The sequence below is a fragment of the Nicotiana tomentosiformis genome, chromosome 12 (assembly GCF_000390325.3).
Source record: "Nicotiana tomentosiformis chromosome 12, ASM39032v3, whole genome shotgun sequence".
In the NCBI taxonomy this organism is placed as follows: domain Eukaryota; kingdom Viridiplantae; phylum Streptophyta; class Magnoliopsida; order Solanales; family Solanaceae; genus Nicotiana; species Nicotiana tomentosiformis.
In genome coordinates, this window is record NC_090823.1 from 15,199,346 (window position 1) to 15,271,434 (window position 72,089).

Sequence of the window (72,089 nt, forward strand, 5' to 3'; positions counted from 1 at the left end):
CTCCCTCCAGCCACAGATATGGTTGGGGCCACTGGAACCACTCTAGGCTAAGTCAATACATCTATAAAGCTGACCATCTTGGCCATGGCCTCCTGGAATACCAATGTGGAAATAAAACCCTATCGATGCTGGTCATGCACTAGAACCTCATTATGCTCATCTTGATGCTACTCTAGCATGCCCACGGGCTAAAGTAGGTGTTCTACCTCTCGTCGCAACTGTACGACCCCTGGTAGGAGCCTTGGCCCTACCCGTAGGACTCTGCCTCTTTCTACTATGACCAATGGTTCTTCCTTTCCAATACCTGATGTCGCTGCTGATGTGCGCATTTTCTGCATCTCTGAGAAAATAGAAAATAAAGATTTAGATTCGGACAATAACAACAGACATTAAGAAATGAAGAAAAGGAAGTTTTCGAAAGCTATATAGCTTCTCGGAGATAGATACTCACATCTCTGTACTTATCCACGTGTAAGACACTACTAGGCCTGGTCGTGACTTGTGAGACTTTTAGAACCTAGAGCTTAGATACCATATATATTATCATGACCCAAAATCCTACCAAAGGTCATGATGGAACCTAACCTACTTTATAGGAAAGCCAACACCCAATATTAATAACAGAAGCCAATTTATTAAGTTACTAAAAGAGTATGATAAATATAAAATCGGAAATAGTCTCAAAGCTAATATCAAAATAATACATATCCGAGACAGGTTATAAATATGACCACAACTGTCTAGCAATGCCTAAAACCCGGTGTCATAATGGTAACAAGCATCTAATAGTAGTAGTAGACTGTCTTACAATATATCAATATCTATCTGAAAGGAAAAAAAGACATAAATAGAAAATCAGGGGAGGGGACTTCATGTGCTATGGATCGAACAAGTAGGTAGCTCACCATGAAGTCTCAAAATGCGAGTCACTAAGCAGCTAAATGGGTATGACTAGTACCAACCTTAGAATCTGCACAAATATGTAGAACTGTAGTACCAGTACAAAACCACGGTACTTAGTAAGTATCAAGTTTAGCCTCAAAGAAATAGTAATAAGGGGTTGACACTAACACTCACTAGCAGTATAATAAGAAAGTGAAACCATTACAGAAAGCAGTAAATAAGACATGATATCATCAAATGGATACAAAGGTTAAAACACGGTAATAACTTTTCACGATCCGAAATCCCACCAAAGGTTGTGATGGCGCCTAACCTGCTCGCTAGGCAAGCTAACATAATAATAATTAAAATTCTAAAGTAGATTAAACAAATCTTAACAAAATTCTCAATATGATAAGAAGCACAAATAATTCCAAATTCATAAGAAGGATAAAACTATTTGAGGCAGGGCCTAAACACAACCACAACTGCCTATACAACCCCAAAACCTTGTGTCACTACATCATGAGCGTCTAAAAAGAGTAACTAATATCAATTGAACAAATATTTGTCTGGAAAAAGAATACATAGACAGAGATAGGCAAGTAGGGAAGGGGGACTTCATGTGCTGCAAATTAAATCAAGTACAGTAGATCATCACGAAGTCTCCGACATAGTGCTCCTACTCAGCTCAATGATACTGCCAATACCAATCTCAGAACCCGCACAAACGTTTGTAGAAATGTAGTATGAGAACACCATAGCCGGTACCCAGTTAGTACCAAGTCTAACCTTGAAGAAGTAGAGGCGAGGCTATAGGCATCATGATACTTACAACATAAGCAATTATAACAAAGCCTGGAACTTAAACATTAAATAATCTCACGAATAGCAAATATCAAAGATATCAACAACCGAGAGATATAACACATGATTTTCCAATTCAAAAATAATCATAACATTGCTTAAATGTGGTATTTAAAGATATCATGCTCCAGTCAATAGGGTCGAGACTAACAGCTAGCACATATAGGTGACATGCAATAGTTAGCATTTAAATGAATAATTCTAAATGAGTCAAGGATGTCTATGCTGGCTGAAGACCCTACCTCTTACCTTTACCGATACAAGATCCATGTACCCCGATACAAAATCCATATATCACTGAAACCCGATAAGTAATCAATGTATCACTGAATCCCCATACAAAATCCATGTATCGACTCGATACACAATCCATGTATCAGCCACACTCACATGGTCCAAAGTAACATGGGTAATCACATGATTTTGGAGGAACAAGACCAAATCCAAGAGAAAAAATGATCTTGATAGCTCACTTAAATCAAATATTCGCTCATCATGTCCTGTGCGATAATCATAAATAAACCATGTGAACTTGTCTTTCGTGCCACTATTTCCGTCCAAATAAAGTATCCAATTATAATACATATACATATGCGCAAGAACTAATAGATAAAAAAATGCATAAGGATATAATAATTATCATGTGGATATGTGCTCATCGAATTTCTATATTACTACGGATGATTCAAGAAATTCAACATATCAAGAACGAGATCCCATGACTTCATAAATAATAATAATCTTGCCACCTCGGATATGATATAAATTTGGTACATGCATATACGCTTGCCACCTCGTATATACACCACCCCAATACCTTATTAAGAGGAGTTTTCCTCTTAATAAGATTATCCAAGAGACTTACCTCTTATCGGGGTAGCTTCAACAAAAAATTGCGTCAAAAGCCTGCTCTAGCCGTCGAATCACAAAAATCCAAGTCAATCATCACCCAAGGAAATCAAACAACTCTATAGGAAGCGATCCCAATCTATAAAACTTCGATTTTGAAGAATTCCCATAAAGTCAAAATATGATTAGATTTCATAATCCAGAACCAATACAATAACAACAACCCAATAAAATTCCACTAATGAGATCTGGTGAGGGTAGTGTGTACGCAGACCTTCCCCCTACCCCGAAGGAGTAGAGAGGTTGTTTCCGAAAGACCCTCGGCTAAAAAAAAGACAAAATGACAAAAAGGAGACAATATTAGTATCACAACAACAATCATAGGATAAGTAGGAACACCATGAAATCCAGAAGAAAGATGCAAAGCAAAGGGAGACCTATGACCTGTTGAGTCCAGATATATGATTAGATTTCATAACCGAGTCCAAATCGGTACCTCAATCCTCAAAATACACTCTCTCAAAGTGTAGTAAAAGACCCCTAATTCTATATGAAAATTCCATGTTTTATGTGTTAGTAAATCATATAGATTCTTGAAATGATACCAAAAATGAGTAAAAATCACTTACCTAATATCTTGTATGATAATATCCGAGCAAAATCGCCCCTCTCTAAGTATAGGGTTCAAAATATAAGAAAATGGGCGAAAATCCCGAAATACCACTTAATAACCCAGCTGCAGATGTCGCATTTCCGACCAGAGGCTCTCAAATGCATCCCTCTCAAAAGCTACCTTAGGCTCGCAAATGCGAACCATGCCTGACCAAGCCATGTTGCAATTGCAACCAAATACATCGCAAATACGAAGTCCAACAGCTCCCAGTCGCAAAAGCGACACCACATCTTCGCAAATGCGAACATATCCTTAGAAGCCCATAATTGCAAATGCAACACATATCCTCACAAATGCGAGGTCCTACCAACATGACTAGGACACAAATGCGACAGTCTCCTTTGCCAAAGCGATAGTCATAATTGCAACCCAACCATCGCAATTGCGACGCACTATGACCAGTCCAAACACCTTATCCAAAGGATTGAAAAATCATAAATAACATCAAAGCCACAAATCGATGATCAAAATCATTCTCTTGACTTTAAAATCTTCAAACTTCTCAGGACGCGTCTGAATCACACTTAGACATTCCGGATCACACCCAACCCTTGCATACAAGTTCCAATAACATATATGAACCTAACCAAAGTGTGGAACACCGACCGACCTCTCATAACATCTATATCAATTCCGGTCAAACTTATGAACTCTCCAATTATTCAAATTGTCAACTTCCAACAAATAGAGCCAAAACCTTCAAGGAACATCAAAATTCATATCCGAACATACACAGTTGCGGCCAAACGCACACGCAAGTATACGCAGTCATCAAGTAATAAAGTGACTAAAAGTCAGATGTCGAACCCACGAGGACTTGTGATTAACTATTAACTAAATTAGACTATTCTAATTATCTAAATAGGAATTAAACCTAAAAATATTTTATTCTAAACTAATTAAATTAAAAAAATAATGAACTTTGAAGAGAGAAAGAGCAGATTTTTATGATATCAATGTAATAAAAACAATCTAGGGTTATGAGCTATTTAACAATCCTATTGTATTCTTTAATTGAATTGACCGACTAATTTATCTAGCTTATTGGTTAACAGGGTTAATATTGCTCATAAGAATCTGTCGAGTTCTTGCTCGCCTATTCAAGATAACCTAACGCCTATATGTTTATGGAGTTAGAATCAACAAGAATGCATTTATAATTCCGGTAAATCAACCAAGCAAGGCAATTAGGTATATGTCTATCCTAACCACGAATCCGTTCCCCGATGCCTGAGTTCAAGAACTTGCTCTACTCAATCCTATATGCAATATAGAATTCCCACTTTCGAGTTCAATTCTAGATTCATAGATAGTATTCAATTGGTGATCAAGCAATTAAATAATTAAGCGCAAGATTGAATAAATAAACTAATATGATAAATCAAGAAGGCAAAATCAATATCTGAATAACAATGGTCATGAAAGAACCACAATCCTAGAACGTGAAGTTTAGCTCCACATAGATAGAACTTGATGAATTCCGGCCTCCACAGCGGCTCTGTGCCTGTGTTTGTTGTCTCAAAATGTCCTCCTCATTTTAAAATAGGTTTAGGTTGGCTTTTATATGAGTTGGGGGCGTCTTGGGGTCGAAATAACTGAGTCCCGATCGAAATAGGACATGTTCACATTTTTGAGCATCCAGGGAAGCGTGGGGTGCTGGCCCTGGTGCTCAAATATATTAGCTGCTATAAATTGCGGCACAGCCAGCGCCCCACGCTGGTTGTGGCCCTCAAATTTCACTTTTTGCCTTTTTGTGCCGATTTCGCTCCAATTCGTGCCATTTCGTCCCAAATTACATCCGAATGATCCGTACACATAGAAATACCAAAATTTAGCACAAATAATCATATTAAACATCTCAAATCGTCGACACCTTAGCAAAATATGAGGCGGTATAAATCAAAATATGCATACATTAAGCCGATTATCAACACCCCACACTTAGACTCTTGCTCGTCCTCGAGCAATGAAACTATATTAGCACGCCCAAAACGTACTTAGCACTATGAAAGAGGACCTGACAATTAACTCAATCAAACACCCTACCTTTTGACTATGATCGATGTCGGCAATTAAGCATGAACACACAAATTTCACATTCTTCCCGTTTTTAAATAGCCCAAGTATACTCAATATTTTTCAACCAACTCAATCAACTCAAGCAACCTCTCCACAACCATCTTACCTCAAGAGACGACACGTTACCACTAAGCATCCTCAACTCATGCACTCACCCAATACAAAAAAGTGTACAATATCACCAATCCGTCATGAGATCAAGTGCCCTCACCACAGGCAAAAGAGTGAATATCAAAGTAGTCCACAAATTTAAATATGTCATTGAACATAAATTAAGGACATCACACAATTGAACAACATTCACTCACTCTCACAAAGAATTCATGTGCATCCCGTGGTCGTACTATAAGCTTGCCCGTAGTGTACATCTCTACTAATCTAAGCTAGCTAAATCTAGGATCAATTAGGACTTTAAGATTGTAATGTAGGCTAAGGGATGGGTAGGATACATTTAGGAATAGTGACTAACCCTCCTAAGCACTTTAATACACTACACTCACAATTCAAGAGCAATTGCTTCGCAACCCATTCACTTGTCATACACCATAACTAACATAGCCTTCTTTTCCATCAAGCACCTCTATGGTTTCACTAGCACGAGTGAGAAGGATTAGAAGGAGTGTCTTTCTACATTATTTGAACTTTTGTTTGCTCTTTCTTGCAAAAAATTTCCTCTTTTTTTTATTTGTTTTTTTTATATGTATATTTCTATCCTAATTGCAAATCTGTTCCCCGATGCTAGAGTTCAAGAACTTGCTCTATTTAATCCTATATGCAATCTAGAATTCCCAATATGATAAAATTAAACTTGTCAATTTGAACTTCAAACGTCAACTTTCATGTAGCACCAATAACCCTTGAATAAGAGGGTTCTTAGCTACTCATGTTCATACAATCATCAAAAATAATATTTTCAAACATAAAATTAATGAACACTAGAAAAAGTATATAAGAATTGATCAAATCTGTGCTTCCGAGTGTTTTATACTTTTGTTCCTCTCTCAAAGTCATGTCCTCCCCCTCAAAATAGGTTTAGCTTGGCTTTTATATAAGTTGGAGGCATCTTGGGGTCAAAATAACCGAGTCCCAGTCGAAATAGGATACTTTCACGTCACCAACGCCCAGGGCAGCTGGGCGCTGGCCCTGGCACTGGGCTTCTTCAACATTCTGTTTTGTGCGCCACGAGTAGTGCCCCACGCAGCCTGTGGCACTCAACTGGGCACTTTTGCCTTTTCTTCCCCATTTTCGCTCCAATTCGCGCACTTTCGTCCCAATTAGCGCACTTTCATCCCAATTCGCATCAGAATGATTCCTATACATAGAAATTCCATAGAGTAGCATAAATTATTATATTATACATCCGAAATCTACGAGATATGAGCACAATGCGAGGCAATATACATCAAAATATGCATACATTAAGTCGAATATCAGCTAGCATGAACATGGAAGGTCAAATAGTGCAACATCCAAGAGCTAGACTCATAACATATGCCAATAAGAGTTAAACAAGTTGTAACACGAGAACAATCTAATGTCACATTGTACAACATTACACAATAGAGTAAACAAGGAAACATGTAAGGCAATAATGCAAATAAGGACATGAAACAGGTAAAAGCATCTACCTAAAAACAGAAAAGGGCATTTAACAAGTAATGACATATATTGAATTAAAGCATAAAGCAAATAGAAGCACGTAACAATTGAAGGCAGTTAACAAGTGAAGGCATATATGTGTCAAGAAAACATGTATCAAATAAGGACACATAATAAAGGAAATAAGGAAAAGACATGGTATAATTTAAGGCATAAAGTAAGCTAGAATATCCCGCATGCTTATACCCATAACAACGCATATACAATCGTCACCTTGCACATACACTGTCCCTACACATAAATCATGTAGCAAATAGATCAATTGTATCCTAATTCCCTCAAATCAAAGTTAACCATGATATTTACCTCTTTTCGGAACAACATAAAAAATCCAACACAACTTTTCCTTTAGAACAAGCCTCCAAACTATCCAAACCTAGTTAAATATTACTAAAATAAGTCAAAACAAACTTTAGAAACTATTCTAGTGTCAAAAAGGTTTGATCTTTAACATATTTGGAAAAGACAACCCGAGCTCATGTGGTCGCATTCCGAAAATTCCGAAACTAAGATCAAATCCTGATTACCATTCACCCCGACTTCAAATATGTGATTTGTTTCGAGATCAGACCTCAATTTAAAGTCTAAATCTCAAATTTATAAAAAAAATAAAATCCTAAATTCCTAGCTAAAATATGTATTTCTACTCTATGAATCTTAGATATGATAGTGAAAATCCATGAAAAAGTAATAAATATTGAACAAAAATAAGTTAAAGTTATTAACCTATAAAGTTGGGAAGAATTTGCTCTCCAAAATCGCCTCTATGTGGAGTCTAGGTCTACAAATGGAGTAAAATGAGCTAAGTCCAGAAATCTCAACCTTTTACCCAGTTGTAGGTATCGCAATTGCGAGCTATTATTCGCAACTGTGATGTTCGCAAAAGCAAATCACTGATCGCAAATGTGAACATTTCCTGAGCCCCCTCTGATATCGCAAATGTAACTAAGCCTTCACATTTACGAAGGACCAGGCCCTCGCAAAAGCAAACAAGGCCCTTGACTCTCCAGTATTGCAATTGTGACACACGTCTCGCAATTTCGAAGTCCACTACCTCGGAAAAGTGACAAAATGCGAAGTTGCGTTACCCCCACCCAGCATCACAAATGCGAGCTAGCACTCGCAGATGCGAGGCTCGCATTTGCGAATAGACCCTCGCAAATGCGAGGTCTGCAGCACCAGCAAATCAAAATTTTTCCAAAACAATCCGAAACTCATCCGAGCCCCTCGGGCTCCAATCCGAACATTCACACAAGTCTAATAATATCATACGAACTCGCTCGTAAGCTCAAATCTAAAAATAATATCTAATATCATGAATCAAATACCAAAACGCAAAGAACTTCAAAGTTCAAACTTCAAAATTTCAACTTTTTACATTAAGCGCCGAAACGGTCTCGGCTCACCCGGTACCCTAACTAAACATGCATACATGTTTTAAATCATGATATGAACCTATTAGATTCGTCAAAACATCGATCTGAGGTCCTTTACCCAAAAAAAATTGATTTTGGTCAACTTTAGCCATTTTCAAGTTCAAAAATCAAGTTTTGTAAAAATTCATATTTAGAGTTTTCGAAAATTAACACGGACTATGCACGCAAGTCATAAATCATCGAATAGTGCTATGAAAGTTCTGAAATCGTAAAAAAGAGAGTTAGTGCTCAAAATAACCTACCGGGTCGTTACATCACCCAAAAAGACATTATTGTCCTCTTAAATCACAAGCATGCATGTTGATTGTTGACTAACTATCATAGACCTAACTAAGCATTCACCTTAATTTGATACATGTAAAATGTAATGATATGTTAATATCTTGATGGCACCATTGATATAATTATGAGTTGTTACTAATAAATACACATTGTAATGTGTAGCTTGATTACGTAAAGATGTATTGGACCATACATTAAAATTAACGGACAATGTTAAGGCAAGTTGATATCTAACCTAACTAATGAATTTTCCTACGAATGCGATTCAAATTAAATAGTGTTCTAAATGTGAATTTATGTTTGTGGGGGCGCACGGACATGTATTGCACCACGTATAAAGTTTATAAAAGTTAGTTGATATCTTGAAATTACGTTTTGATTGTTTTAAGAACTACTTATGAATGTTGATTAGATAAAAGTTATAAGTCATGTCATGACTTGTCTATGAGCTTTACTTGATATCATTGATGATTAAAATATCTCTTTATGCCATGTTGCTAAAGTTGATATATTTTCTGCTATCGAGCCACATTTAAGATAAAGTATGAAACTTAAGCCGTTGGACTATAAAGATTTATAAGTAACAAATATTTTGGGAGTTACCATGAAGGTATTGAGATGGGTGTCCACGATGCTATTGTGGAGTAAGCTGGTTCGAGCCACCAATAATATTATCGGGACCTCACCTCGTGGTCGTGGGACTCAGCCGAATGAAGCTTGTTTGCTATCGCGCACCTTACTCTTCCAATTGCGTGAGTCAATCGGATTGACTCAGCTAGCATTCGCGATCAAGCCTTTGTTGTCGCGGGCTACCACTAAATTATCCTTTTACGTGGCCGCAACTGCATCATATTTTATCGGAAGCAATATCTGTTGTAATTGTAAGCCTTCCAACAACATAAACCATGCACTCAAAACATGATTTGGAATTGAAACGGGCAAAACGAAGTGTCGAATTATTACATCTAAGTGTGATGAGCCACTACGTCATCCTACCACCTAGGTGCTATTGGCATTATTTTGCCATGTGAAAAACTTACATAGGTAGAAGACTAGCACTTGCTGTAAGGTTCTAGAGAAATATGGAGATTTCATTTAGAAGATCCTAAATCCTTATAAATTTGCTAGAAAGGTCCTTGGAACTTTCTAACCTTGTAAAACATTATAGAGAAAGTTCTTATCTTGTAGATATGAATGACTTGTATAATAATTATTCTTTATCCACTAGTCCCTATTCGTAGTTGACTATTATATATATATATATATATATATATATATATATATATATATATATATTCATCTGTAACTCATCAAGTAAACAATTCAAGTTTACTCTGACACAAAGCCTCCTTTTGGCAATTTCTTGTGTTCTTTCTAATATTCCTTTATTAGCGACTTGAGTGTTTAAGACTAAAGACATGAACAACTTGACATAGAAAGTGTCACGACCCAAAATCTCACCTATCGTGATGGCGCCTATCTCAATACTAGGCAAGCCGACAATCTCAATAAAATACCATATCTTTTAATTTTAAAAGCATTATATTTAAATTCAACGGAAGAAATCTCACAATACAGTTATAATCACTCCCAAAACCCGGTGTCACTGAGTATATGAGTATCTAAATGAATACAAAGTCTGACTGATAAAATCACTGTCTGAAATATAGAACAGTACAATAAGTAAACAGGAAGGTAATCAAGTGTACGGATGTCAAGCAGCTACCTTGATAGTCTCCAACAGAAATAACTCCGAAATCTAGCAGCCGCCGTACCCGGGAGCTCGTGGATCTGCACACGAGGTGCAAAGTGTAGTATGAGTACAACCAACTCAATAAGTAATAAGACTAATCTCTAGGCTAAAAGTAGTGACGAGCTCCGCTGGTACAGTCCAGTATAAATAGTGGTACAAAATTGTAGGCATCCTTTCAAGTTCAACAGTTACACTTAGTACAAGTGAAATAGATCAATACTGCATGATATGAGGAATATGACTTCTTTGTAGAACGACCTCATGTAAATACTAGTCACAAATCATTCGGTACTGTTTATGGCCAATTCAGCCTAGGGATATTCCATCCCGTATATATATACACATCGACTGGCAGTCAGTCATTCAGTACCGTATAAGGCCAATCCAGCCCTGGGATAATTTATCCCGAAATATAAATGTCACGGACAAGATCCATGTCCAGGGAATATGCATCACAATATAAATAAGTAAGGTAAGTCCATGCCCTGGGAAGTCCATCCCGAATATATAATCATCTATGCTCACTAGGGTGTGTACAGACTCTGGAGGGGCTCCTTCAGTCCAAATGCTATATAAAGCCAATATGCCCTACTGCGGCGTGCAGTCCGATCCCATAATAATAATAAAGCCAATAACGTCTACTGCTGGCGGGCAACCCCGATTCATATAATAATAATAAATATAAAGCCAATATGGCCTGCTGCGGTGCACAACTCGATCCCATAAATATCCTCACAATGGATGAATATGACTGAATGTGAAATGTACATTTTTAAAATAATTAATTTAATAGCAATACGACCCCATGGGTCCCAAAATATCGGCACCTAGCCCAAACATGATCTTTAATAAGAGCCTTAGCTCCATTCCTCCAACACGTGAGAGATGTTTAGGTAATTACATGACTCTTTAATTTTTTTAACGACTTTCACATGATTTATTCAAGTCACAATTTCAATGGTGCACATCCACACGCTCGTCAACTATCATGTGCGGCACCTCCAATCAATTTATATAATACCAATTCGGGGATTCATACCCTCAGAACCAAGTTTAGAAGTGTTACTTACCTCAAAGTCGCGTAGTTTCTTACTTCGCTATGCCCTTGGCTCGCGAATTGATCCCCAAACGTCCCGAATCTAGCCACAAGCAGTACAACACAATCAATATAGGCTAAAGGAATCAATTCCACAAGAAAATATGAAATTATAGCCAAAAATCCTAAATCGGCTCAAACCCGGTCCCCGGGCCCACGTCTCGAAATCCGAAAAAGTCACAAAACCTGAAAGCCCATTCACTTACGAGTCTAACCATACAAATTTTACTCAAATCCGATAACAAAATCCCATTCAAAACCTCAAAATTCTAGTCCAAGAACACTTTTTCATTTTTCCTAACTTTCCATCTCAAAACACTAATTAAATGATGAAAACAATGATATATTCATATATATTGACCAAATCTAAGTTAGAATCTCTTACCCCGATATTTTTCTTAATAATCTCTCAAAAATCGCCTCTCCCCAAGCTCCAATTTGTCAAAAATGGAAAATAGGACGAAACCCCTGTTTTATAACTTAAAGTTTCTGTCCAGGTGCTTCCACGATTTCATGAACTCGATTTTCATGACCTCGATTTCCTGAACTCGATTTCCTGGCCTTGAGTTCCTGGCCTCGATTTCCTGACCTCGATTTCTTAAAATCCTATAAAACAACGCAAAATCACGAATCATATCCCAATTCAAGCTTAAGGAACTTAAGAGTTTCCAACTTCTACATTCGATGCCAAAAACTTACCAAATAAATTCCGATTGACCTCAAAATTTGCAGACAAGTCATAAATGACATAATGGATCTATGAATATTTTCAGAACTGGATTCCGACCCCGATATCAAAAAGTCAACTCCCCGGTCAGACTTCCCAAAAATTCATTTTTGGCCATTTCAAGCCAAATTCCACTACGGACTTCAAAAAAAAATTTCGGATACGTTCCTAAGTCCAAAATCACCAAACGGAGCTATTGGAATCATCAAAACTCTATTCCAGGGTCGTTTACACATAAGTCGATACCCGGTCACTATTTCCATCGTAAACTTTAAACCTTGGATTTAATTGTTCCAATTCATTCCTAAAACCTCACCGGACCCAAACTAATCACCCCGGCAAGTTTCATAACAACCGTGAAGCATAAATTGAGCAGTAAATAGGGGAATGGGGCTACAACTCTCAAAACGACTAGCCGGATCGTTACATCCTCCCCCTCTTAAAAAAGGTTCGTCCTCAAACGAGTTTAGAATTATACCTGGAATTTTGAAAATATGAGGATAACAGCTACGCATATCATGCTCGGTCTCCCAAGTCGCCTCCTCAACTGGATGACCCCTCTACTGTAATTTTACCGAAGCAATGTTGTTCGATCTTAGCTTTCTAACATGTCTGTCCAAAATGGCCATTGGCGCCTCAACATAAGATAGATCCTTATCCAACTGGACTGAGCTGAAGGCTAAGAAATGAGACGGATCTCCGTGATGCTTTCGGAGCATGGAAACATGGAACAATGTATGAACTGCAGAGAGATTAGGTGGTAGTGCAAGTCTATAAGTCACCTCTCCAATTCTTTCAAGAATCTCTAAAGGCCCAATATACCTAGGTCTCAACTTGCCCTTCTTCCCAAATCTCATGACACCATTCATAGGCGAAACCCGGAGTAAGACCCGCTCACCAACCATGAACGCAACATCACGAACTTTCCGATCCGCATAATCTTTTTGTCAAGATTGGGCTGTACGAAGCCGATTCTGAATCAATTTAACCTTTTCTAAGGAATCTTGAACCAAGTCCATACCCAATAGTCTAGCTTTGCCGGGCTCGAACCAACCCATTGGAGACTGGCGGTGCCTACCATATAAGGCTTCATACGGTGCCATCTGAATGCTCGACTGATAACTATTATTGTAAGCAAACTCCGCAAGTGGCAAGAACTGATCTCAAGCACCCCCAAAATATATCACACAAGCACGAAGCATATCTTCCAGTATCTGAATAGTGCGCTCGGACTGCCCGTCCGTATGAGGGTGAAATGCTGTACTCAACTCCACACGAGTACCCAAATCTCGTTGTACGGTTCTCCAGAACTGTGATGTAAATTGTGTACCCCGGTCAGAGATGATAGATACCGGTACACCATGAAGCCTGAAAATCTCGCGAATGTAAACCTGAGCCAGTTGCTCCGAAGAGTAAGTAGAAACCATAGGAATGAAATGAGCTGACTTGGTCAACCGATATACAATTACCTAAACATCATCAAACTTTCTCAAAGTCCGTGGGAGCCCAACTACGAAGTTCATGTTAATACGCTCCCACTTCCACTCCAGAATTTCAACTCTCTGAAGCAATCTGCCCGGTCGCTGATGCTCGTACTTCACCTGTTGATAATTTAAACATGAGCTACAAACCCAACTATATCTTTCTTTATTTGCCTCCACCAATAGTGCTACCTCAAATCATGATACATCTTCGCGGCACCTGGATGAATGGAGTACCGTGAACTGTGAGCTTCCTAGAGAATCAACTCACGCAAACCATCTACATTAGGCACACATAGCCTGCCCTGCATCTGTAATACACTGTCATCCACAATAGTGACTTCCTTAGCATCACTGTGTTGAACTGTGTCCTTAAGGACAAGCAGATAAGGGTCATCATACTGACGTTCTCTAATACGATCATAAAGAAAAGACTTAGAAACCACACAAGCCAAAACTCAGTTCGGCTCAAAAATATCCAATCCGACAAACTGGTTGGCCAAGGCCTGAACATCCAAGGCTAAGCTACACAGTAAGTATGCTAAGCTACCCAAACTCTGCGCTTTACTACTCAAGGCATCGGCCACCACATTGGCCTTTCAGGGATGATAGAGAATGGTGATATCATAATCGTTAAATAACTCCAATCACCTCCGCTGCCGCAAATTAAGATCCTTCTGTTTAAACAGATGATGTAGACTCCGGTGATCAGTATAAACATCACAATGGACACCGTACAAATAGTGCCGCCAAATCATCAAGGCATGAACAATAGCTGATAACTCAAGGTCGTAAACCAGATAATTCTTCTCATGTACCTTTAACTATCTGGACGTATAGGCAATCACCACATCGTGTTGCATCAGAACTGCACCAAGACCAATACACGATGTGTCACAATATACAGTATAAGACCGTGAACCTGTAGGCAAAACTATAACTGGAGCTGTAGTCAAAGCTATCTTGAGCTTTTGAAAGCACTCTTCACACTCATTCGCCCACATGAACGGAGCACCTTTCTAGGTCAATTTAGTCATAAGTGATGCAATAGACGAGAAACCCCTCCATGAAGCGACGATAATAACCGGCCAAGCCTAGAAAACTCCGAATCTCAGTAACTGAAGATGGTTTGGGCCAACTCTGACCTGCCTCTATCTTCTTTGGATCCACCTTAATCCATTCACTGGACACTATGTGTCCCAAGAATATCACTGAACTAAGCCAGAACTCACACTTAGAGAATTTAGCATAAAGTCTCTCCTCTCTCAACCTCTGTAATACAATACCCAAGTGTTGTGCATGTTCCTCCTGACTACGTGAGTACACCAGGATATCATCAATAAATACCACGACAAACGAATAAAGATACAGCTGGAATACACTATTCCTCAAGTGCATAAATGTTGCTGGGGCGTTGGTCAGCTCAAAAGACATCACGAAAAATTCATAGTGACTATAAGGGGTCCTAAATGCCGTCTTTAGAATATCCGAATCCCGAATTTTTAACTGGTGATACCCGGATCTCAAATAAATTTTGGAGAATACCTTCGCTCCCTGTAGCTGGTCAAATAAATCATCAATACGTGGCAAATGATACTTATTCTTGATTGTAACTTTGTTCAGTTACCTATAATCGATGTACATCCATATAGTACCATCTTTCTTTTTCACAAACAGAACTGGTGCACCCAAGGTGACACACTCGGCCTAATAAACCCCTTTATCAAGATATTCCTAAAATTTCTCTTTTAATTCTTTAAATTCAGCAGGTGCCACACGATACGTAGGAATAGAAATGGGCTGAGTGCCCGGCACCAAGTCAATACCGAAATCAATATCCATGTCGGGTGGCATACTCGGTAGGTCTGCAGGAAATACATCCGGAAAGTCTCGCACAACTGGTACTAAATCAATTGTAGGAGTATCTGCATCCATATCTCTCACAAAAGAAAAATATGACAAATATCCATTCCCAACCATACGTTGGGCTTTCAAATAAGAAATTACAGCATTGTGAACCTGATCTAGAGAACCTCTGCATTCAACCTTCGGCAACCCTAGCATCGCTAACATCACAGTTTTTGTGTGACAGTCCAGAATAGCATGACACGGAGACAACCAATCCATACCCAGGATTACATCAAAATCAACCATACTGAGTAGTAAGAGATCAACTCTAGTCTCTAGTCCCCCAATAGTATCTCCCACGACGTAGATACACGAACAGGTGAAACTAAGGACTCACGGGGCATATCCAGATAATGAGTAAAGTACGATGATAAATATGAATAAGTGGAACCAGGGTCAAATAATATAGAAGCATCCCTGTGACACACTAAGACAATACCTGTAATCACTGCATTTGAAGCAACAACATCTGGCCTGGCAAGAAAAGCATAAAATCAGTCTTGACTGCCACCTGATCGGCCTCCTCCTCTTGGGCGACCCCTAGCTGATTGAGCGCACCCCGAAATGGCTGGGCGAGTGGTTGAGGAACTGGTGCAAGAGTAGTAGCCTGACTCCTCTGCTGAACTGGACCTCGAGTAAGGCGGGGACAAAATTTCCTCATATGACCCAGCTCTCGACACTCATAGCACTCCCTCTCGAAGAATGGTGGCGAGTTCTGAGGCGGACCTCGCGAACCAGAATAACTACCAGAAAAACCTGGTACATATGATCCCTGAACGGATGGAGCACGGGGCGTACTTTAGGCTGGAAGGGCACCGAGAGATGACTGACCCTGATGAGAACTGTATAAACCATGGCAGGATGATGCACCATGGTGAACTGAACAATCTCTCTGAGCGTGTCTGTAAGAAAAACCCCTATCGCGGAAAAACTGACCCCCTTAAGGGACACCGCTAAAACCACCTGGTCCACGAGGCCTCTTGGCCTCCCTATCTCCACGTTCCTGGCTATGGACCATCTCTATTTGCCGAGTTATTTCAACTACCTCATTAAAAGTAGGACCAGATACCCTCTCTCTAGTCATAAGTAACTGCAACTGATATGTGAGGCCATCAATGAACCTCCTAATCATCTCCCTATCAGTGGGAACCAACCAAACTGTATGACAAGCCAACTCAGAAAATCTCATCTCGTACTGCGTCACAGACATGCCATCCTAACATAACTGCTCAAACTGACTGTGCAACTCCTCTCTACGAGACTGCGGCATAAACTTCTCCAAAAAGAGAACGGAGAACTCCTGCCATGTAAGTGGTACTGCACCGACTGGCCTACGCCTCTCATAAGCCTCCCACCAACTAAAGGCAGCTCCAGAAAACTGAAAAGTAGTGAACGAGACGCGAATGTTCTCCAGAATACCCGTTGTACGAAGAATCTGCTCGAACTTATCCAGAAAACCCTGAGCATCCTCTAACTCAGCACCGCTAAATGATGGAGTTCGAAGCCTCCCAAATCTCTCAAGTCTTCTCTGCTGATAATCTGGCATAACGGGGACTACCGGGGCCTGAGCAGCTGCAACTGGCTGAACTGGTAGTGCCCTCGATATATGAAGTCCCCACACTACCTGATCTGGAATACGAGAAATAGGGGTATGAGTACCTCCCCAGGCCTGAGAAGTGGCAGGTGCGGCCTGAGCCGAAACCACATGAGCAAGGCCAGTGCAAACTGTCAATATCTGGGCCAGAGCCTCCCGAGGGCCTGGAATAACAATGGACACAGTTGGTGCCTGAGCTAGTCTTGTTAGTTCAGCTATATCTGGAATCTGCTCCTGAGTTGGAGCAACCGGTGGTGCTACAGGTGATGCTCCAACTGTAGTACGAGCTACACCTAAACCTCTACCTCGGCCTCGGCCTCTAGCACGGCCTTGACCACTCGCGGCCCTAACGGGTGGTACTGGTGGCTGACCATCCGATCCGGTAGTATGTGTCCTTACCATCTGTGAGAGAATAGAATAACATAAATTTAGTTTCCGGAATCAACAAATTTGCACGACAGAATACAAGAAAGTGAAATCTTCCTAAGGGTTCGGCAGCCTCTCGAAGATAAGTACAGACGTCTCTGTACCGATCCGCAAAACTCTACTCAACCTTCTCATGACTCGTGAGAACTATGTAACCTACGCTCTCATACCAACGTGTCACGACCCAAATTCCCACATGTCGTAATGGCACCTATTTCAATACTAGGCAAGCCGATAATCTCAATAAAATACCATATCATTTAAGTTTAAAAACATAATATTCAAATTCAAAGGAAGAAATCTCACAATACAGTTATAATGACTCCCAAAACCCGGTGTCACTGAGTACATGAGCATCTAAATGAATACAAAGTCTGACTGATAAAATTACTATCTAAAATATATAACAGTACAATAACTAAACAGAAAGGGAATCAAGTCTACAGACGTCAAGCAACTACCTTAATAGTCTCCAACAAAAATAACTTCGAAATCTAGCAGTCGTCATATCCGGGAGCACCTGGATCTGCACATGAGGTGAAGAGTGTCGTATGAGTACAGCCAACTCAATAAATAACAAGACTAACCTCTAGGCTAAAAGTAGTAACGAGTTCTGCAGATACAGTTTAGTATAAATAGTGGTACAAAATTGTAGGCATGCTTTCAAGTTCAACAGTTACACTCAGTACAAGTGAAATAGGTCAATACTGCATGATATGCGAGATATGACTTCTCAGTAGAAACACCTCATGTAAATACTGGTCACAAATTATTTAATCACTCGGTACTGTTTATGGCTAATTCATCCCAGGGATATTCCATCTTTTATATATATATATATATATATATATATATATATACACATCGACTGACAGTCAGTCATTCAGTACCGTAAAAGGCTAATCCAGCCTTGGGGTAATTTATCCCCAAATGTAAATGTCACAGACAAGATCCATGTCTAGGGAATATGCATCACAATATAAATAAGTAAGGCAAGTCCATGCCCTGGGAAGTTCGTCCCGAATATATAATCATCTACTCTCAACGGGAGTGTGTACACACTCCGGAAGTGCTCCTTCCGCTCAAGCACCATATAAAGTCAATATGGCCTACTACGGCATGCAGTCCGATCGCATAATAATAATAATAATAATAATAATAATAATAATAATAATAATAATAATAATAATAATAATAAAGCCTATAAGGCCTGCTGCTGGCGAGCAACCCCGATCCATATAATAATAATATATATAAAGCTAATATGGCTTGCTGCGGCGCGCAGCTCGATCCCATAAATATCCTCACAATTGATGAATATGACTGAATGAGAAATGTACATTTTTAAAATAATTAATTTAACAACAAAACAACCACATAGGTCCCAAAATATCGGTACGTAGCCTAAATATGATCTTTAATAAGAGCCTCAGCTCAATTCCTCCAACATGTGAGAGATGTTCAGGTAATTAAATGACTCTTTAATTTTTTTACGACTTTCACAGAATTAAATCAAGTCACAATTTCAACGGTATACGTCCACACGCCCATCAACTATCGTGTGCGACACCTCCAAAAAATTTATATAACACTAATTCGAGGATTCATACCCTCAGAATCAAGTTTAGAAGTGTTACTTACCCCAAAGCCGCGTAGTTTCTTACTTTGCTAAGCCCTTACCCCGTGAATTAGTCCCCAAACGCCCCGAATCTCACCACAAGCAGTACAGTACAATCAATATAGGCTAAAGGAATCAATTTCACAAGAAAATATGAAATTATAGCCAAAAATCCGAAATCGGCTCAAACCCGGCCCCCGGGCCCATATCTCCAAATCCAACAAAAGTCATAAAATCCGAAAGCCCATTCACTCACGAGTCTAACTATACCAATTTTACTCAAATCTAATAACAAATTCCCATTCAAAACCTCAAAATTCTAGTCCAAGAACACTTTTTCATTTTCCCCAACTTTCCATCTCAAAATACTAATTAAATGATGAAAACAATAATATATTCGTATATATTGACCAAATCCAAGTTAGAATCGCTTACCCCGATATTTTTCTTAATAATCTCTCAAAAATCGCCTCTTCCCAAGCTCTAATTTGTCAAAAATAGAAAATGGGACGAAACCCCCGTTTTATAACTTAAAGTTTATGTCCAGGCGGTGCCCTTGATTTCCTAACCTCAATTTCCTGGCCTCGCTTTCCTGATCTCGATTTCCTGACCTCGACTTCATGACCTCGATTTCCTGGCCTCGATTTTCTGAAATCCCATAAAACAACGCTAAAACCACCAATCATACCCCAATTCAAGCTTAAGGAACTTAAGAATTTCCAACTTCTACATTTGATGCCGAAAACTATCAAATTAATTCCGATTGACCTCAAATTTTGTACACAAGTCACAAATGACATATTGGATCTATGAAAATTTTCAGAACTGGATTCCGATCCCAATATCAAAAAGTCAACTCCCCGGTCAAACTTCCCAAAAATTCAACTTTGGCCATTTCAAGCCAAATTCCACTACGGACTTCAAAAAAAATTCCGGACACGCTCCTAAGTCCAAAATCACCATACGGAGCTATTGGAATCATCAAAACTCTATTCTGGGGTCGTTTACATATAAGTCGATATTCGGTCACTATTTCAACTTAAACTTTAAACCTTGGAACTAAGTGTTCCAATTCATTCCTAAAACCTCACCGGACCCAAACTAATCACCCCGGCAAGTCACATAATAGCTGTGAAGCATACATTGAGCAGTAAATATGGGAATAGAGTTTCAACTCTCAAAACGACTAGTCGGGTCGTTACAGAAAGATCGTGAATAAGCTGTACAAGAACGTAAATGAGTTGTTAAATATCGTATGTGCGCTTAGTTTATTACTAAAGACCTGACATAGGGATAAATAAGCGAGAAATTTGTTAATAAAACTAAGAAAGCTGGCACAAAAGTCATCTTTAGGATACTATGATATTAAGTGTCAACAGTAGGGAAATTAATCAAATAGACTTATATGTCCTTGCCGAATAAGGGAAAATATGAGTAATTAAATAGTTGGATCCCTATTAATTGACTAGATATAGGCGTCCATGCTAGCACCAAAGATCTAATAAAATAATTGGCATTAAACGTCTAAACTCATAGCGGGAAGAAATTCAATGTCCACAACATTAAATGCAGTAGACAATTCAGTAACATGAATGTTGCATATGCACTATCGGGTCTCAGAAAAAGTTGGAAAACATGCATATAATTAATAGAGTTAGAATTTCAAATTTTATTCTGGATTGGTCAATTAATTGATCGTCCTTAATTTACTGAAAGTAATAACAATTCTAAGATTGAGAAATTGCCCAATTGTGTGTAAAAAGATTATTTTCAAGTGGTACATTTAATAGGACCGCAAAGCAGCTCATAATCCTCCTCTTTTAACACCTTCTCAACAATCCATCTTCATTAGGAACTTCTTCCGATGTCGGAGAGATGGAAGAATGCACGTTGAATGGGAATTTGTAACGATCCGATCGGTCGTTTTGAACATTAGCATTCTATTTGGTGGTTTTGAAACTTTGAGTAGTTTCATATTATGTATTATGACTTGCGTGTATGATTTGATTCGGTTTTCGAGCTGTTCGGGGTTGATTTGGACGAATGATTCTTGTTTTAGAAATTTTAATTCGGAGGAGTTCACCAAGGTTTATCTTTTGGGTAAACGGACTTGGAATCATATTTTAATTATTCCAATAAGTTTGTATGATAATTTTGGACATGTCCACAAAGTTTGGTTAATTTCCGATGAGTTTTGGATAAGTTTGGATTGTATGGTGATTGTTTTTGATTTCAACGTCGATTTGAGCATAAAAGTTACCATATTGAGCAAACGGCCTTTGATTCGTGTTTCGACTGAACCATTATATCCATATCGTAATTTTGGAATTATAGCAACTGAAATCAAGTTTCAACATCGCATGAGGAATTTATAGTCATTTAACTAAGAATTTATAGTCATTTAACTCTCCTTTTTGTCCTTTTGTGTTTTTGGTTTTTTTTTTTTTGCCGAGGGTCTTTCGGGAACAGCATCTCTACTCCCTCGGGGTAGGGGTAAGGTCTGCATACACACTACTCTCCCTAAACCCCATTAGTAAAATTTTACTAGGTTGTTATTGTTGTTGTTGTTGTTGTTGTTGTAACTAAGAATTGGGTTGCCAGATTTTTCAAATTAAATACGAAATTACCACTGAATTCGTATTTAAATATCTAACTATTTTCAAATATTGAATCCAATATATCTCCTTCATTATAAGGTCAAATAGAGTGATTCAAAAGCCTAACTCGACTAGAATTTTACAAGAAATCTATTGGAGGCATCAAAAGCGAGTTTTAGGATCATTTGGCACAAGAAACAAGGCAGAACAGCTGGGCGTTTTTGGCTTTTAATATTGTTGGAGTTTTTCTCGTCATGAAAGTTTTGGATTAGGAGAATTCAAGGATGTTCTTCAAATTTCTTCCATGGGGTAAGGTCTAAACCATAACCTAAGTATTTTTCCTTGGTTCATTCCCTTGGTTTAAGCTTTAATCCATGATTTTAATTGAAAACTCATTTAATTCTTTAAATCAAGACCTAGGGTTATGTCCTAAATTTTAAAAATTAAAAATGAGTTAGAGGCATTTATTTTCCGATTCCTTTTGGGGTATTATTCTCCTATATTAGGAGAATAACATACTCGAATTTGGCGAGTTTTAGAGCAGTATTTCAGGAGATATGGGACCCAATTATTGTGGGTTGGACTCTTGGGTTATAAACACCCAAGAGCGATGTTTTTGCGAATTGGTTGAGCTATCAGACTTCGATTGAGTCGGTTTTCTTTGTGTGAGCTTGTATTAGTTTGGGCTTCGCTTGGGTAAGCTTGGATTCGGAATCCAAAGCGGGCACGTCGTTTACTTTTGTTGACTTTTTGGAAAAAATAGTAAAGATCATAGCTTTATTTATTGTAATTGATTTTTCTTGCATTGTTTGATATTATTAAGTCATTTTTTGTTAGATTTGAGCCGTGTGGAGGCAAATGTTAGGAAAAAAGCTATTTCGGAGGGTTGAGTTGGCTTAGTTGACGTAAGTATCTTACCTAACTTTGTGTGGGGAAACTATCCCTTAAGATTTAGGTTAATTGTGCTAATTGTATTATGTAAAAGCCATGTACGCAAGGTGACGAGTGGATACATGGGCTATATGTAATATTTGATAAGTTTAGATTATCTAGACTCTTCCCGTGCCTTTAATTAAATTGTCATAACATGTTATATCTCTCATTGTTAATCTACTATTACATGCTCTATTTGACGTTGTTAGCACGTGTTCTACATCTTACTTGTTATTTTGCTCTTATATGCCTTAGTTGAAGTTATTGCCTTATTATTGTGTTGTTACCTCTTAATTGTTGAATCATTTTTAATTGAAGTTGTTATTTCGTGAAATATAATCTTGTTGAGTTATTGGTGTTGAAGTTGTAATAGCCATTATCACATTGAGCTTAAGTTATTAATTGTTGAGATACCTTTCCTTGTTGAGAATTCCCATTCATTTTGTTATTATTAAAATTCTTGTACACATTGTGGTTGAGCCATGAGCTATTTGTTGTGAAAATATTGAATTGTTCGTCTCTTCCATGACTTCATGCTTATTTGCTGCTTATTCTAACTGTTTTACTTGCACATCTTAATTTTCACGTGCTTTATGTAATGAACCGACCAGTTGTTTTGAGTTCTAGCGCGTCGTTCGGCGGTTTGAGGCTTTGAGTAGCTTTACTTCAGGTGTTATTACTTGTACTTGCTGTCAGAATTGAATTTCGGGAAGTTCGAGATTGATTTGGAAACAAAATTCTTATTTCGAAAGCTTTAAGTTGGAAGAATTGACTAAGGTTTGACTTGTGAGTCATCGACCTCGGAATTGGGATTTGACGGTTCCAACGGGTTCGTATGATAATTTTGGTGTTAGAAGAGTGTCTGTCACGACCCAAAATCTAACCATGGTCGTGATGGCACCTATCGTGTTACAAGGCAAGCCTATTTCTCAAAATATTAATAAAAACATTTCCAACATTTGAACTTTTCATTAACTAAATCAACTCTAAATATAATTATAGAAAATACAGAAACGAGCCCCAAACATCGGGGTGTCACCAAGTCTTGAGCGTCTAAATCTATGAACTAAGAAATAAAACTGTCTAACTGTCAATACAATCCAAAAGAAGAAATGATAAAAGGAGTAACAAGGACCTGCGGACGCTAGCAGCTACCTTGCAGTCTCCAACGATAGCCGGCCTGAACTCAACGATCGCCGCGCTCTACCTCACCTGGATCTGCACATAAAGTGCAGGGTGTAGTATTAGTACAACCGACTCAGTAGTAACAGCAATAACGAAGGAACCGAGTAGTAGTGACGAGCTAAGCAAAACAATCCAATTATTTATTTATTTTTCACAATTTACAATAAACATGAATAAACAGGTAAATTCTATAAAACCAACAAACGCCACAAAGAAATTAATAGGTAAATGCAACAACAACAAAAGTAAATGCAACCTCACAGAAATGTCACTCCATCACTCAGCACTCGGCACTCAATACACTCAACACTCAATAGGTACCTGCACTCACTGGGGGTGTGCACAGACTCCGGAGGGGCTCCCAAAGTCCAAGCGCTAAGCACGGACAACTCATGTGCTGCACGGACAACTCACGTGCCATAATCTCAATCCCTGGATCCGCATGGTCAACTCACGTGTTACGCTGACAACTCATGTACCTCTCTAACCTCACCATCATCAACAACTAATGGAAATACAGCCCACGTCAAGTATCACAGCATATCAGCAAAATAATAGGGACTGAGGTAAACATGTACAATAGTATCTATGACTGAGTGCAAATAATGTGAGCATGAATAAAGCCTAAGCGTGATCTCTAACATGAAGGTAAACAAGTTCAACAACAAATAAACACATAACCACAGATAATAGCCATTAGGCCTCACAGCCTCACGGGACAGACCAAGTCTCAATCCCTTGTAGTGCACACCCACACGCCCGTCACATAGCATGGGTATCACTTTCAAATAATCACGTGATGTCAAATCTTCGGGTTTATACCCTCAAAGGCAGAGTTAAAACTGTTACTTACCTTAACAGTGAAAAATCCTACTCCGGAATGCCCTCGTCTCTGGACTCGATCTCTAAAAGCTCCGATTCTATCAATAATCAGAATACTACTATCAACATAAGCTAAAGAATTGAATTCCACAATAAAAACTACATAAATAGGCAAATAATCCGAAATCGGCCAAAACCCGGCCCCCGGGCCTACGTCTTGAAACCAGTCAAAAATGGCAGAATAACAAACCTCGTCCTCACCCGAGTCTAACCATATAAAGTTCATCAAAATCAGACTCCGTTTGGTCCCTCAAATCCTCACTTAAAACTCTCCAAAACTCAAACCCTAACTCCCTCAATTTCACCCTAAACCCCAACTAATTTCATGGCTAATCAGTGGAAAAACATCATAAACGCGTGCAAATAAACCCAAGCGACTTACCTCACTGATGTCTCGTGATTCTCCCTTGAAAAACACTGCCCCAAACCTCAAAATCGTTCAACAATGGAGGAAAAAGGGCAAAAATTTGTGAAGTTTGATATACATAGGTTCTGCCCCGGGGTTCCGCATTTGCGGACCCTTTCTCGCCCCTGCGGATCCGCATCTGCGGTCCCAAGCGCGCATCTGTAGAAACCACTTAACCGGCCAGGCTTCGCACCTGCGACTACCCCTTCGCACCTGCGGGCTCGCAGGTGCGACCTCACTTCCGCATCTGCGACCAAGCCAAATTGTCCAAAATCCACATCTGCGACATGTCCTCTGCACCTGCAGCTCCCCATCCGCAGGTGCGACCACACCAGTAGCCTTACATCAGCAGCTTCCAGCTGCATTTCTCAACTTCTAAACTTCTCGTTAACCATCCGAAATCATCCCGAACTCCTCGGGACCTCAACCAATAATTCCCACAAGTCATATATCACTACCCGAACTTAGTCGAACCTCCGGAACACCCAAAACAACACCAAAATACCAAATCAACCCCGGATTCAAGCCTAAAAACTTCTAAACTTTTAAAATTCACCTATGACGCCGAAACCTATCAAACTACATATGAATGACCTCAAATTTTGCACACACATCACAAATGACACTACGAACCTACTCCAACTTTTGGAATTCCATTCCGACCCCGTTACCTAATTTTCCACTGCCGACCAAAATCGCCAAATTTTTAACTTTTGCCAATTCAAGCCTAATTCTACCACGGACCTCCAAATTATATTTCGGACACACTCCTAAGTATAAAATCATTAAACGGAGCTAACCGAATAAACAAAATCAAAATCCGAATTCGTTTACTCATAAGTCAACTTCCGGTTGACTTTTCTAACTTAGCTTTCTAACTAAGAGACTAATTGTTCATTTCATTCCAAAACTACTCCGAACCCAAACCTACAAACTCGATACAACTCAACATGGCTGAACAACACATAAATAAGCAGAAATGGGGAAATCGGGGCTACAACTCTCGGAACGACCGACCGGGTTGTTAGATCCTACCCCTCTTAAATATACGTTCGTCCTCAAACGTGCCAAGAGTTGGTCCAAGCCATCAAATCACTATTCCATCTTACCACGCGCGTACCCGGGGGTGATCCCATGTCACCCTATTCCACATAGGCCTGACAATACAATACAACTGGAAATCCTTAATTTAGCCTTAGCCAAAAAAAAAACCTTAGAATTCAATTCCCAACCTTCAGAATCATTTTTCAAGACACGAATCTTACATTTACACAATGTATGAGTCTAAACAAGCTGCATCGAACTATAACTTTAATCACGGATATAATCACCCAGCATATTACACAACTCGCCCGCTCGTAGCACCATCCCTGATCACAATAATTAATCCAAACCAACCAAGTACTAGTATAAAACCCCACAGTCAACAGAACCTCATTACGCAACCTTCGTACACTGCCAATGATGAAAGAAACAATCAAAAACTCATAACCACTCATCAGATCAACCAGCCATGGAGCTCTCTCGCCCCAACCAAAACCATAACCCTCTCGAATCTACCATAATCAAGCCTGATGGTACCCATTCTAGGTCCAATGAACTTATATTATTCAACATAACTATCCCACAGACACGCCACATCGATATAACTCCAGCCACCACTGCGCAATCCGTGTACCCAAATATGGGAGATGTATTAAGGAAGAGAACCATATTGCAAGTTCAACAAGCACCACCACAACCACAATGTTACAACTGAAGCTACCGAGCCTAAATTGCGGTCTAAACCTGGCCTCAAGTCCTCCAGACTGGCCCATCACCAGAACGCGGAATGCACATCTCAAACATCGTTCATGGAATCACAAGCTGACGATGCATAGCTGATACTGAGCACTCATGTTTGCATACGAATGCGTGGAAGGAATTCAAAGAGTTATGTTTCAAGCTAAATCAATTCTGCACGATAGAATACAAGAAAGCGAAATTTTCCTAAGGGTTCGGTAGCCTCTCGAAGATAAGTACAGACGTCTCCGTACAGATCCGCAAGACTCTACTTAACCTTCTCATGACTTGTGAGACCTATGTAACCTAGTCTCTAATACCAACTTGTCATGACCCAAAATCTAACCATGGTCGTGATGGCACCTATCGTGTTACAAGGCAAGCCTATTTCCCAAAATATTACTACTAAATCGATTATAAGAATTTAATAAAAACATTTCCAACATTTGAATTTTTCTTAAACTAAATCAACTCTAAATATAATTATAGAAAATAAGGAAACGAGCCCCAAACATCGAGGTGTTACCAAGTCACGAGCGTCTAAATCCATGAACTAAGAAATAAAACTGTATAACTATCAATATAGTCCAAAAAGGGAAATGATAAAAGGAGTAACAAGGTCCTGCGGACGCTAGCAGCTACCTTGCAGTCTCCAACTATAGCCGGCCTGAACTCAATGATCGCCGCGCTCTAACTCACCTGGATCTGCGCATAAAGTGCAGGGTGTAGTATGAGTACAACCGACACAGTAGTAACAGAAATAACTAAGGAACTGAGTAGTAGTGACGAGCTAAGCAAAACAATCTAATTATTTATTTATTTTCACAATTTACAATAAATATGAATAAACAGGTAAATTCCATAAAACCAACAAATGCCACAAAGAAATTAACAGGTAAATGCATCAACAGCAAAATTAAATGCAACCTCACAGCAATGTCACTCCATCACTCAGCACTCAGCACTCAATACAGTCAGCACTCAATAGGTACATGCGCTCACTGGGGGTGTGTACAGACTCCGGAGGGGCTCCCAAAGCCCAAGCGCTAAGCACGGATAACTCACGTGCCATAATATCAATCCCTGGATCCGCACAGTCAACTCACGTGCTACGCGAACAATACCTGAATCCGCACGAACAACTCACATGCTACACGGATAACTCACGTGCCTCAATCAAATACCTCACAACAGGCCCTTGGCCTCACTCAGTCATGTACCACTCTAGCCTCACCATCATCAACAAATAAGGGAAACATAGTCAACGTCAAGTATCACAGCATATCAGCAAAAAAATAGGGACCGAGGTAAACATGCACAATAATATCTATGACTGAGTGCAAATAATGTGAGCATGAATAAAGCTTAAGCATGATCTCTAACATGAAGGCAAACAAGTTCAACAATAAATAAACATATAACCACATATAATAGCTATTAGGCCTCACAGGCTCACGGGACGGACCAAATCTCAATCCCTCGTGGTGCACACCCACATGCCCGTCAAATCTCCGGGTTTATACCCTCCAAGCCAGAGTTAAAACTGTTACTTACCTTAACAGCGAAAAATCCTACTCCGGGATGCCCTCGTCTATGGACTTGGTCTCCAAAAGCTCCGATTCTATCCATAATCAGAATACTACTATCAACATAGGCTAAAGAATGGAATTCCACAATAAAAAATACATAAATAGGCAAAAAATCCGAAATCGGCCAAAACCCGGCCCCCGAGCCCACGTCTCGAAACAAGTCAAAAATGGCAGAATAACAAACCTCGTCCTTACCCGAGTCTAACCATATAAAATTCATCAAAATCGGACTCCATTTGGTCCCTCAAATCATCACTTAAAACTCTCCAAAACTCAAACCGTAACTCCCTCAATTTCTGTCACGACCCAAATTTCCCACCGACGGGACCGTGATGGCGCCTAACATTTCACTTGCTAGGCAAGCCAACTTTAGAGAATCATTAAACCAATTCCTTATTCCTATTCATTAATTAACAATAATTAACTAAGATAAAATATAATAAGTACGGAACATCATAAAACTGTATTAACTACTACCACCCGGATCTGGAGTCACAATTCACGAGCATTCAACAATTTACTACAAGTAATAGTGTGAAAGAAATACAACTGTTTGAATGAAAGAAACAGTAGAACAGAAAAGTTAGACGGGAACTTCAAGGTGTGTGAACGCCGACAGATCTACCTTGAGTCTCCGAATAGCAGACCAATAGCAAAAATCTCGATCAACCCGAGTCGGTATCAAAATCTGCACAGAAAGTGCAGAGTGCAGTATCAGTACAACCGACCCCATATACTGGTAAGTGTCGAACCTAACCTCGACGAAGTAGTGACGAGGCTAAGGCAAGGCACCTACAAATCAACTTTTACAAATTAACAGTGTATATAAAAATAACATAACTGAAGAACTAAACAGGAAATGTCGGGAGGGGAACATACTGAGGGGAATACAAGATAATGAACTACAACAGAATGATCACCGGAGCAGTCAATATACCATGATTCAACAGGAGTAGTGAATACAGTAAGAAAAAATGCACGGCATCACCCTTCGTACTTTTACTCTCAATCTCACCATAAAATTAATAGAAATGGCACGGCATCACCCTTCGTGCATTAACACTCACAATGTGGCACGACATCACCCTTCGTGCATTAACACTCACAATATGGCACGGCATTACCCTTCGTGCATTAACACTCACAATATGGCATGACATCACCCTTCGTGCATTAGCACTCACAATATGGTACGGCATCACCCTTCGTGCATAAACACTCTCCCTTACCATAATGCAATGCATAAATAACAACAGGGAGATAGAATAACAAGTACAAACCTTACTTCAACATTTGGTTCCATAATATCAATCTCAACTTTGAAATAAAAACTCAATTATCACCAGAAAATCCGTAAACATGATAAGAACGATAAATTGAACAACACTAGTGTAACACGTAGCAATTAGGCACAGGAATGAGACAATATAAGAAACACAGAGAAACATGGAAAACAGGTAAATTGGCGGCGCATAAGTACTCGTCACCTCACATATACGCCGCTCACATGAATTTCACTTAGCAAGTAATCTAAGGTTCCTAATTTCCTCAAGTCAGGGTTAGACACAACTCTAACCTCGCTCCGAAGGCCATTTAATTCTCAATCACAGCTTTTCCTATGGAATTCACCTCCAAACCACTCGTATCTATTCAAAAATGACTCAATAATATCAAATATTGCTAAAGAAATTAATTATATTGCATAAATTAAATTTTCCAAAAATTTCCTCCAAAAAGTTGAAAAATTGACCTCGGGCCCGCTTGGTCAAATTCTGAGATTTTGACCAAAATGCACTTGCCCATTCGCCCCCGAGCCCGAATATATAATTAGTTTTGAAATCCGACCTCAAATTGAGGTCTAAATCCTCAAATTCCCATGAAAACTCTAGATATTTGGTTGAATTCTTGTAAAATGAAGTAAAAGATTGTGAGAAACAAGTTAAGGAATACTTACCTATGATTTGGGGAAGAAAATGTGTTTGAAAAATAACCCTAGGCCTCCTATCCTTTTGAAACGAGAAGAAAAATGGCTGAAGTCCGAATTAAATGAACTCACTGCCCAGCGACCTTCGCACCTGCGGTGCTTTGGTCCCACGTGCAGACAGGATGTGCGCTTCGGCGGAAAAAGACTGGGCCAACTGGGGCCGCACCTGCAGACAGGGTTCCGCTCCTGCGGAGAGAAGTCCGAATCTGCGGTCCCGCTCCTGCGGAGAGAAGTCCGAATCAACTCTGTTTCTCACCAAATTTCACAGACAAGTCTTAAATATCATAATGAACCTGTACCAGGCTCCGGAACCAGAATACGGTCCCAGTACTAACAATGCCAAACACCAATCAATTCAAAAAAAATAATTAAATTTTTAGACTTTTAATTTTCATCAAAAATTCATAACTTGAGCTAGGGACCTCCGAATTCGATTCCGGGCATACACCCAGGTCCCATAATTCGACACGGACCCACCGAGACCGTCAAAATACGGATCCGTGCCCTTTTACCAAAAATGTTGACCGGAGTCAACTAAAATCAACTTTTAAGGCAAAAATTCTTATTTTCATTAGTTTTCAACATAAAAGCTTTCTGGAAACATGCCCAGACTGCGCACGTAAATTGAGGAAGCTAAAAATTGGGTTTTTAAGGTTTAAGAGCGTAGATTCGAGTTCTAAAACATAAGATGACCTTTTGAGTCATCACATTCTCCACCTCTAAATAACTGTTCATCCTTGAACGGACATTGAAAAGTACCTGGGCTGGTGAAAAAGTGGGGATATCTACTTCGCATATCGGACTCGGATTCCCAATTAGCTTCCTCAATAGGCTGACCCCTCCACTGCACTCGAACTGAAGGGTAACTCTTTGATCTCATAAGTCAAATCCTTGTCCAACTGGACAGAGCTGAAATATAACACATGGGACGATCACCATGATATTTGTGAAGCATGGACACATGTAATACCGGATGAGCAACTGCTACACTAGGTGGAAACGCAAGCCTGTAAGCCACCTCTCCCGCTTTCTCCAGAATCTCAAAAGGTCCGATATACCTAAGGCTCAACTTGCCCTTATTTCCGAACCACATTACACCCTTCATGGGTGATACCCGAAGTAACACTCTCTCTCCGACCATGAATGCAACATCACGAATTCTACGGTCGGCATAACTTTTCTGCCTGGACTGAGCTAAGCGAAGTCGATCCTGAATAGTCTTGACCTTATCCAAGGCATCCTGTACTAAGTCTGTGCCCAACAACCGAGCCTCTCCCGGCTCGAATCACCCAACTGGCGAACGACATCACCTTCCATATAATGCCTCATATGGAGCCATCTGAATGCCTGGTAACTATTATTATAAGCAAACTCCGCAAGTGGCAAGAAATGATCCCAAGAACCTCCAAAGTCTATAAAATAAGCGCGAAGCATATCCTCCAATATCTGAATAGTTGCGCTCTTACTGCCTGTCTATCTGAAGATAGAATGCGATGCTCAGCTCAACCCGCGTACCCAAGTCACGATGTACTGCCCTCCAGAAGTGCGAGGTCAACTATGTACCTCGGTCAGATATAATGGACACGGGCACACAGTGAAGACGGACGATCTCCCGGATGTAAATCTCTGCCAACCGCTCCGAGGAATAAGTAACTGTCACAGGAATAAAATGCGCTGACTTAGTCAGTATGTCCACAATGACCCAAACTACATCGAACTTCCTCTGAGTCTGTGGGAGTCTAACAACAAAATCCATAGTGATACTCTCCCACTTCCATTCAGGAATATCTAACCTCTGAAGTAAACCACCAGGTCTCTGATGCTCACACTTTACCTACTGGCAATTTAGGCATCGAGCTGCATAGGCAACTAGGTCTTTCTTCATCCTCCTCTACCAATAATGCTGCCGCAGGTCCTGTTATATCCTAGCAGCACCCGGGTGAATAGAATACCGAGAACTGTGAGCCTCCTCAAGGATCAACTCACGAAGCCCATCCACATTAGGCACACCAATACGACCCTGCATCCTCAAAACTCCGTCATCTCCCACAGTAAGCTGCTTGGCACAACCGTGCCGCATTGTGTCTCTCAAGATAAGTAAATGAGGATCGTCATCCTACCGATCTCTGATGCGCTCAAACAAAGAAGATCGAGTAACTGTACAAGCTAGGACACGTCTGGGCTCAGAAATATCCAACCTTACAAACTGGTTGGCCAAGGCCTGAACATCCAATGCAAGCAGTCTCTCACCAACTGGAAAATATGCAAGGCTACCCATACTGACTGAATTTCTACTCAAAGCATCGGCCACCACATTGGCCTTCCCAGGATGATACAATATGGTGATATCATAGTCTTTCAATAGCTCCAGCCACCTCCTCTGCCTCAAATTGAGTTCATTCTGCTTGAACAAATGCTGTAAGCTCCGATGATCAGTAAATACCTCACATGGCACGCCGTAAAGATAGTGCCTCCAAATCTTCAGCACGTGAACAATGGCTTCCAGCTCTAGATCATGAACAGGGTAATTCTTCTCGTGAACCTTCAGCTGCCGCGAAACATATACAATAACCTTGCCACCCTGCATCAACACCGCACCCAGACCAATACGGGATACATTACAATATACTGTATAAGATCCTGAACCTGTGGGTAACACCAATACCGATGCCGTAGTCAAAGCTATCTTGAGCTTCTGAAAGCTCGCTTCACACTCGTCTGACCACCTGAACGGGGCACCCTTCTGGGTCAATTTGGTCAACGGGGCTGCTATGGATGAAAATCCCTCCACAAATCGACGGTAATAGTCCGCCAAACCTAGGAAACTATGGATCTCTGTAGTTGATGTGGGTCTGGGCTAGTTCTGAACTGCCTCAACCTTCTTAGGATCTACCTGAATACCCTCTGATGATACAACGTGACACAAGAAAGCAACTAAACTCAACCAAAACTCGCATTTTGAGAACTTAGCATATAACTGGCTGTCTTTCAGAGTCTGAAGAACGATCCGAATGTGCTGCTCATGCTCCTCTCGACTGTGGGAGTAGATCAAGATATCATCAATAAACACAACTACAAAGAAATCCAAGTAGGGTTTGAACACCCAGTTCATCAAACCCATGAATGATGCTGGGGCATTTGTCAGCCCAAATGACATCATTAGAAACTCATAATGCCCATACCGAGTCTGAAAAGTTGTCTTCGGAACATCGGATGCCCTAATCCTCAACTGATGGTAGCCAGATCTCAAATCAATCTTTGAAAACACCTTGGCACCCTAAAGCTGATCAAAAAAATCATCAATCCTCGGCAATGGATACTTGTTCTTGATGGTGACTTTGTTCAACTGCCGATAATCTATACACATCCTCATCGATCCATCTTTCTTCTTCACAAACAACACAGATGCACCCCAGGGCGAGACACTAGATCTAATGAAGTCCTTATCAAGCAAATCTTGCAACTGCTCCTTCAATTCTTTCAACTTTGGCAAGGCCATGCGATATGGCAGAATGGAAATAGGCTGAGTACCCGGAGCCTAATCAATGTAAAAATCAATATCCCTGTCGAGTGGCATCCCCGGCAGGTCTGCAGGAAACATCTCTGGAAACTCACGAACAACCGGCACCAAATCCATGGAAGGAACCTCTGCACTAGAATCGCGGACATAAGCCAAATAAGCTAGACACCGCTTCTTGAACATATGCCGAGCCTTCACATAAGAGATAACCCTGCTGGCAGAATGTCCAAGATTCCCTCTCCACTCTAATCGAGGCAACCCCTGCAAGGCTAATGTCACCGTCTTGGCATGACTATCTAATATAGTATGATAAGGTGACAACCAATCCATACCCAGTATGACATCCAAAATCCACCATATCGAGAAGTATAAGATCTACACGAGTCTCAAGACTCCCAATAGTGACCACACATGAACGATAAACACGACCTACAACAATAGCATCTCCCACTGGTGTGGACACATACACAGGAGCATTCAAATAATCACGAGGCACAACCAAATAAGAAGCAAAATAAGATGACACATAGGAGTAAGTAGATCCCGGATCAAATAGAACTGAAGCATCTTTACTGCAAACTGAAACTGTACCTATGATAACAGCGTTAGATGACTCAGCCTCAGGCCTGGCCGGGAAAGCATAACACCGGGGCTGGGCCTCACCACCCTGAGCTACGTCCCTGGGATGGCCTCTAACTGGTTGGTCTCCACCTCTAACGACCTGACCTCTACCTCTAACAGTCTGGCCTCTACCTCTGGCTGCCTGACCCCTGCCTCTGGCTGGCTGAGCAGGTGATGGAGCAACTGGTGCCGGGACCATGGCACATGAACTCTGATGCTGTGAGCTTCCTGTTGCTCGAGGGCAAAATCTAGCAATGTGCCTCGGATCACCTCGACTACTGTGACTGCTGACCCTGAAACTTACCATGTCGACCTGAATAACCACCCTGATAACTCTAGAGTGGAGGTGCACTAATAGGAGCTGGTGGTGCAGCATAGGCTAGCTGGTTGGAATAATGCATCTGAGGGCCACGACCACCTGAGGCACCGTGGGATGCCTGGATCGCTGAATGAAACGGCCTGGGAGGATGGCCTCTACCAAAAGTACTCCTGCCTCTAGATGAGGCACCGCTGAACTCACCGGAATGACGAGGTCTCTTGTTAGACCCCTGACCTCCCTGAGTAAGAACCATTTCGACTCGTCTGGCGACATTAGCAGCCGCCTGAAAAGAAATCTCACTCATAGTCACCTTAGCCATCTGCTATCAGATAGGCTGAGCAAGTCCATCAATAAACTTCCTCACCCTGTCTCTCTCGGTGGGAAGCAGAAGAATAGCATGACGGGCCAAATCCACAAAACGAGTCTCATACTAAGTAACAACCATACTGCCCTGCTGAAGATGCTCAAACTGACGGCGACGCTCCTCTCTCAATGTGATAAGCAGCAACTTCTCTATGAAGAGCTGAGTGAACTGGTCCCAAGTAAGAGTAGGCGACCCAACTGGTCTGGTCAACAAGTAATCTCTCCACCATTTCTTGGCGGAACCAGTCATCTAAAATGCAGCAAAATCGACCCTATTGGTCTCCACTATACCCATGTTTCGTAGAACCTCGTGATAGCTGTCAAGATACTCCTGGGGGTCCTCTAAGGAGCACCACTGAAGTGAACAGGAAAGAGCTTGGTAAACCTGTCCAATCTCCATAAAGTCTCAGAAGACATAGCTGGCCCATCTCCGACCTATGCCGTAATAATCAGCTGAACTAATCCGACTGGCTGAGCTGCTGGAGCCTGATACTGGGGAGCTATCTGCTCCGGAGTGGGAATGGTGGGAGTCTGGGCTCCTCCTCCAGCCTAAGAGACTCTTGGTGCCATGGGAAATGCGCCAGTCTGAGCCACACTCTCCATAAGTCCCACCAAATGGACCAAAGCGTCCTGAAGTACTGGGGTATCAATGAACCCCTCCGGAACCTGGGCTGGTCCTATAGGAACAGTATGGGCTGAAACCTCCTCGTCAAGCTCTATCTGAGGCTCCACTGCTGGGGCTGCTGCTCGGGCTCTAGGCAGAGCCCTACCCCTGCCTCGGCCTCTGGCACGGCCTCAACCTCAACCTCTGCCCCGCGTAGGAGCTGCCACTGGAGGCTCTGGCTGCTGCTCAGCTGAGGAAGCGGTACTTGTTCTCACCATCTGCAAGAGAATAAGGGTAGAAGAGTTCAATCAGCATTAAGAAAGCGAAATCGCACGACATAGAAGAATAGAAGTGAAATTTGTTCCTAAACTTCATAGCCTCTGGAAGATAAGCACAGACGTCTCCGTACTGATCCTCCTGACTCTACTAAGCGTGCTCGTGAATCGTGAGGCCTAGGAAACCTAGGGCTCTGATACCAACTGTCAAGACACAAAATTTCCCACCGACGAGGCCGTGATGGCTCCTAACATTTTACTTACTAGGAAAACCAATGTTAGAGAATCATTAAACCAATTCCTTATTCCTATTCACTAATTAACAATAATTAACTAAGATAAAATATAATAAGTACGAAATATCATAAAACTGTATTAACTACTACCACCAGGATCTGGAGTCACAATTCACGAGCATTCAAGAATTTACTACAAGTAATAGTCTGAAAGAAATACAATTGTCTGAATGAAAGAAACAGTATAACAGAAAATATAGACGGGAACGTCAAAGTCTGTGAACACCGATAGATTTATCTCGAGTCTCCGGACATCGAACCAATAGCAAAAATCTCGATCAACTCGAGCCGGTATCAAAATCTGCACAGAAAGTGCATAGTGCAGTATCAGTACAACCGACCCCATGTACAGGAAAGTGTCGAGCCTAACCTCGATGAAGTAGTGACGAAGCTAAGGCAAGGCACCTACAAATTAACCTGTACAATTTAACAGTGTATATACAAATAACAGAAATGAAGAACTAAACTGGAAATGTCGGGAGGGGAACATAATGAGGGGAATACAAGATAAAGGTATACAACAAAATGATCACCGGAGCAGTCAATATACCATGAATCAATAGGAATAGTGAATATAGTAAGAAAAAATGTATGGCATCACCCTTCGTGCTCTTACTCTCAATCTTACCATAAAATTAATAGAAACGGCATGGTATCACCCTTCGTGCATTAACACTCATATCATGGCACGGCATCACCCTTTGATCATTAACACTCACAATATGGCACGACATCACCCTTCGTGTATTACCACTCACAATATGGCACGGCATCACCCTTCGTGCATTAACACTCACAATATGGCACGGCATCACCCTTCGTGCATTAACACTCACAATATGGCACTGCATCACCCTTCGTGTATTAACACTCATAATATGGCACGGCATCATCCTTCGTGTATTAACACTCTCCCTTACCATAATGCAACGCATAAATAACAACAAGAAGATAGAATAACTAGTACAAACCTTACTTCAACATTTGGTTCCATAATATCAATCTCAACTTTGAAATAAAAACTCAATTATCACCAGAAAATCCGTAAACATAATAAGAATGATAAATTGAACAACACTAGTATAACACGTAGCAATTAGGTATAGGAATGAGACAATATAAGAAACACAGAGAAACATAAAAAATAGGTAAATTGGCGGAGCATAAGTATTCATCACCTCACATATACGCCGCTCACATGAATTTCACTTAGTAAGTAATCTAAGGTTCCTAATTGCCTCAAGTCAGGGTTAGACACAACACTTACCTCGCTCTGAAGGCCACTTAATTCTCAATCACACCTTTTCCTTTGGAATTCACCTCCAAACCACTCGTATCTATTCAAAAATGACTCAATAATATCAAATATTGCTAAAGAAATCAATTATATTGCATAAATTAAATTTTCCAAAAATTTCCTCTAAAAAGTTTAAAACTTGACCCCGGGCCCCCTTGGTCAAAATCCGAGGTTCGGACCAAAATGCACTTGCCCATTCACCCCCGAGCCCGAATATATAATTAGTTTAGGAATCCGACCTCAAATTGAGGTCTAAATCCTCAAATTCCCAAAATCTCTAGTTTCTACCCTAACCCCTAATTCTACCGTGAAAACTCTAGATATTTGGTTGAATTCTTGTAAAATGAAGTAAAAGATTGAAAGAAACGAGTTAAGGAACACTTACCTATGATTTGGGGAAGAAAATGTCTTTGAAAAATCGCCCTAGGCCTCCTATCCTTTTGAAACGAGAAGAAAAATGGTTGGAGTCCGAATTGAATGAACTCACTGCCTAGCGACCTTCGCACCTGCGGTGCTTTGGTCGCACCTGCGCATCCGCACGTGCGGACAGGACGTGCGCTTCTGCGAAAAAGGACTGGGCCAACTGGGGCCGCACCTGCAGACTGGGTTCCGCTTCTGCGGTCCCGCTCCTGCGGAGAGAAGTCCGCATCAGCAGAAAAATGAAGTCCAGGCCTGGGTTGCACCTGCGGGGCTATCGCTCGCACCTGCGACCAAAGGCTCGCAGGTGCAGGCACACCAGATTTGGTGCACCAGCAGCCTTGTTGAGGTTTGAACTCAACTCGCGCATTGCCCGAATGGCACCCGAGCCCTCGGGGCTCCAAACCAAACATGCACGCAAGTTTAAAAGCATCATACAGACTTGCTCGTGCGATCATATCGCCAAAATAATACCTAGAACTACGAATTTAGCACCAATTCAAATGAAATTCTCAAGAACACTTTAAAGTTTCTATTTTCTCAACTAGACGTCCGATCACGTCAAATCAACTTCGTTTCTCATCAAATTTCACAGACAAGTCTTAAATATTATAATGAACCTGTACCGGGCTCCTGAACTAGAATACGGACCCGGCACTAACAATGCCAGACTTTTAATTTTTATCAAAAATTCATAACTTGAGCTAGGGACCTCCGAATTCGATTCTATGTATATGCCCAAGTCCCATAATTCGACACGGACCCACCGGGACCATCAAAATACGGATTCGGGCTCGTTTACCAAATATATTGACCAAAGTCAACTAAAATCAATTTTTAAGGCAAAAATTCTTATTTTTATTAGTTTTTAACATAAAAGCTTTTCGGAAACATGCCCGGACTGTGCACGTAAATCGAAGAGGGTAAAAATAAGATTTTTTTAAGGTTTAAGAGCGCAAATTCGAGTTCTAAAACATAAGATGACCTTTTGGGTCATCACAATTTCACCCTAAGCCCCTACTAATTTCATGGCTAATCAGTGAAAAAACATCATAAACGCGTGTAAATAAACCCAAGCGACTTACCTTGCTGATGTCTCGTGATTCTCCCTTGAAAAACACTGCCCCAAAGCTCAAAATAGTTCAACAATGGAGGAAAAAGGGCAAATATTCGCGAAGTGTGATATATATAGGTTCTGCCCAGGGGTTCCACACCTGCGGACCCTTTCTCGCACCTGCGAATCCGCATTTGTGGTTCAAAGTGCGCATCTGCGGAAACCACTTAACCGGCCAAGCTTCGCGCCTGTGGCTGCCCCTTCGCACCTGCGGGCTCGCAGGTGCGACCTCACTTCCGCATCTGCGACCAAGCCCAAGCGACCACACTTCCGCATCTGCGACCAAGCCCAATCATCCAAAATCCGCATCTGCGACATGCCCTCCGCACTTGTGATTATCGCACCTGCGGCTCCCCATCCGTAGGTGCGGCCACACCAGTAGCCTTACACCAGCAACTTCCAACTGCATTTCCCAACTTCCAAATTTCTCGTTAACCATTTGAAATCATCCCGAGCCCCTCGAGACCTCAATCAATAATTCTCACAAGTCATATATCACTACCCAAACTTAGTCGAACCTCCGTTACACCCAAAACAACACCAAAACACAAAATTAACCCCGGATTCAAGCCTAAGAACTTTTAAACTTCCAAAATTTGCCAACGACGCTGAAACCTATCAAACCACGTCCGAATGACACGTCACAAATGATATTATGAACCTACTCCAACTTATGGAATTCCATTCCGACCCCGATACCTAATTTTCCACTGCCGACCAAAATTGTCAAATTTCTAACTTTTGCCAATTCAAGCTTAATTCTACCACGGACCTCCAAATTATATTGCGGACACACTCGTAAGTCTAAATTCACTCAACGCAGCTAACCGAATAAAAAAATCCAAATTAGAATTCGTTTACTCATAAGTCAACTTCCGGTTGAATTTTCTAACTTAGCTTTTTAACTAAGAGACTAAGTGTTCATTTCATTCCAAAACTACTCCGAACCAAAACCTACCAACTCGATACAACTCAACACGGCTTAACAACATATAAATAAGCAGAAATGGGAAAAACGAGGCTACAACTCTCGGAACGACCGACCGGGTCGTTACAGTATCCAGATGTTGATTTGGAGGTCCGTAGGTTATTTCGGCATCAATTAGTGGAATTTGAAAATTAGATGATTTTTGGGAAGTTTGACCGGAAGTGGACTTTTTGCTATCGCGCACTTTACTCTTGCAATTGCGTGAGTCAATTGGATTTGAATTGACTCAGCTAGTATTTGTCATCAAGCCTTTGCTGTCGCGGGCTACAACTAGGTTATCCTTTTACGTGGCCGCAACTGCATCATATTTTATCAAAAGCAATATCTATTGTAAATGTAAGCCTTCCAACAGTTCAAAATAAAATTTGTAACCCTCCGGTCCCAATTCAACCAATACTAACAAGTCAAAATTGGCATAAACAGCATAAACCATGCACTCAAAACATGATTTGGAATCGAAACGGGCAAAACGATGTGTCGCATTATTACATCTAAGTGTGATGAGCCACCACATCATCCTGCCACCTAGGTGCTATTAGAATTATTTTGCCATGTGAAAAACTTACATAGGTAGAAGACTAGCACTTGCGGGAAGGTTCTAGAGAAATATGGAGATTTCATTTAGAAGTCCTCGATTCTTATGAATTTGCTAGAAAGGTCCTTGGAACTTTATAACCATGTAGAAAATTATAGAGAAAGCATATATCTTGTAGATATGAAGGACTTGTATAACAATTATTCTTTATCCACTAGCCCCTAGTTCTAGTTGACTAGTATATATATGAGGTCATTCATTTGTAACTAAACAATTCAAGTTTACTCTGAAACACAACCTCCTTTTGACAATTTCTTGTGTTCTTTCTAATATTCCCTTAGCTATCCTTAGTGTTGTAGGTTGACTTGACATAGAAAGATCATGAATAAGTTGTGCAAGAACGTGAACGAGTTGTTAAATATCGTATGTGCGCTTAGTTTAAGACTAACGTGACATAAGGGACATATAAGCGAGAAATTTGTCAATAAAACTAAGAAAGCTGGCTATAAAGTCATCTTTAGGAAACTCTGATATTAAGTGTCAACAGTAGGGACTAACGTGACTAAGTGCCCGTTTGGACATAAGAAAATATCCCTTTTTTTAAATTTTTTTTTTTGAAAACAATGTTTGATTATTAAAATCTTACAATTTTTCCAATCTCACTTGAAAATGGGAAGGTTGCTAGTGTTTAGTTGCATAATATGTTGAAAAAAAGACATCCAATTATGTTGCAAAAATTATAATCAAACACAACTTCATCTTCAATTCAAATTTTAGTGAAATTCCAAATTTGAAATTTTTTTTTGGAATTCATGTCCAACGCCTACTTATATGTCCTTGCCGAATAAGGGAAAATATGAATAATTAAATAATTGGATCACTATTAATTGACTAGATATAGGCGTCCGTGCTAGCACAAAAGATCAAATAAGATACGTAATTGGCATTAAACGTCACACTCATAGCGGGGAAGAAATTCAATGTCCGCAACATTAAATGCAATAGACAATTCAGTAACATGAAAGTTGCATACGCACTATCGGGTCCTATAGAAAAAGTTGGGAAACAGGCATATAATTAATAGAGTATTAGAATTTCAAATTTTATTCTGGATCTGTCAATTAATTGATTGTCCTTAATTTACTGAAAGTAATAACAATTCTAACATTGAGAAATTGCCCAATTACATGTAGAATTTACGTGTACAAAGATTTTTTCAAGTGGTACATTTAATAGGACCACAAAGCAGCTGACCATCATAATCCTCCTCTTTTAACATCTTCATTAGGATCTTCCGACGTCGGAGAGATGGAAGAGTGCGCGTTGAAGGGAGATTCCACGCGAGAGAACCTTAAAATCGCTCACTGTTCTCCGTATATGCAAAACTGAAAATTAACACCGGTGTGCCCTCCTCTTACAGCTTATTTGGATGCTTGTTACCTATTGTATTGTATTGTTACTTTAAATTTTAATGTATCGTATCATTAAATCCGCCGTTACGTAACAACAAAAAGTGTCACTTTATGGAACAACGGATTTGGTGTGGTGGCGTCGTTACCTTGCCTTTTTCTCTCATCTTGCCCTTCCTTATTATTAAATAATCATATTTTATCCTTTATCCAACTTTTTTATACAATAATTACACTTTTTATTCGATTTTTTCTTAGTAATGTTGCAAGTTTATTCTTCATATTATTGGTGCGTGATATCATGAAACAACGACAAATGATACAATATCTCCAATCGTTGTATTTATTAAACAATACATTATAATAGAGTACAATACTGTATCATTTGGTATATTTGGGCTCCGTTTTCCTTTTTGATGCTTTCCATATATGTATTTGTGGTTTTATAACATACAGGGAGGGTTGGTTTCGTTTCGGGAAGGTTATGGGTTGTTTTTGACCCTTTAGTTCTTGGTGTGCAGGTGCTGCAGTTGTCGCAAATTGCGAGCACCAGGATTGCAATTGCGAAAAAGGCAGGGGAGGTCCACATGTCGCAAATACGACTCCCTCTTTTTTGCGAAGACAATATATGATTGGGTTGGGTCGCATTTGCGAATCCTTTGTCGCAATTGTGACATCTGTGTGGGCTGTCAGGGTTCGCTTTCGCGATCCCTGTTCCGAAATTGCGAGGGTTCGCAAATGCAAACCCAAGATCGCATTTGCGATATCTGCATCTGACGAAAGGGCTGGAAGACGGGATTTTAGTCTAATTTTATATTTTAGAATCCTAGACTCGGTATGAGGCAATTTTATAGAGGGATTTTCACATACAACCATTGGGTAAGTGATTTTGATCTATTCTCAATTATATAACATGATTATATACAAGATTTAACCTCAAATTCATGAGAATCTAAGAGAAATTTTGGGAATTTTTGTCTATGTATTAAAAAATAAAAATTTGGGATGTGACGGCCGAAATGGTTTAGGATTTGAATACAAAATACATATATGGACTCGTAGGGTTGTGGGTAGTCAAGATCTACCCTTGAACTCGGGTTTTGATCCGACAAGTCCGGGTTGACTTTTGGGAAATTGTGTAAAGATCATAGCTTTATGAATCGTAATTCATTTCTCTTGCATTGTTTGATGATATTAAATTATTTTTTGTTAGATTTGATTCGTGTGGAGACGAACTTTAAGGGAAAAGCTTTTTTTGAGTGTTGATTTGGCCTAGTTGAGGTAAGTATCTTGCCTAACATTGTGTGGGGGAACCACCCCTTAGGATTTAGTTTGATTGTGCTACTTTATTTATGTGAAAGACGTGTACATGAAGTGACGAGTGTGTAGACGGGCTTATATGTCGTATTTGACCGGTTTAGACTCTTAGGTTACTTATAAGAATTTAATTGAAGTTATTATTATATGCTCTATCTTACGTTGTCAAGTTTATCCTTACATGCTTTAATTGAAGTTGTCATTACATGTTCTAGTTTCCATTGTCGGGGTTACTCTTACATGCATTTTTTAGCAATTGTTGTCACATGCTATTCTTTCCATTGTCGAGTTATTCTCATGCATTTAGTTGTAGTTGTTATTTCATGCTATGTCTTTCATTGTCAAGCTTATGTTATGCATTAGAATTCGAAATTGCCATTTCATGAAAATATCTTCATTGCTGAGTTATTGAAATTGTAAGTTGTTGAGAGCTATCAATATGTTTGTGGTTGAAATTATTGGTTATTGGAATACCTCTCATTGTTGAGTTAGTTCTTGTTCATTTTGTTGTTACTAAAAATATTGCACATATTGTGGTTGAGTTATGGGCTATGTGGTATGGTAACATTGGTATTATTAATTTGACAATATTGTGGCATATGGGAATGTGTGGTGCGAGTTGATTATTGTGTTGTAAAATTAATACGCACACAGTGGTATTAGGGTGGGTATTGAAATGCATCCGGTGAGATAAGGTGGGATTTATATGCGCGTTGCTAGTAAAAAAATTATTTGAAGTCACGCGATGCGATAGGGGGGCTAAAACACGTGTAGCTATTTTGGAAAAAATATAATTTTTTTAAATCAATGCAAGGCTTCCATGGTGATATAAGGAAGATTGTGATTGTAATTTGTGATATGTGAATATGAGGTTTGGTACCTCATTCTGATTCTTATTGTACATTCTAAATTGGAAAGGCGCATTAATTTGAACGGTTATTGTATTGTTTCTTTAAATTCATTTCGCTCGTATTTTGACTCTATTTTATCATAGTTGCTTTTATCATATGTTTACTTTTTGTTGTTATTCATTGCTTTCATCTCCATTGTTAACCTAGTTTGATAAATTACTTACTTGTCATCTATTGCCTTTATTTCCCCGTTGTTAAATTATATTAATATTCTGCACAGGCTTTCTATGTCTAGTAGGTGTCTTAACATTATCTCGTCACTACTCTATCGAGGTTAGGCTTGATACTTACTAGGTACCATTGTGGTGTACTCATGCTATGCTTCTCTACATTTTTGTGCAGATCCAGGTACTTCTGCTCGTGCCGGACGCCAGTGATTTGACTAAGACTTCGTGGAGACTTCAAGGTATACTTGCTTGTCGCTCGCAGGCCTCGGAGTCACCTTCTAGAGATCTTATGCTAGGATTTTCTTTGTTTTCGAACAATATTGTTTTAGGGATTCTGAGTATATTTTAGTAGAGCTCACGACTCAGTTCCACCATTTTTAGAAATTTATGTACTATTGATCCGTTTGAGTTTTATCATGATGTTTATCAGTAAAATTTAATGTCTTAGTCGTTATTTCTGTTGAATTCTCAATGTGTGCTACACTTACCTAGTCTTAGAGATTAGGTGCCATCACGACTACCTAAGGTGGGATTTTGGGATCCTGATAAGTTGGTATCAGAGATTTGTGTTCATAGGTGTTACGAGTCATAAGCAAGTTTAATTAAGTCTTGTGGATCGGTACGGAGACGTCTATACTTATCTTCGAGAGGCTATGGAACTGTTAGGAAATTACACTTCTTTGATTCCTTATCGTGCAAATTTGTTGATTTCGAAATCTAAGCCATTGTCTTTCTATTCTTTCATTGATGGTGAGGACGCGCACTACCGGATCAGCTGAGCAGACACCTGCGCTCCCTGCTAGAGCTGCGCGAGGCCAGGGTCATGGTAGAGATTGAGGAGGTGCAAGTGCCATAGTCAGAGCACCTGCCAGAGCAGCGATGGACGAGCCACCAGTATCCCCGGTTGGGGGGGGGGCAGGCACCCAAGACACTTGTTATTACCCCTACGCTCCAGGAGATCCTAGCACACTTCCTGAGCATGTTCGGTACTTTAATTCAGGCGGGATTGATCCCGGTTGCTCTAGCTACTTCTCGGGCTGGGGGAGGAGCTCAGACTCCCGCGACGTACTCCAGAGCAGCGGGTCCATGTTGATCAGGTTCCGGGAGTTATGCCAACACAATCTATTATTTCGGTTCCGCCTGAGGTCAGGCTAGAGGCATATGATGAGGAGCAGAGGAGACTTGAGAGGTTAAAAAGGTATGACCCTCCTTCTTACAGTGGTGCAGTTACTGAGGATGCACAGGATTTTCTAGACAAGTGCCACTGTATTCTCCGCACCATAGGCATTGTAGAGGTAAGCGGGGTCACCTTTACTACATTTCAGCTGTCAGGAGCAGCCTATAGGTGGTAGCAGGCTTACAAGGAGGGTAGGCCAGCTGATGTCGCACCACTCACTTGGACTAAGTTTTTAGATATGTTTTTGAGGGATTTCATCCCATAGACCCTCCGATACATGTGGCGTATAGATTTTTAGCAGCTGCGTTAGGGGACTATGATAGTGTCACAGTATGCCATTAGGTTTAGTAAGTTGTCCCGTCATGCACCCATTTTAGTTGCTACAGTCAGAGATCGCTCGTAGGTTGGAACGTATGTAGGGCCAGGAGATGGAGGATAAGGAGGCGAAGATGCCTCATGATTTTGGAGGATTTAGTAGTGCCCGCCCGTGCTCTAGTTACGGCTCGTCATTGTAGAGGTTATGTGAGTCAACCAGTTCATTCAGCACCTCTAGCTTCTCTTAGTGCTCCAACTATTCTGAGGTCTCATCTCCCTTTTTATGCACAACACCTTTCCACTGCACTTCCTGCACGGGTTGCCTTTAGCGGTCAGCGTAGTTGATCGGGTCAGACCTTATTTTAGCAGCCACACCTACCGAGAGATTCTTTCGAGTATGGTGACACGAGGAATATGGTGAGGGACAGTCCTAGGCTTAGGAGGGGTTCACCTTCACAGACTCCACAAGTTTCACGGATTCCACAGGTTTGACATGCCATGGTTGCTGCTCCAGTCACCGCTCCACCAGCACCGCCAACCAGGGGTGGAGGTCAGGTGGCTAGAGGTTTTCATAGAGGGGGAGGTCATACCCGTTTATATGCCTTTTCGGGTAGGACCGAGGCTATTGCTTCAGATGTTGGCATCACATGTATTATTCTGATCTGTCATATGGATGCCTCAGTTTTATTTGATCCTGGTTCCACATACTCATATGTGTCATCTTACTTTGCTTCATGTTTTAATATATCCCGTGATTCTTTGAGTGCTCCTATATATGTGTTTATGCCTGTGTGAGATTCTATTGTAGTAGACCATATTTATCGGTCGTGTTTGGTAACCATCGGGGGTTATGAGACCAGAGTTGAACTTCTGCTACTCAATATGGTAGACTTTGACGTGATATTGGGCATCGATTGGCAGTCACCCTATTATGCTATTCTGGATTGTCATGCCGAGACTGTAACATTGGTTATGCCAGGGGTACCGCGGTTGGAGTGGAGAGGTACATGGGATTATATTCCTAGCAACGTTGTGTCCTTTCTGAAGGCACAACGGATGGTTGAGAGCGGGCGCGAGACATATCTAGCCTTTATGATGGATGTTAGTGTTGATACTCCTACCGTTGAGTCAGTTCCGGTAGTGAGAGATTTCACATATGTGTTTCCAAAAGACCTATCGGGCATGCCACCCGATAGGGACATCAATTTTGGTATTGACCTGGTGCCGAGCACTCAACCCATTTCTATTCTACCATATCGTATGGCACAAGCAGAGTTGAAGGAATTGAAAGAACAACTCCAGGAGTTGCATGATGAGGGTTTCATCCGACCGAGTGCCTCGCCTTGGGGTGCTCATATCCTATTTATGAAGAAGAAAGACGGCTCTATGAGGATGTGTATTGATTACAAGTAGCTGAACAAAGTGACCATTAAGAATATATACCCACTACCGTGTATTGATGAACTATTTAATCAGCTTTAGTGTCCTGGAGTGTTCTCGAAGATTAATTTGAGGTAGGTATGTCATCAACTAAAGATTCGATAATCTAGACATTCCGATGACGGCCTTCACGGACTCGTTATGGTCACTATGAGTTTTTAGTGATGTCATTCGGGCTATCCAACACCACAATAATATTTATGCGCTTGATGAATAGTGTATTCTAGTGATATCTTGATTCATTCGTTATCGTGTTCATTGATGACATATTGGTATATTCTAGCACACGGGAAGATCATGAGCAGCACTTTAGGACGTGCTCCAGACCTTGAGGGAGAAGAAGTTATATGCAAAATTGTCCAAGAGTGAGTTTTTGCTTAATGCAGTGGCATTTTTGGGTCACGTTGTGTCTAGTGAGGCGATCAAGGTGGATATGAAGAAGGTGGAGGTTGTTCAGTGTTACACCCCATATTTTCGTACGTAAAAGTACGCCATAAGTAAATTGATGAAAGCTCGGAAATGAGATATGACATCCCGTATTATTTTCGTACATTAAAGTTTTGTCGTAAGTTAATCGACGTAAGATCGGGAATGAGGTTATATTAAGATTATAAGCATTATGCTATTTCAAATACGTGATAAGTAAATTCGTGAAGGAGAGAGGGTAAACAAATTGAAGGAAATGAGTTTCGTCGAAGTTTGTTAATTTGTGATAAAATACGGCGCGAGCTAAAATACCCGATATTTATGGACTAGTATCATACAAGGTACCACATGGCCATGATACTAAGGTGTATAAGGTGTGTTAAAGTGAGTAGTATTTTAAGTAATTTCAGACAATTCTTAATTATGTAGGCAATTGGTTGATTATTGAGTAATGGGATATTACCTAATTAATTAGGGATATATATATATATGATAAAGACTAAGTGGCATGATGTGGCAGTCCCCTCCCCCCCCCCCCCCACTCAAATTATGTGACTAACAATCTTGATTGAAAGGTGGCATCTAAAGTGATATACATATGATACTTACGTGTAAGAGATTTGGCAACATTTGGCTTAATTGGACATAATTACCAAGACGCTACACTCAATCAGCAAGACTTAAACTGGCTATATTTGGCTTCATCTAAATCTTATAACCTTTTCCTAATTCAAATATTTCAAACCAGACGCTACACTTAATCCAGCAAGTTTTCAACAAAATTTCTTATGAGAATTATTAGTACCTTAGCAACGAAAGTTTTTTCGGTTCTAAAGGAGTACGGTATAATCCTTCCCAAGAATATCACACGAATATTTTCTGCTCCCGGTATGTTAAGGCTATCCCTTCTTTCTTTTGGCATGATCCAAATGATACAAATGAAACGAGCAAAATACGCAACTTCTATAAATGACTCTATTCATAGAAATGCTAGAGATGCTTATGTTCTTGATTCCACATGTGTTCAATTATTTTATCATCTGCTCATGGGTCTCAGAAAAATACGTAGTTGATAAAGTTTATTTTATGATATTAATCAAAGACATAATGGTCTTATGACATTTCGAAAGATTGTATTGACGTACTTCTCATGCATTGCATTCATTTATACATGTACATTGACCCATGACCAGATGGCATTATATACGCGTATATATGTGTATATATATATATATATATATATATATATATATATGGGATATGGAAAAAGGTTACGGCATTATATACGCACCACCACCTGATTAGCTGGTATACGTTGATGATTTTCCCACAGTGGCTGAGATGATATGATGGGATGCCTTCAGAGGCTTGATGATGTTTTAAATGCATATACCTATGCATGGTATGACATTTATACGCATATGCATGGCATTGTAAATATTATTTATTCATAGATTTATTCAGATTTACACGTTGAGCCTTTTACTCCATGTTCCTCATGTCTATTATTTACTGATTTTCATTCCTTACATACTCGGTACATTATTTGTACTGACGTCCCTTTTGCCTGGGGATGTTGCATTTCATGCCCGCAGGTCCTGATAGACAGGTTGAGTCCTCCGAGTAGGCTATCAGCTCAGCGGAAGGTGTTGGTGCGCTCTATTTGCTCCGGAGTTGCTTATATGGTCAGTATGAGTAAGACATGTACTGATTAGTATGGCGGGTCCCTGTCCTGTCCTTTATGACATTTTTATACTCTTAGAAGCTTGTAGACATATGTCGTGTACGTGAAAGATTGTACGGCCTTGTCGGCCTATGTTTTGAGTTTATAAATGATCATGTTGGCCTATTAGGCCCGTATGTCATGTGTATATGACTATGTAATATGAAAGATATGTTATGTTGGTACTCGGTTGAGTAAGGTACCGGGTGCCCATCGCGGCCCATCGGTTTGGGTCGCGGCAAAAGTGGTATTAGAGCAGTTCTGTCCTAGGGAGTCTACAACCCATGTCTAGTAGAGTCTTGTTTATGAGTGTGTTATGCACCACACTTATAAGCAGGAGGCTATATGGCATTTAAGACTGTCACTCTTTCTTCTTACTCTAGATCGTGTGGTAGAGCTCAGTTGTAAGAACTCAATTTTCTAAACTCTATCTTATTGATAATACGATGATACCTCCATCCAGAAAGACGGGTGGTAAGAGACATAGCTGTGGAAGGGTTGAGTCAGAGGAACTCAATTTTTGCATCTTGCTTATGATGGATAAATATGAGGTATTCAACAGATCATGTGTGTACTAAGATGTGTAAATTTCTTGATAAGGATTCCTAAGACTAGAATGTCTATCCACTCTTACGGTAAAAAGGAATAAGAGAATCAGAAGGTACACACAAGTTTCAGCAAGTAAAAGAAGCAAGATAAAAAAGGGTATGAGGTACCCAGTTAATGAAGGTTAACAGTATTTACAATTCAAGCAGAGAAATATAAGCATTCTGAGTTACATTCAACAGTAACAGAGATATATACAATTGATCACACCCATTTCAGTTATGCCCTCTGGGGGCTGACAAGTGTAGTTTAAGAGAAGGACGGGATATCAGGATCCGGCTGGAGTTAGAGTAACCCAAAATGGTGAATGGATTGTTTGTGTTAGTTGACATTTTCGAAGGGTATTGCAAATGTGGTAATAGATCTCCTTATGAGACACCCAGAGGGTTCACTCTAAAATAGTACAGCTAGATATGAGTACTACAAAGATAGGTACTGGAAGCCTTGAAGGGATAAACATTACCTTAGTGTGGCTCTCATCCCTAGTAGAATGGGAATGTTAGGCAACCCGAAGAGCCAGGGGATGGAGCAAAGGGAGCTAAAAGCATAGAATGTCTTGTTGAAGTTTTTTGAATAAAGTAATAGACATAAATGTTAGCGGGAAATAAGAAGAGACTTAATGAAGCATTATGAGTAAGATGTGATACATGGACGACAACGGTAGCTCAAAAAGATGACAGTATTACTGAGTCTATACTCAAGTGAAGGAAAATACGAGAGGTGACAAGAGTATAGGCCATAAAGTCATATCCTCATTTCGAGAAATAAGTTCGTGACTCCAATGCGACTACCAAAAGAAAAAGTTAGACCCCATAGTAATAAGAAATCAGCATGAACTAATGAACAAGATAAACTAAGCATGAACTAGGGACTGAGTAGTAGTCGGCATCATGAGAATTTCAAAGATTGCGTCCCGGCGATAATAGAATGGAGGACAGAAGAATACCCTTTAAAGGTCATTCAGGAAGACGTTTCCCTAAAGCAAGTAAGGTGAGTAAAGTTAAGCTTAAGGGACTGTATGTGCCAGTTACACTAAGTGTCACCTTCGCGAGTGAGGAATTTTGTTATCCTTATTACAGAAGGATTACCGCGAGGCAAGTAAGGATCATCGATTGATGTGAAAAGATGCCAACTATGGAAAGGTAAAACATCTATACGTAGATCATCATAGCACTAAATCTTAGTACTTCCCTAAAGGGGGGAATATGGAGTGATGTGGCATTAAATCATAATTAAGTGATTCTAGTAACTATGGAATGGTAAAGGAAGAATGCGATAAAAATGAGAAAGGGATGAGATTGCATTTACTCAAATCCTACTGATATGCTATGATTCCAGAACATTATGCAAACACGACGTCAAGAAGAGGAAGTAAGGGTTCCTACCCGAGATGTTATTGATGGATGAGTAGCCAGTGCGAGAGGTAAGTTAAGACAAAGGAAATAAACCAAGAAAGATTACACAGAATACTGATATGAGAATGGGCCAACAAATAGTTAGTAGTTGATTCAAGAAAATCCTAGTTATGGTTAGACAAGAAGACGCAGACAAATTAATAGATCGTGCAAGATAAACATAGTGAACCCAAATGTCATTATAATATTTGAGATATATTCAGATAGGAGTCGGGGTAGTTAAAGGTACCATATAAACGTTACAGGAATAAAAGAGAGTGTCACTGGGAAGACAGTCAAAATATCAGTTCAGAAGCAACCCTATAAGCACAATGGCGTGGAGGTAAGTAACTAAGGATAATCATAGGTGAGCTCGAACATCAAAAATTTTATTGAGCATACAATGTAATAAGCTTGCACTTTACAAAAGTCAAAGGGGCTTCTCTAAGTACTACAATGAAAGACTAGCTGAGGAAATAAGGAAGAAGGTTTCAACCTAAGCACAATGACCTAAAGAGGAAATGGTCTTGTAACAACAGTCTTTCAACAACATTGTACGCAATCTATAGAAAGTGGCACCTACCATGGCTAAAGAATAGGAAGAAAAATCAAAAGTAATATTCGGGATCATATGAGTTGCACAAATATTTCGGCATGCGTGGGAACTAAGATAAGCTAAGTATGCATGTAATAAGTAAAAAACGAACAGGAAAAGTAATTGCTTACATTTAAAGAAAGTTAAGAAGGAACGAAAGTCATTATTCGATTAGTGATCCATAGTGAGTTACGTTATGAATGCACTTAAGATTTCCGAGTATTATCCATGCAGCATATATATTGACAATTATACATGCCATAGAAGACTCCGGTATAAGTTAAAAGAAAGAATTGAGCCCAAGGTATAAAAAAGGATTGAATTGTTAGAATATTGTATCATGGATATTCTATAGCACCCATGGAAGGCTAAAGTAATAAATAATACCAGGGGTCGCAAATCGGAAGATAGCTCAAGCCTACATGAAGGCTGATCAGAAGGAAGAGGAACTAAAGAGTTACATCAACCAAATGAATCAGGAGTCTAATTATTGGACCTAGAAAATTCTAGACATCATGATTGAGAACACTGTAGAATTACTCTTAATATTATAGGTACAAGAGAGATATTACAACAACCATATTCAACAACGGTTGTACGATAAAGCCAATTTGAAGGGTACCAGCCTCATAAGAAGTCAGTATGAAGCTCCCACCGTATTGTGTGTGCACCAGAGGTGCAGGTATTATAATAGAGCTTCAAGTTATGGATGAGAATTATACCTATGTGGAAGAGAGGTCATGAAGGAGATAGAATATATGATGCGAGATTTTAAGGCAAAGGTAAACAACGTATGAAATACTCAAACGCAGAAGGTTGTGAACAGTTCATACTTCGGATAGAAGGCTTGAAGCGCGGGGATTCAGTATCCAGGAATAACAGCAGCATCGTCAGTAGCATGTCTTCCAGCCTATGGTTTCTAGGTATCGAGAAGTCTAATTAAGAAAAAAAAGAGGAGTTAGAGACAATGTGATATCTCACTTGATGTTCTAAAATAAAACAAGGAAAATCTATGGTGCAAGCAAGTTGAAGGAAGGTTGCAAGCTAAAATATGGTAAAGCGACAAGGTTTTAGGAAGACAGGAGTAAGGATAAGAAAGATCGAGTGAGGAAGTGACGAGAATGGATAAGTCCTCGGGATTAAGCCCATGAAAATAAGAGAGCTGATAGTTTCTTTAAGTTATAGAAAGCTCAGTATAGCCTGAATGAACCCAAAGGAGTCTAAGATTAGTAGCATTTAAAAGAAATAGAATGCTACTCTGGTAGTAGAATAAGGGTGTAATTGTGACAGATAAAGGATGATGTTTGGGCCTTCGATTGAGTAATTATTTCATGAAATGTACATGATTAAATACCACGTAAGGTAAATCACATTGGGGTGCTATGAAATACGATTATGGAAGTATAGTATTGTATCGCCCCCAGGTGGATCAGGAAAATCACTTCAAATATTCCTCTATGCAACGTAATCCCTAGTGGCAAGGTATTACGTAAGGAGTTTCAGTTATCAGTGGTAGATTGTAGATCAATATTGAGGTGAATCAACAACGGATGGATAAAAGTTACAAAGTATGAAATGAGATTAGGTCGTCATTCTTAAGATGAACAGTAATGAGGAAGCGTTAAAGGACTTAGACTTATGCATATAAGATAAGCAACCAGAGTAAGCTGGAATTTGGTCGCAGAACTCAGCAACGATAAATCGAAGTAATAGTTATGGTATAGTAAGACCTACCTTGATGCAGTAAAGTCATGTAGATGGATAAACAGATCTATGAAATAAGGTATAGCAATATTCGTAAGTTCAACAAAGTACCGAGCGAAGAACTTCAGTATACTTATAGATGCCCTGAGGGACATCTTGTCAAGCTCTGTATATGTTCACAAAGTGAGGCCTAGAGATTGGCTAAAAGCTGGAGGAAAAAGGAGAAAAGAGTCGCATAGGCGCACTTATAAGGTCAAAATCGTACAGGTTGTATGAAAGAAGGTAGCAACAGTTACAAGATTAGAAGAATTCCGACCACAGGCCATGGTGTGAGAAAGCTACCTACAGGTGGGAATACCCTGGACTTTGGATTTATTCAAAGAACAGTTGCCTAAATGGCAAAAAGAGTATTAAAGTATTCGCAAGAGCTACGAGTCGTGAGAACGATAAGTGTATCAGTGAACATTCGAGGACGAATGTTCCAAAGAGGGAAATATTGTTACACCCCATATTTTCGTACGTAAAAGTACGCCATAAGTAAATTGATGAAAGCTCGGAAATGAGATATTACATCCCGTATTTTTTTCGTACGTTAAAGTTTTGTCGTAAATTAATCGACGTAAGATCGGGAATGAGGTTATATTAAGATTATAAGCATTATGCTATTTCAAACACGTGATGAGTAAATTCGTGAAGGAGAGAGGGTAAGCAAATCGAAGGAAAAAAGTTTCATCGAAGTTTGGTAATTTGAGATAAAATACGGCCCGAGCTAAAATACCTGGTATTTATGGACTAGTACCATACAAGGTACCACATGGCCATGATATTAAGGTGTATAAGGTGTGTTAAAAGTGAGTAGTATTTTAAGTAATTTGAGATAATTCTTAATTATGTGAGTAATTGATTGATTATTGGATAATGAGATATTACCTTATTAATTAGGGATATATATATATATATATATATATATATATATATATATATATATATATATATGATAAAGACTAAGTGACATGATGTTGTAGCCCCCCCACTCAAATTAAGTGACTAACAATCTTTATTGAAAGGTGGCATCTAAAGTGATATACATATGATACTTACGTGTAAGAGATTTGGCAACATTTGGCTTAATTGGACTTAAAATAACCAAGACGCTACACTCAATCAGCAAGACTTAAAATGGCTTCATTTGGCTTCATCTAAATCTTATAACCTTTTCCTAATTCAAACATTTCAAACCAGACGCTACACTCAATCCAGCAAGGTTTCAACAAAATTTCTTACGAGAATTATTAGTACCTTAGCAACGAAAGTTTTTGCGGTTCTAAAGAAGTACGGTATAATCCTTCTCAAGAATATCACACGAATTTTTCCTACTCCAGGTATGTTACGACTATCCCTTCTTTCTTTGGCATGATCCAAATAATACAAATGAAACGAGCAAAATACACAACTTCCATAAATGACTCTATTCATAGAAATGCTAGAGATGCTTATGTTCTTGCTTCCCCATGTGTCCAATTATTTTATCATCTGTTCATGGATTTCAGAAAAATAGATACTTGATAAAGTTTATTTTATGATATTAATCAAAGACATAATGGTCTTTTGACATTCCGAAAGATTTTATTAACATACTTCTCATGCATTGCATTCATTTATACATGTACATTGACCAATGGCCAGATGACGTTATATACACATATATATGTATATATATGTATACGGGATATGGGAAAAGGTTACGGTGTTATATACGCATCACCACCTGATCAGCTGGTATACGTTGATGATTTGCCCACAATGGCCGAGATGATATGATGGGATACCCTCAGAGGCTTGATGATGTTATAAACACGTATACCTATGCATGCTATGCCATTTATACGCATATGCATGGCATTGTAAATATTATTTATTCATAGTGTTATTCAGATTTACATATTGAGTCTTTTACACCATGTTCCTCATGTCTATTATTTACTGATTTTTATTCCTTACATACTAGGTACATTATTTGTACCGACGTCCCTTTTTCCTGGGGACGTTGCGTTTCATGCCCGCAGGTCCTGACAGATATGTTGAGAGTCCTCCAAGTAGGCTATCAGCTCAGCGGAAGGTGTTGGTGCACTCCATTTGCTCCGAAGTTGCTTATGTGGTCAGTATAAGTAGGACATGTGCTGATTAGTATGGCGGGGCCCTGTCTCGACCTTTATGACATTTCTATACTCATAACGGCTTGTAACGGCCTTGTCGGCCTATGTTTTTAGTTTATAAATGATCATGTTGGCCTATTAGGCTCGTATGTCATGTGTATATGATGATGTAATAAGAAAGATACGTTTCGTTAGTACTCGGTTGAGTAAGGTACCGGATTCCTGTCGCGGCCCATCGGTTTGGGTCGTGACATTCAGAGTTGGCCTAGACCGTCTTCAGCTACCTATACGGTGTTCACTTTGAGGTCTATATCGAACATTGGACTATCCAGCACCTAATCAAGCAGAAGGACCTTAATTTGCGGCAGTAAAGAAGGTTAGAATTGTTGAAAGACTATGATATCACCATATTATACCATCCGTGGAAGGCCAATCTGGTGGTCGATGCATTGGCTAGGAAGGCTGAGAGTATGAGCAGCTTGGCCTATTTACCAATAGTAGAGAAGCCACTAGCCATGGATGTTCAGGATTTGGCCAACCGGTTCATGAGATTGAATATTTCAGAGCCTACCCGGATTCTTGCTTGTGTTGTGGCACATTTATTGTTGTTGGAGCATATCAAGGCTCACCAATTTGATGACCCTCACTTAGTGTGTTGAGGGACACGGTGCAGCGAGGTCGTGCTAAGGAGGTTGTGATTGGTGATGATTGTGTTATGCGATTTCAAGGCCGGATTTATGTTCCAAATATTGATGGGTTGAGAGATTTGATCCTTGAGGAGGCACACAGCTCTCGCTATTCTATTCACCCAAGTGTCACGAAGATGTACCGTGACTTGAAACAACATTATTGGTGGTGGCAGATGAAGAAAGACATTGTTACTTATGTCTCTGGGTGTTTAAATTGTCAACAAGTAAAGTATGAGCATCAGAAACCGGGAGGGTTGATTCAGAGATTGGAGATACCGGAATGGAAGTGAGAGCGCGTCATGATGGATTTTGTTGTAGGCTTACCACAGACCTTGAGGAAGTATGGCGCAATTTAGGTTAATGTGGACCGGTTGACTAAGGCCACACACTTCATTTGGGTGATGAATTCCTATTCTTTAGAGCGGTTGGCTCAAATCTATATTCGGGAGATTATCCAACTGCATGGCGCGCCTATTTCCATCATTTCTAATCGAAACATGCAGCTCATATTGGAGAGTCGTGTGGTGAGAGTTAGGCATGATACGTGCTTGCATTATCAATTTCGAGGGTCGAGTTGAGTATATCATTTCATCCCATATGGACGGATAGTCATAGCGCACTATTCAGATCTCGAAGGACATACTACGTACATGTGTTATCGATTTCGGGGTTCATAGGATCAGTTTCTACAGCTCGCAGAGTTCGCCTACACCAATAGTTATTAGTCGAGCATCCAAATGATTCCTTATGAGGCCTTATATGGGAGGCGATGTCGTTCTCTGGTTGGATGGTTTGACCATGGGGAGGCTAAGTTGTTGGGCATTGATTTGGTTTGGGATGCCTTGGAGATAGTCAACTTGATTCAGGATCAGGTTCGTACCGCACAGTCTAGGTAGAAGAGTTATGCTGATCCTAGGGCTCGTGATGTTGCATTCATTGTGGGTGAGAGAGTTTTGCTTAGAGTGTAACCCTTGAAGGGTGTGATGAGATTCGAGAAGAAGGGCAAGTTGAGCCCTCGCTACATTGGTCCTTGTGAGATCCTTGAGAGAGTGGGTGAGGTGGCCTACAGACTTGCATTGCCACCCAGCTTATCATCAGTTCACCTGGTGTTCCATGTTTTCATACTACGAAAATATTATGGTGATCCGTCACATGTATTAGATTTTAGTTCAGTCCAATTGGATAAGGATTTGACTTATGTTGAGGCGCCGGTGGCTATCTTGGACAGGCAGGTCCAGAAGTTGAGGTCAAAGAATATTGGTTCAGTGAAGGTTCAATGGAGGGGTCAACCGATCGAGGAGGTGACTTAGGAGACCGAGCATGACATGTGGAGTCGTTATCCTCTCCTTTTTGGTACTTCATGTATGTCTTTATCATGTTCGAGCACGATTTTTATTGTAAGAGGGGGAGAATTTAACGGCCCGACTAGTCGTTTTGTGTATTCGAGCCCAATCCCCCAATGAAGCTTCCCGTATGTTTATTGTGATTTTATGATTTACAGGGAAGGTTGGTTTCGTTTCGGGAAGGGTTTGAGTTGATTTGGACCCTTTGGATCTTGGTTTAGAATCTTAAGTTGAAAAAAGTTGACCGAGGTTTAACTTATGTGAAAACGACCCCAGAATGGAGTTTTGATGGCTCCACTAGGTTCGTATCGTGATTTTGGACTTGGGTATATGCCCGAAAATAAATTCTGATGTCCCTAGGTTGATTTGACTTATTTGTCTAAAAGTTAGCAATTTGAGGTTGTAACAACCCGAACGGTCATTTTGAGTATTGTAGTCCCGTTCCACTATTTATTGCTTATTTTATGTTCGTTTGTTGTTATCTGACTTTTTGGGGTGATTGGTTTGGTTCCGAGGATGTTTCAGAATGAATTGGGACACTTAGTCCCAAAGTTGGAAGCCTAAGTTGAAAGAGTTGACCGGATATTGACTTATGTGTAAATGACCCCGAAATGGAGCTTTGATGGTTATGTTAGCTCTGTATGGTGATTTTGTACTTAGGAGTGTGTCCGGATATTGATTTGGAGGTTTGAAGGTCATTTTGGCTTGAATTGGCGAAAGTTGAAAAAGTTAAAGTTTGGAGAGTTGGAAAGTTTGACTGAGAGTTGACTTTGTTATTACCGGGCTCAGATTTTGGTTCTGAAAGTTAGAATAGGTTCGTTGTGTTATTTATGACTTGTGTACAAAAATTTGAGGTTAATCGGAGTTGGTTTGATAGGTTTCGACGTCGATGGTAGAAGTTGGAAATCCATTAGATTCATTAGGCATGAATTGGGGCGCGATTCATATTTTTGATATTGTTTGATGTGATTTGAGGCTCCGACTAAGTTCGTATCGTATTTTAGAACTTGTTGGTATATTTTAATGGGGTGTCGGGGGGCCTCGGGTGTGATTCGAATTGAAAACAGATTGAATTTGGACTTGTGTTAGAGCTGGTGTGATCAGATCTGGTGCAACTGCACGTGCGAGAAAAGGGCTGCATGTGCGGAACCACAGAAGAAACTAAGGGATCGCAGATGCGGTTCTAGGAGCAATACCATGCAAAACTGAATTATTTATGCCATTATCTGGATTATGATCCTACAGATAATAAATAGCATGTAGAATGTTAAAAATAACTGATAATAATTAGTACTGAACTAGCCCCCATAACACTTACAAATTCCTTAAACGACTCCGAAAATATAGGATAAACAAACTCATGCCCATATGTACTCACAAACCATTTTTCCGACAAAATTAGAATTTTTATTAGTTAAAACGATGATGGATCTTCAATTTAAATCGATAATATAAATGTATACTTGCTTATAATAAAGTTGGACCTCTGGGTAATTCAGTAATGCATGTGTTGTAGCTGACTTTAGCTCCATCTCAGTTAAAAGTCATTTTGATCTATATTTTGGTTCGCCTTTACCGATTGAATGTGAAAAAGGGTGGTGCCGATGGATCAGTATTTCCTCCATCGTCATGCTGATCAGGTATATTTATCAAACATGGAACATCATATTTAAAATAATATTAATAGAAATAAGAAGTTTCTCTAGCAAGTTATACCTCACATATCGAATCCCTCATTCGTTGAACTATTTTTCATGGTCCGGTTACATTTGTCAATCATCTTGAATAGTACGATTTTTAGATGAAACAATGTTTAACTAAAACACATAAAGATATTTGATTAAAAGTCATTACCTCTCGAAGGTATACATCCATTTATATTTAACTGCCCCGCCCCTCCCCCAGCCTTGTCTCTTGCGCAAGGTGAATTGGAAGATGTTCCATTACGTCGAAAAAAACAAAGAGAATTTTTTTTTGCCAACTTGCTTAAAGTTAAGCGAATATTACTATCCATGTAAGTTAGGTTTTCCACCCTGAATGTGCTAGAACAGAACTCCTTGAAAAATAAGCATATCTTTGTGGTGAGCTTCCATATTCTATCAGGCAGAGCATTAAACGCAATAGGCATCAAAGGTACCATGAAAATATGTCGTGGCTTTTCATAGATGTCAAATTCCCTTATTTCATGTCAACACACCTAGACAAGTTTAATGCATACCCACCAGGCATCCTCTAATTGTTAACCCAATCACAAATCTCTCTTCTCTCATCCAAAGTAAATATGTAACTGGCCTTAGGCTTCTCAACAACTCAAGTATGTCAGGTACAACTCAATTCACCTACAATATTCCTTCAAGCCTTCAAGTTTTCCTTTGCCTTGTTGTTGACATCCATCACATATTAAACAACTTGTCAAAAGAAATTCTTGATATGTATGACATCAAGATTATACCGAATACGATTATGCTTCCAATAATGTAACTCCCAGAATATGCTTTGTTTAGTCTAGTTGTGTGTAACACTATAATCAAGCATCTTAGTAGACAATGGAGACTCTTTTACTTTAGGTAAATCGTTAACTATGTTCCAATGGTGTCCCACATGTTATCAAAGGGATAGACATGGACAAGTACTCTAAACAACCTTGGAAGTCGAGTATTGCTCCATTGTTGATGCCAAAGAAGTTCAATATAGAGGATATTCCAAACCACGACGTAACATCAGACTTCCGGGATCACATCATTGCTTATACAACTGGAGTCAAAAGAAACAATTTAAGAAAGCTGGAGATCAATCGGTACTTGTGAAAAAGTTCAAAGAAACACTCACGAAAGGGGAATTAAGTTGATATTCTTTTTTACTCAAAACTTTAATTAATTTATTTGTTGAGCTTACAGATGCCTTTGTTAAGGCACACACGGAAGCTCAAAGGTGAAAAAGAAGATGGAAGATATTTTCAAAATCCAACAGGGAAGTATGGAGTCACTCAGAGAACTTATAGACCAGTTCTAGAGAGAGAATGTTGTTGCCTCATATTTTGACAATTAGACTGTAGTAGCCTTTGCAAAAGATATGAACGAGAGGAGCTCGGAAAGTACAAGGAGACTGAAGGAAAGTATACGGGAGTACCCATCAACAACCTATAATGATGTGTATAACTGCAATATCACCAAATTCCAGATAGAAGATGACACTGTAGTTTGAACTAGTGCCGACAATAAGTCATGAAGTAGATATGCTGACCGCCTAGAAAGCACATCAAGACAAATAGAACCCAATTACAAAAGACTGATGCCAAAACGGAATGGCAAACTAGTCAGCAAAACAACATTAGATCTTCCTGAGTAAGCAAAGAACCGGAGGTGCCAAAGCTTGAGGAGTACAACTTCAGTGTCAGTATAGTTGAGTTGATGTCTATACTAAAAGATATGGGTGGAAAGGTGAGAAGAAAAAGAGTCAATAGTTTTACCGTGAATTTCACAATCATCATGGGCACATGTTGCAAGGTTCTACAGAATGAGATAGCTTTTCTCCTCAAGATAGAATATCTTAAGAAATTACTTAGTGATAGAGGTAAGCGGTCTTATATGTAAAATTTGAAGCAATAATGAACCTCCTTGAGCTCCATTGCCCAGACGCACGGTGATGTCATCTTTAGAGGATAAGAGGTCAATGGTGTCATATACATAGCAGTAAAGAAGTACGCAAAGGTCTCAATTAAACGTGAGAAAAGACACATGGAAATGTTGATCGGAGTTAGCAAAACCTCAAGGATGAAGATGCCGATAGAATGATCCCACATCACGACCCACTGGTAATCACTTAAAGTGTTTCAGATGCTAATATGAAATGTATTTTAGTTGATCTAAGTAACTCTGCAAATATCAGACACCTGCAAGTTGTGGAAGAAATATATATGACGGACTATATCATTCCAAAGGCACGAATATTACCCGAGTTCAACAGTTCAAGTGAGACAATGCGTTGTAGAGGGTGTGTGTCACGACCCAAAATCCCTATCTTAGGCGTCGTGATGGCACCTAGTCTCTAAGACTAGGTAAGCCGATTTCAATTTCATTTCAACCCATTTTTTTTGAAACATATAATTTAATACAAGTGTCGAAACCAAAAGCGGAAACAAATATAACAACCTCCCAAGACTGGTAATACTGAGTCACGAACTCTAACTGGATACATGTAATGATGTCCAGGATCGAATATACAATATTGTCCGAATAAGGGTTGACAGTACAATAAAATAGAAAGACTCCAAGGGACTGCGACGACCAAGCAGCTCTAGCTTGAATCCTTGCGATCAATACACTAACTTTGCCGCTCTGCACAAAAATGTGCAGAAGTGTAGTATGAGTATATCACGGTCGGTACCCAGTAAGTATCAAGACTTACCTAAGTGGAGTAGCGACGAGGTACAGTCAAGACACTCACTAGTCAAATAACATGTGCAATATAGCAGTATATAATAGTACTGGAAAATAACTAGCAATAATAGCAACAAAATCAACAAGTGATATAAACAGCAAGGCAACAAGAACACCATAATTATTATTCAAACGAATAATTAAGGAACACAAGTACAAGCAATTAAACATATCCTTCAAATATAAATCTTTCACATATAATTCTTTCGAGTAAATATCTTTCGGATATATTTCTTTCAAATAAATATCTTTTGAATATACTTCTTTAAAATAAATGTCTTTCAAATTATTTCTTTCAAATATAAGTCACTCTGTAACACCTCATTTCATAATAATAAAATACGGGTCTTAGCTCACTTTTATATTTTTGTAACACGGGTCTCAGCCCACTTTCACATTTCTACGACACCTCGTGCCCATATTTCTATCATAACTGCACGGACAACTCACGTGCCAATAATACAATTATCATTTACTCACGACATCTCGTGCCCACATCTCATATTATAACTGCACGGACAGTTCACGTGCCAATATCATAATTATCATATTTTTCCGGCACTTCGTGCCCACATTTCATATCACATCTGTACGGACAAATCACGTGCCAATAATATAATCTACCCGGCAATAGCCATAGGCTCACAATTTTAACATGGATCAGACTATTATCAAGTTTACCGAAATAATAAGACAAGTTGCACAAGATATGATAATAAACACAAGGAGAATCACAATATTACACAAAAATCATCAACACCATAATCCCACATCATCATATAAAATTCATCAATATAATAACCCCACATCATCATATAAAAATCATCAACATAATAACCCCACATCATTACATATCATCAACATAATAACCCTACATCATCACATATCATCCCTGAGAATAGCCACCCTTATCTCTCCTATAGCCACCCTTATCACACCTATAATAGCCTTTCTTATCCCTCCACCCTGACAATATCAATAGCCCCCCTTATCGCTCCTATAGCCACCCTTATCACTCCTATAATAGCTTCCCTTATCGCTCCGTTTAATAGCCTCCTTTATCACTCTGCCTAGACAATATCCCAATACACATAACAACAGTAAAATGCCACTCTTATGCCCACATAATGTCAATAATGGAATGCCACCCTTATACGCCGCTTAGTAGTTATCCAAATTACACAACAATTCACACAGAATATTATCACAACAGCACAGCATCATCAACTCGTATTTATAAATTTTCTGTAGGCCACAACCATTACAAAGGTTCAATAAAGTCAATTAATTTCACAACAGATAGTCCACGGCTCAACACAATGTATATAAAATCTCAAAAACAACCACAAGGATAGGAAAATAACTCATCATAGGACAACGCCTTCTTTAATCTAAATTTTAGATAAATATATAAACGCCTCAATTTAAACTTATTTAATTAATTATTTGCAGATGAAATATCCATAATGTGATAATTTCTAAGAAATATCAAATCAACAAACACACTGAATTCACATAAAAATTCAAGTGGCAATCACACCAAATTATCATATAAAATACAAACTCGACAAATAAGGAATGAGGCATGACAAATCAAGGATTTACTATGTTTCAACAATTTTCTAATTTAATACATAAGGGCGTCTACGAATTTCAACAAATATAATTTGCACATCTAAACCAAATACGTACTCGTCACCTCGCGTACATGGTTTTCAATTATACAATTTTCACATAAGATTCAATGCCTATGGGGTAATTCCCCCACTCTAGGTTAGGCAAGATACTTACCTTTTTGAAGTTAGGTCGATATTCTGAAATAACTTTCTCACATGAATTGACCTCCGGACGGCTTCAATCTTTCTTGATCTTTCCATATATTACTACGAGGTTCCGAAAATCCTAGCAACTTTAATCTATTTAGAAACATAACAAAAGTGAACCATAATTAGGAAGATATTCATGGTTTCAGCTCATTCGAGCATTTTATCAAACACTAGGTGTGCAAATTTGGTTACAAAGTTCTTCTACAAGATTTTCTTTACTCCACAATCCAATCCTTATTTATTTGAGCTCAACAATCTTCCCACAAACCTTATTGGTACAAGTATATATGCATAATTATCTTAAACCCAAGAATCATACTCCCAATCACCCAACGTTTACCCCAAAGTCGAAATAGAAGATTGGGGGGTTTGAATCTTAGCTCTTAGATGAAGATCTTGTGATTGGCTTCCTTGATTCTTGAAGATTGGTGCAATATTGGATGATTAGAATGTTAGGTTCTCTCCTTCTCTCTCTAAAATACTATTACCTCTCTCTAAAATCCTCAGAAAAACACCCCCAAAAAGGTCCCAAAGGCTATTTATCAAAATAGGGTCGGGTTATGAAAATAGGAAAATTAACCCTCCGAACTCAGGTCTGCAGTCGCATAATGGACCGCACAATTGCTATGCGGGTCGCACAATGCATTGCAAAACTGATGCCCAGAAATGGGCTTCACTGGATAGGTCTGCGACCATTTTGCGGTCGCATAACCACTTATGCGACCCGCAGAATGGTTCTGTTGTAGCAGAATTGGCCGCAGAATTGCATTCTGCCAACCTTTAGTAAGTTGGTTATAACTCCTTGTAGGAGTGTCCAAATGATGTACCCATTTGATATGCTCGTCCAAAATTTGGTCTTGTGCGTACCCATTTAAAACTTTAGTCTATCATGAAATTTCCAACTTGACTTAGACTTAGGGCTCACCTTAGACCCCACACCACTTATAATATGCCTCGTACACTTATTATCATATCTAATTGATATCTATCATATTAATAGTCCTCGTCTGCACATAAAATAATATAATTAGCGCACATCAACTTTCTTAATAGCGCTTAAGTACTTCGAAATTTTCTGGGGTGTTACATTCTCCCCACTTAAGAACATTCGTCCTCGAATATTTTAAAAGTCACTTCTAATAATAGAGTTACCATCCTTTTACCTCCAACCATTATGCATAGGCGCTTATGACTACATGGGTCTTATACTTCCTATCCAAAATCTCAACTTACTTATGGCCCTTAAAGTTTGGCTATCTTTACAAATTTTTAAAATTTTCAGCAGGGTTTCTCCTATAACTGGGCCTATCCACCTGCCAGAGAATCACCAAAATTACCCTATCAACACATCCACAACTCGACAAAGCATCACAATGTATATCAACAGCACTAATTTCAACATTACCGGCATTGTATTATCAAGAGTGATATCTGGACTTGAACTGCACATTTTTAAATTATAAGACCTAGAAAGTACCTTTCAAATCAAAAGTAATTTCTATACAATCAAGTGAAAATATTTTCTTTCCACAACACTTTCAGCCTTCAAGGTGACCTTCTCGACTTACAAACATTGCCATAACACATTAACATAGGCAATCCCAACTTCCGAACTTATCTAACAAGGATGACAATTAGGTACCTCTCGTAAGCTAACTATCCATTAACTTCACCTCCACTAGCTTCCACCAGAACAATAGATAAAGGATTTCCAACTACCTTCTTAGACATAGGCACATTAAACACCGGGTACATGGAGGACCATGATGGGGGAAACATCATGCTCATAGTTTGGACCATTTCCTTCATATTTCATAAGGCCTAATTTCTCATATTAACACACTGTGTTAGTCTTAACCGGCGGTAAAAATTTCGTGCCTACACACACATTATAATACGTATGCCCATAATAACATCTTTGGTCATAATAATTGTTCATAATTAATTCCATCATCCTTAATTAATCTTATATTAACCAAAATCTCATTTCAAATTTTTCACAACACTGACAACAACACGTGAGGCATGAAGACCTCATAATTATTTTACCCGAATTAACGAATTACAATTAACGCCACCTGGACACTCATCTCATAGGCTAAAACTCAATATTTATATCACGAATAAGGCTACATATACACAAAAAATACATACAAAATTATCAAATAAGCCTAACATGCATGACTCCTTATTAATACTATAGTACAAATTTAATTTCACAAAGGGAGAATTTAAGCTCATAAAATTTTTACCACAAGGACCTCGTCCTTATATAACTTCCACCGTGGCTTGTAGACCAATTTAAATATTTCACATCATATAAAAATCTGAGGATCTCGTCCTCAACTCCGAATCATAAGTATTTTCATATTGTGCCAACTGAGATTTTCCATTCCCTTTCTTTCTTCTTTTTAATAAATTCCGTAAACAATTTTCATGACACATAATGAACCCCCATACCAATAGGGCATATAATTCATAAAATTAAAATCAATTATTCCAAAAGCACATCAAAACCTACTGTAGTGAGTAATAGAAAGTCACTTTTGGGCTTATAGCCCTCGATCGTGTACAAAAATAAAAATGATAGGCGTGGGCTAACATCATCAAATCTCCTAATAGGGATAAACATGTAAGTATGTCACAAAATTATGAAGCTCACCCATAAGCAGAGCATAATAGGAGGACTCGCCTCAATATTCAGATTCGATTCAAATTAAGGGAAATATCCCTTTATAAAAAATCAGGATCGTACATGTAACGATACCATCTGGTGTGGTGGCCTCAGCCACACCATAGTAAATATATCAACGGGCTGGGCCTCCCCCTCTAGGGTGCCCCTTACCCGCCTGTCCTCCACCCCTAATTGGTTGTGCACGTGGAGTATTAACTGGAATAACGCATGTAGCCTGACTGTTCTGATGAAATCCACCCCTCCCAAGTCTGGGACAATCTCTCATGATGTGCCTAGTATACACACTCATAACAACCCCTCTAAGGTCGCATCTTCTCGTACTGAGTCTATGCCGGATAACTGGAATAACCACTATAAGAACCTCGTGTCGGTGGTGTACATTAAGAACTTACTGGAGCACTTCGAGTAATCTGATGTGCGGGTTGAGCTGGCCGACTGCTCGAGCCTCCGCCATAATGAGCCATAGCTGAAGAGTAAAATTCATTGAACCCTCCAGAGCTTCGAGACCTTTTGGTGTCTTTAGACTTATTTTCCTCACTTCGAACACATTCTAACATCCTGGCAATCTCTACTACTTGCTGAAATGGAATGTCAGTTTGCAATTCTCGAGCCATGCTTATTATAAAAACACAATCGAGCCCTTCAATGAATCTGCAGACTCGCTCTCTAACTGTAGGAACTAAGATAGGTGCGTGCCGGGCTAACTCACTGAACTTGATAGCATATTCTAACACCGTCATGGTACTATGATGCAATCCTTCAAACTCCGTGCGCCATGCATCCCGTAAAGTATGGGGAGCAAACTCTTTCAAAAACATTTTCGAAAATTGAGCCCAAGTTGGTGGCGTTGCATATGCTGGTCTGCCCTTTTCATAAGCTTGCCACCATCGATACGCTGCTCCAGACAATTGAAATGTAGTAAAGGTAACTCCGCTCACCTCCACAATACCCATAGTGCGGAGAATACAGTGATATTTTTCTAAAAGTCCCTGGGCATCCTCAGTAGTTGTGCCACTGAAAGTAGGTGGACTATACCTCTTAAATCTTTCAAGTCTCTTTTGTTCTTCTTCTGATGCCTTTGGCTTGACCTCAGGCTGAACCGGAATAACATGATCTACCGGTACTATACCCAAAACCTGACCAATGTGAACCTATTGTTCTGAAGCATGGGCGGTAAGATTCTGAGTTACTCCCCCAATTTGTGCAATATTTGGTGCAACAGAGATCAATCCCACCTGAGTTAAAGTACCAAACATATTCAAGAACTGTGCTAAAGTCTCCTGAAGTCCGGGGGTAACAACAGGTGCTTCTGGTAACTATCCCCTAACTGGATCTACTGGGGGCTCCTCAATTGCTGCTCTGATAGGTGCTCTAGTCGCGGCACGTGCCCTTTCTCGGCCTCTACCTCGGCTCCGGCCTCTTGCGTCCCTAACAGTATGCACGGGTGTCTGCTCAGCTGACTCGGTAGCACGTGTCCTCACCATCTATGAGTGAATAGAGATGCAATGGCTCAAATTCAAAATTCAACAAATTCCGCACGGCAAGAATGAAAGAAGTGGAAATTTCCAAACAGTTCTGTAGCCTCTCAAAGATAAGTACATACGTCTCCGTACCGATATGCAAGACTCTACTAAACTCGTTCATGACTCGTAGAACCTAAGAACTTAGAGCTCTGATACCAACATGTCACGATCCAAAATCCCATCTCAGGCGTCGTGATGGCACCTAGTCTCTAAGAACAGGTAAACCGATTTCAATTTCATTTCAAGCCATTTTTTTGAAACATATAATTTAATACAAGTGTCGAAACCAAAAGCGAAAATAAATATAACAACCTCCCAAGACTGGTAATACTGAGTCATGAACTCTAACTGGATACATGTAATGATCTTAAGGATCGAATATAAAATACTGTTCGAATAAGAGTTCTCAGTACAATAAAATAGAAAGACTCCAAGGGACTGCGACGACCAAGCAGCTCTACCTTGAATCCTTGCGATCAACACGCTAACTCTGCCCGAGTCCGATATCTCCAATATCTGGCTCTGCACAAAAATGTGTAGAAGTCTAGTATGAGTACATCACGGTCGGTACCCAGTAAGTATCAAGACTAACCTCGGTGGAGTAGTGACGAGGTACAGTCAAGACACTCACTAGTAAAAATAACATGTGTAATATAGCAGTATATAATAGTACTGGAAAATAACTAGCAATAATAGCAACAAAATCAACAAGTGATATAAACAACAAGGCAAGAATAACACCATAATTATTACTCAAATGAATAAGGAACACAAGTACAAGCAATTAAACATGTCCTTCAAATATAAATCTTTCACTTATAATTCTTTCGAATAAATAGCTTCCGAATATATTTCTTTCGTATAAATATCTTTCGCATATACTTCTTTCAAATAAATGCCTTTTGAATATAATTCTTTCAAATAAAAGTCACTTTGTAACACCTCATTTCATAATCATAAAATACGGGTCTCACCCCACTTTTATATTTTTGTAACACAGGTCTCAACCCACTTTTATATTTTTGTAACACGGGTCTTAGCCTACTTTCACATTTCTACGGCACCTCGTACCCATATTTCTATCATAACTACACGGACAACTCACGTGCCAATAATACAATAATCATTTACTCACGATACCTCGTGCCCACAACTCATATTACAACTGCACGGACAGTTCACGTGCCAATATCATAATCATTATATTTCCCTGGCACCTTGTGCCCATATTTCATATCACATCTGCACGGACAAATGACGTGCCAATAACATAATCTGCCCGTCAATAGCTACGGACCCACAATTTTAACATGGATCACACTATTATCAAGTTTACCGAAACAACAAGACAAGTTGCACAAGATATGATAATAAACGCAAAGAGAATCATAACATTACACAAAAATCATCAACACCATAATCTCACATCATCATATAAAAATTATCAATATAATAACCCCACATCATCATATAAAAATTATCAACATAATAACCCCACATCATTACATATCATCAACATAATAATCCTACATCATCACATATCATCCATGAGAATAGCCACCATTATCACTCCTATAATAGCCTCCCTTATCCCTCCGCCCTGACAATATCAATATCTACCCTTATCGCTCCTATAGCCACCCTTATCACTCCTATAATAGCCACCCTTATCGCTCCGCCCAGACAATATCCCAACACACATCAATAGTGAAATGCCACCTTTATGCCCATATAATGTCAACAATGGAATGCCACCCTTATATGCCGCTTAACATTTACCCAAATCACCCAACAATTCACTCAGAATATTATCACTACAGCACAACATCATCAACTGGTATTTACAAATTTTCCGTAGGCCACATCCATTACAAAGATACAATAAAGTCAATTAATTTTACAACAGATAGTCCACGGCTCAACACAATGTATATAAATTCTCAAAAACAACCACAAGGATGAAAAAATAACTCATCATAGAACCACACCTTCTTTAATCCAAATTTTAGATAAATATATAAACGCCTCAATTTAAACTTATTTAATTAATTATTTGCATATGAAAAATCCATAATGTGATTATTTTCAAGAAATATCATATCAACAAACACACGGAATTCACATAAAATCCAAGTGGCAATCAAACCAAATTATCATATAAAATACAAACTCGACAAACAAGGAATGAGGCATGACAAATCAAGAATTTGCTAAGTTCCAATAATTTTCCAATTTAATAAATAAAGACATCTACGAATTTCAACCAATATAATTTGCACATCTAAACCAAGTACGTACTCGTCACCTCGCGTACATAGTTTTCAATTACACAATTTCCACATAAGACTCAATGCCTAAGGGGTAATTCCCCAACTTAAGGTTAGCTAATATACTTACCTTTTTTAAGTTAGACTGATATTCTAAAATAGCTTTCTCACGTAAATTGACCTCCGGATGGCTCCAATCTTTCTTGAGCTTTCCTTACATTACTTCGATGTTCTGGAAATCCTAGCAACTTCAATCTATTTAGAAACATAACAAAAGTGAACCATAATTAGGAAGATATTTATGGTTTCAGTTCATTTGAGCATTTTATCAAATATTAGGTGTGCAAATTTGGTTACAAGGTTCTTCTACAAGATTTTATTAACTTCATAACCCAATCCTTACTTATTTAAGCTCAACTATCTTCCCATAAACCTTATTAGTACAAGCATATATGCATAATACTCTTACACTCAAGAATCATACTTCCAATTACCTATCTTTTACCCCAAACTCGAAATTAAAAACTAGGGGTTTGAATCTTACCTCTTAGATGAAGATCTTGTGATTGGCTTCCTTGATTCTTGACGATTCGTGCAAGATTGGATGATTAGAATGTTAGGTTCCCTCCTTCTCTCTCTAAAATACTATAACCTCTCTCTAAAATGCTCAGAAAAATACCCCAAAGGCTATTTATCAAAATAGGGTCGGATTATGAAAATAGGAAAAGTAATCCTCCGAACTCAGGTTTGCAGTCGCATAATGGACCGCACAATTGGTATGCGGGTCACACAATGCACCGCCAAAATTGATGCCCAGAAATGGGCTTCACTGGATAGGTTTTCGACCATTTTGCGGTCGCATAACCACTTCTGCGGCCCGTAGAATGATTCTGTGGTAGCAGAATTGCATTCTGCCAACCTTTAGTAATT

General features: G+C 39.5%; 1 protein-coding gene across 1 annotated transcript; it reads left to right on the forward strand.

Moving 5' to 3' along the window:
• Nucleotides 1-47,215: 47,215 nt before the first annotated feature.
• Nucleotides 47,216-47,746, forward strand: LOC138902278 (uncharacterized). Its single transcript, XM_070190121.1, has one exon. It carries the CDS (start codon nucleotides 47,216-47,218, stop codon nucleotides 47,744-47,746), a length of 531 nt encoding a protein of 176 aa, XP_070046222.1.
• Nucleotides 47,747-72,089: the final 24,343 nt, after the last annotated feature.

What these genes read in the sequence shown, in the direction of transcription:
- LOC138902278 (XM_070190121.1), top strand. Translation starts at nt 47,216, where the DNA reads ATGGTAGACTTTGACGTGATATTGGGCATCGATTGGCAGTCACCCTAT.